Source organism: Dromaius novaehollandiae, chromosome 9 (assembly GCF_036370855.1).
Source record: "Dromaius novaehollandiae isolate bDroNov1 chromosome 9, bDroNov1.hap1, whole genome shotgun sequence".
In the NCBI taxonomy this organism is placed as follows: domain Eukaryota; kingdom Metazoa; phylum Chordata; class Aves; order Casuariiformes; family Dromaiidae; genus Dromaius; species Dromaius novaehollandiae.
The window spans coordinates 4,479,594-4,551,682 of NC_088106.1; the positions used below are offsets into that span (position 1 = coordinate 4,479,594).

The 72,089-nt window shown below is 41.4% G+C and overlaps 1 long non-coding RNA gene across 4 annotated transcripts; it reads left to right on the forward strand.

Moving 5' to 3' along the window:
* The first annotated feature begins 10,026 nt into the window (after positions 1–10,026).
* Positions 10,027–58,614, forward strand: LOC112986419 (uncharacterized). Of its 4 annotated transcripts, none has more exons than XR_010390424.1 (11): positions 10,027–10,234; positions 22,148–22,616; positions 24,287–24,403; positions 41,348–41,455; positions 45,017–47,604; positions 47,744–48,056; positions 48,882–48,998; positions 53,183–53,318; positions 54,021–54,191; positions 54,330–54,512; positions 55,238–58,614. It is a non-coding gene; the product is annotated as an uncharacterized LOC112986419 (long non-coding RNA). The 4 variants fall into 4 exon arrangements; XR_003260009.2 differs by having other exon boundaries at positions 45,017–45,194; positions 45,478–48,056; XR_010390423.1 differs by having other exon boundaries at positions 45,017–48,056.
* Positions 58,615–72,089: the final 13,475 nt, after the last annotated feature.

Sequence of the window (72,089 nt, forward strand, 5' to 3'; positions counted from 1 at the left end):
TTTAAATCAAAGGTAGTTTTAATTTAGTGAGACCGATTCTGGGCTCTTTTGCAAATACTGTATAGGGTGCAGGTCTCCTAATAAAAAGGATAAATGTCTGAAGGAGGGACCTTAAGCAACAGTGAAGCTTGATAGCAATGTCTTGGGTGACTGTGGTAATACCGCATAAAGCTTTTCACTTCTAGGTCACCATTCCAAATCCAGTTTAGGTCATTACTGACACAAAGTCATTATCATCTCATGAAAGTCATCAAATGACACTCAAAATGTTAAGTACCCCATTTTACAATCGATTCGTGAAAAATCTTTGTGTCAACTTTCTGTATGATCAGTGAGTGGCTCATTATATACTCTTCACCCATAAACTCTAATTTTATAACATGTAATAAAAGGCATTGCCTGTTAAGGATCTGTCAATATCTCATGGCTAACCAGCCATCATCATTTGAAAGCCCATAGTTTGCAGAATGGACTGAACTGTATATTTGTATTGCATCCAATATATCTTTCTTACTGTCGTCATCTTATGTCAACAGCAAATAAATTTTCCCCTTGATCAGTCTACTCTGGAGGTTATTAAGCATAGTGGATAAATAATTAAATTCAAATAATATTTTTCATCTCTTTGTATCTTCTGTTGTTATTTGCAGAGGTGGTTGAGGGGAATCAGCATTGACTTTAGCAATGTATTATTTCCATCCTATGTTTCTGAGTTTTGAAACACAGCCCAGGTGATATGGATAGATCATAGTTCGTATGTAGTGTACATGTTGGCACTTAGCCTTCTGCTGTGGACAATAACGTTAATTTACTACTGAGGTAAGATGAAGAAGCTGAATTCCAGATGATGTTTTTATTGTACTCAAAATTTTGTTATAGTCAAAAGAGAACACAATGTATATATATGGAGCTAAGTGTTTATTGTTGGCTTAATTAAAATCTTAATCTTATCGAGATATCACAAATAGCTATTATTAGTCTAGTTACAATAATACCAACATTTCTAATCAAAATTTATACCAGAAAGTATCAATAGACTTTAAATTGTTGTGTAAGAAAACTTGCTTGCCTCTGATTTTATGCCCAGTCTTCCAACATCCGCCTGAGTCCAAATGTCAACAGCTTCTGTCTTCCCCAAAAGGGATGGGCAGGAGTGGTACGGTGATGTTCATGGTGGGGATTTCTTCCTCCTCATCCCTGGGCCCAGTTGCGTTCATTTTTATGCATTTCCTAATCATTCTCAGTGGGCCCCAGCTAAAGTTTGAAAGCTGCCCAAGAGCTTCTCCCAGTCTCATGTGATGCGAAGACCATGGTCTGTCACACAGAGACTACTGAGCTGGTCAGACCTTGGCCATTTACAGCCTTCACAGAGCTAGGCTGAAAGAGGTTAGGCAATAGTCCCTGGACTAGACAGCTGTTAAACAAGCTAAACCAGCTCAGGCTGAGGCTACCCCAGGCAAGACCTGAGACCCTGCGCCGTCAGGTCAATACAAAGTCTATGGACTTTAAATAGTAATGTCAAAGAAATATTCTTTACTGGCCGACACTGATGGTTTTGTAGTCATTGTCACTGTTTCGTTGGAAAAGTCTCTACTGAAGCTCGAGTTGTTTTATACAGAGGATATTCCTTTGGGCCAAGAGGTCACTCTCCATTGCCAAAAGAAGAAATAGAGGAAAGGTAGTAATCATAAGGAAAGAGCCAACCTGTCCTTAGGATACGAACAAATAATTATCTCTTTAAAGCAGGAGTACTTAAAAGACATAGACAGCATTGAGAATAAAACTAGTAAGACTTTTCTCATAAAGTAGAAAGAGCCCATGAAGAAGTTTGGCTTTTCCTTTTCCTCCCTCTTTTCTTTTTCTTTTTTCTTTTTCAGCCTGTTGAGTTTCTAAAGTCATTTTTAATAGGATCATACTCTCAAGCCTTACTTTTCCAGTTTCCCCCCCTCTTAGCACCATTTCTGCAACGGCTTGCACTGGTGTGGCTAGAACAATTGCTTCTATAGACAGCATGCTTTTTCCCATCCAAAGTGCAAGCAAGGATGAAAATGGAGAGCTATTTAAAAGTCTTGTTCCAAATTCAGGTGGTGAATTGGACATTGGCTGTTGGAAAGGAAGGACATTTGAGATAAGAGGTTATTTACTTGTCACATAGAACTTGTTATATAGAACAAAACAGTCTAAAGTAGAGGGCAAAATGTCTGTGCAAAATGAGGCTTGGGAAATCATTTATGAGTTCAGTTGTGCATGTGAAATAAGGTAGAAGTCTGCATTTTGATAACTAGGCATCTAAGTAGCAATTCACATGCATTTGTAATGCATAGTTTTTGTAGGACACAAAATCCTGTGAGCACCCACAGCTGCTCTTTTGCAAGTGCAGGTGCTACAAGCAAGAAGGAGACGGGTAAGTGGACTCATAAGACTGCTCTTGCTTCAAGAAAGTAAAGAGTAAGGAGAAAAATGAATCTTGGTTTCATGCTGTTGAAATCAGTTGCCGGTGTTTGATAACTTATGGGTATACAGCTTTAGGTACAGAAAAACAGCAAATCTAGAAGGTTATGGATTTTCTACCTGGCAGTGACAAGGCATACACAGCTAGTAACGGGGAGGGAACTGATCTGTAGCAAAATACTCGACTGAAAACATTTCCGCTTAGGTTTCCCTTTTGTAAAACGGATCTAAGAGCACCTGTTATGATTCTGTGATATCCTGATATTGTTAGTTATTTTGCTTTCTATTTCCAGCTTGTCCTGAACTATTAAAAGATAGTCTGATAAGCTGTTCTGCAGAGCCAGTAGCTTCCCTTACGTTCATTGTAATACTAGCAAAATGCTAATCTAGGCAGGAATGAGTTGCTTTACCTGTTGCTCATGTTACCCCGGATGCTCTCGCACAAGCAGCCCTCAGACCAGCTCTGGTAATGGAGAAGCATGATTAAAGGGTTTGCTGGGTCAGAGAGCTCGTTCACTCTGTTCAAAATGTGAAAGTGACCTTTTCTAAAAGCCTGTCACAACCACCAGCCTATCTGTACCAACTTCTCATCTCACTAAAGAGAAATAAATAAGAGAAGATTGAGATTGTTTTGGAAAATCTTGGTGGGGGAAAGTGTCTTGTAGCCCAAGTGCAAATATCCAAGAATCTCTTGCAATTCTCTGCTATTATTTGTTTGGAAAATGACAGTTCATTGTTTTGCTTTGTTTTTACTTTGTCCAGCTTCTTGTGGAAGATCTTTATATATATATATATATAAACACACACACACACACACACACACACACACATATATTATATGTGTATATATATATACACACACACACACACACATATATATATATATCTCAAAGAATGGAAATAAAGGCAGCAGCTGAAGCAATTTCCAAGCAAAAGCAAGAGGATGATTTACTGTGAGCTGTAATAAGAAATGGACTCCCAGTTTCATAAGTTCAGAGTAAGTACTGGTGTATCTGCCTCAGCTGATGTCCTCTGCTGAAGTGGCATGCAGCTCTGAGCCCGTCCTCTAGTGCAGGCTGCTCAGGTTGCACTGAGGTTACTGAATAATAGCGGGTAGACTGGTGGGGAAGACGGGAAAAGTCATTGCAGCTTAGTGAACTGCTACTACAGAGTCACTCACGGTTCAGAGCTGACATCCCACAATATGAATGGCAAAAATCTTGCCATCTGTGTGGTCAAATACAAAGCTGATTAGTCCCACACAGTGCTTCTTGTTAGATCCCCAAATGCATGTGTGCAGGACTGTGGAATATTTTGATTATAAAATAGATGGGTTGCAGAATGAGAGCAGAGGGAAAGCGGAGCATTAGGAGAGTCTTCTGAGAAGGTAAGTTTACCCATGCATTGCCATTGCCAGTTTGAGTCTCCAGGAAAATCAAATTTCTTTGAAACATCAAAGTAAAGATTGCTAAAGATGTTTGATTCAGGGCTGTAGATCAGAGAAAATGTGGCAGTTTGCCTTGGTAATGCTCTCCAGAATATTCTTCACAGCATTGAAAACTAGTTTGCCTAAAGGTATGAATTTCAAATGAGTAGTATTCTAATAATATTGAGACGCTGTGCCAAATCTTAGGAAAAAAGGGGAGGAAGAGGCAGAGAAATTCTGTAATATAGATAAATAAAACAAAATGAAATCTACATGAGAAATTTTATTAAATTTGGAATTGGCTGCTGGACCAGAAAGATAGAGCTAAGTAAAAGCATGAAGTTAACTAAGGGAAAAATGAGTTTGAAGCACGAACAGAACTCAAATTCGTCTTTGCCAGAAACCCGGGAAGCTTATTGTGACCTTGAGAACTATTGTATATTCCATTCACATGCAAGTCGTACGAAAGCACTAGAGAAGCTTCTGCAAAAGGCACCTACTGATTTTGTGTTGGTGCATTTAACACGGAGCTGCTAAGTACCATGTCTTGCCATTTATGTTAAGTCTATAATCCAGTCTGCTGAGAAACTGGATAAACTAGCTGACCCAGGGTCCCAGGCTCCAAGCGCTGACACATTTCTAATCTCCGAAGTAGTGCAGGTATCTGCACGGTGCATGGAGGAGGCCATTGAGACACGTCGGTTAGGCTGTGGCTTCCTTGCTGAGGTTCTCTCTTTAGATATATTTATACAGTGCTTGCTAGCATAGGGCCTTGATTGTGGGTGATAATTTATAGGTGATAGCAACTGAAAAAAACACCAGTAACAGCTGAAATTGAGATATGCATAGGTTGCTGCTATTCTATCGCTCTTCCTTCGTCTGCTGGTGGGTATAAAGGTCTTATGGTTTTGGCCAGGCCTTAGCCTGAAGAAGTCATCCTTCTTTCATGACAAGCAGTGTTTAAGCCCCTCTGCCCCTGCTCCACTTCCCACTAATGAGATACTCAGTGGTGCTTTCTTGCTGCTAAACTTCAGCACACGGGACCTCAATGGGCTCATTTGTCTGCTCTCAGGACCTACTGTTTTCTTTTCCATCCTGCCACAGACACTGTATCTCTTAGGCTTTTCTTTTCTTTTAAGACTCTATTCTTTATGTCCAATCTTCCAGGCTCTCCCTTTTTTTCTTGCTAGTTAACTGCAATTATACAGCTTTTTAATGAGCTTTGATTCATTTAAACGTGTTTTTTTGTGACTAAAATGTAATCTTCCTGCTGGTCCAGTTTTACACAGAATATTTAATCGAGTCCCCTTTTGCAAGTACACAGTTTACAAAACTGTGCATGGTAAGCCCAGTCCCTAACCATAAATTGTGTTTCCCCAGTCTTCTGATTAGCTTTTTATTTGCATTACACTAATTTTTCCCAGAAAAGTCCTGTCACGTACAGTTTAACCACTCCAGCAAATTAATTCATGCTATATTTAACACCACACACAGAAACGCCTTTATGGGTCTTCTAATTGTTCATTTCAAGCAGTCTAAAATTAGTTTCCTTTTATTAATTGGAGAGTCATTGCATTCTTGAGAAGACAGAAAGCTCTCTTGCAAACCACATTAACTGGACAGATGTTCTGAAATAGGTTAAATATTACCCAGTAAGTGCAGATACAGCTCATCAGTCACGTCACTGCAACAATCAGCCTTTCCATAATCTAATACCGGCTAAACGATAGTATGAGAAAGGCAGTCTCTGAAGTGATGAACTGACATTTGAGACAATAGTTTTCCATTTAGAGAAGACCCATGCTTTCAGATAACTGGAACAGTTTCATCATCCTTGACGAGAGAAAGACACCCCCCCCCCCAACTATCAATGTTGTCGTGCAAAAGGAGGAGCCCTTGGCTTGTATTTTACTGTACTTTATTGTTATTTTGCCCTAGAGCTCAAAAACTTTGCCAAGAAAGTCATTCTGTTTTACAGGTGGTGAAAGGGAAGCTCAAGGAGAAGAAGCAGCTCTCCAGGCAAGGTCGTCCCGCATGCGTTAAGCACATAGGTAGAAGAGCAGATTAAAACTTTGAGGACTTGAGTCTCCCCAGCTTGACATAACTGCATCCTGGAAATAGTCCGGTCATTAACAGGATCATCTCTATCCCGCTTTTCACATTTCTTGTCTGCAAGCCATCTAACAGGGTAAGAGAGTCCCAGGACGTACATTTAGATACCTACATCGAAAGGCTTATGTAAGCCTAGGAACAGGCAAGATGCATCTCACAGACAATTGCCATTGCTCCCTGGTTAAATCCATCATAACAGCATTTTTCTGCGGTGTCAGCATCTACAAGATAATAAAGCAAATGGCACAGGTATCCTGACAGCCTATTTCAATGACCAGGAGGCAAAAAATGCCTAGTTTCCCTATCTTAACAGCTAGATGAATAATGTTTGATCAAAGAACAAAATCTAAGCATCATGGTTTGTAACTAACCTATCAAAAATAGCCCCAGGAAATATCCGGAGCTTTCAGTTTTATAGTAGGATACTCAAAACCATTTAATCTTTTTCATATATGCTGCAATACAGTGGAGTTCTTAAGCCTCCCAAGACCAATCGCAGCATATGCAGGCAAAATCCCAAGTGTTTAAAATCATGTGGGTGTTTCAAAGCACAAAAATAGGACTTGAACGATTCATTTCAGTCTTCAGTTCCTGGGTGTCTTTGAAAAGCCCAGCTGCTGAGTCAGCATTCATATTCACTTAAGACGCTCCGACGGAGGCTTGCGGTGAGCGGTTGCATCAGCCCGCGTACCTGGCCGTGCGCAGCCAAAATTAGCTGTGACAGCAGGCGGAAAGATGGAGCGTTGACGTTAGAACAGCCGTTAGCATCATGATCCATTTTCACCTTTCCTTCTCAAAATGTGTGTCCCCAGGGCATGATACACGCTGCTCGGAGTGACATGCTTGGTTTGTGGGTGAAACTGTGTTGTCTTGGTAAATTGGCCCCTACTTCATTGCTTCTGTTGGTAATGAAAAGTGCCACGTGAGACAAACATTTTTACTCTCTGAAAGATCTTCCTAACTTCATACCCCAAAGTATTCTGTTGTCTTGTGGAGTTCTCTGGAGGTCTTTTATGAACTACCGAGCCCAAATCTAATCGTATTAGGTGATTGTAAGATCTTACAAAGTGATAGCGTTAATGTTACAGCTCCCAGCTAAAGAATGCCACAGCAAAGCTCTGGTTAGCACAAGCAGGTGGGAGAAACATTTAAGCTTTCAAACTAGTAGCTATGTGAAAAGCTATTGATTTCAGTCACTTTGTATTTAAAAAAAATACACATTCCTGAAAGGTAAATACTGCAATATGATTTCTTGTCTGCTTCGGTTGCATTCAATTAGTAATCAGCAATGTTGAAAACTGAGGACATTCGTAAGATTTTTATGCTGAGCGACAGAAATTTGCTTTCTTTTTCTTGACAAAGTCACTTGTGCACTTCACGGCTGCTGCTAAGGCTGTTGCTGCGTGTAACGAGGGAGAGCAGGAGGTCCAGCGTGATGGGGACTCTTGGAAATTTGCCTCAGACTGATGAGCAGTTCTAGCAAACACTGCAAAAAGCTACCGCGAGTGCAGCAATTAACTCTAAGGAAAGTCGCATTATGCTATCAAAATACCGTACTCTGATGCTGTACTTGATGCTATAATGGAAAATGATGGTATAGTTAGAGCCATCGCTGCCATTTAGCAGCCACAGCTCTAAGATCATTATTGCAATTATCTTTTGAAACCTAAACACTCATTCATGAAGTAGTTCTACAGAGAAGTTCAAAAGCTCTTTAAGCAGTTTTCACAGCATCAGAGTTTCCATAATCAGAAAAAAAATTAGCAACCACAAGTATTTTTAGGAGTTTCCTATACTGGGAAAAAATCATGTCTGCCTTACAGAAATATTGCCTGGTGAAATTGGTCGAATTGAACTTCGCTGCCACCGAGTGCAACTCCATTAACATTAAAGAGATTTCCTTTTGCTGTTTCTTTGGGCTTTCAGTGGGGTTTCCTGCAGGAGCTCCTTTAGCAGCTGAGTTACGAACTCTGCAGGAGCTTGAGTCAAACTCACTCGATATGGAAAAGTCACTATGCGTTTTGTTGAGCAAGAAAAGGAAACATACGTTAAATAAATCACGTTCTTAAAAATAGGATGGTTTTGGTAGTATCAGAACAGGTTGATTAGCTGTATGGTCAGGAAAAAATATATATGTATATTTACAACATGTTTTGAAGTTTCCCTTTTCCATGAACACTTCAATTTTCTATGTAAGTTACAAGCAAATAAGGCATTTGAACCATTTCAATTTACTCTAAATCAGAAACTACAGTCTCTGTTGGGATCTCTGTATTTTATTAGTGTGTCAAAAATTAGGTGAGAAGAATGGGAAGAGAATGAGAAACGTGCACTAACAGAAACCCGTGTGCCTTGTGTGCTGCAGAAATGAATTTCGCCCCCTCTAACCAGGCTATTCAAACCCCCAGTGGGATTTCGGCGTTAGTCCGCAGAACGGTGAATGTTTGCTCAGCTCCACGTTCAAACACTTCCAGCATTTTGACCGCTACGGGCAGCACTCATTTGAAATCCCCCGGTGCTATTTTTAACTATTCTTCTTTTGTGATATGTTGAAATAAGTGGGGGAGGTATTTGCGACTCCCTTGTGCTGGTTTTGCCGCTGTGCCGGCTCCCTGGGACTCACGGGTGAGAAGGGAAAGCGGGACGTGGAGAGGCCGACTTGCCCATCGAGTTACAGTGTGCCTTGCAGCTGCAGCAGCTGTGTAACACCTGCTTAGTCCATGAGAGGGCTGCAGCAGATCCCCTGTCGATGGTTAAGATCACGCAGGTCCCCGCGTGGTCTCCAAGGCCAGAGCCCCAGGAGCAGCGCAGGAGGGATGAAGGACCTCAGCGTTGTACCCCACCGCTGCAAGGGCGGGGAGCTTTGAGGTGTCTGAGTGATCTGAGACAGGTCATCGAGGCCAGAAAAATACTTGGATGCTATTTTCATTCTGTGGAATACTACATAATTTGAGCTGTCGTATTTTAGAGGAAGCAGTGTGAGAACGTGGAGTTCTTTTTCTGAAAACGGAACATTTTGATCATGTTTGTAGCTAATTGAAGTGATGTGACCAGAATATTTTGCATTACTGCAGCAGAAATGTTTGGCTTGACTGCACTTAAACCAATTTTATGTGTATATGACACCATGATCTTTGAATGTGTAGTGAGAATTTTAATCCAGCAGGAGAAATTTGATAACTTTTATGATGACATGTTCACTAGCGCAAGTATTAAAGAAGTGAATGTAAGTACTATATTTCTTTGAACCAACATTATTTTTAGCCTTAACTCTGCAATGGCCAGACATGTTGGATCACAGTATCTTTGATATTTTAAAATTCAATTTAAAATCTAATTCATTATAGGTGAACTACCATTCTGGAAAGGTTAGTTTCTGTAGTTTCCTTATCGAGATCATACTGTTCCTTCCAAATTTGTTACTCGACCTTCTTTATACTAGCCACTGAAATCAGAGTTCGAATTTTGGAAAAAGCTTTTTACAATTCATTTTGGAAAACACAGCTGCTTGGGACTGCGCATTACATAGCTTACTACACACTTGGTGATTGCTTTTCCAGAGCTACCGCATCAGAGCTTCTACTGCCCAGCTATTGAGAGGGGCAACCCCATGCCAGCCCGGCCCCTTCCCGGGTCGCGTTAGCCTCGTTGCAGTGGTCGGTGCAGAGCCCGGTACAGGCCAAAGCACCTACGCACTGGTCCCTCAAGCTGGTGGCTTTAGTCACAGAGGAGCCCAGTCTGCACGGGCAATATACACACAGTTTGCAAGATGGTAACTGCTGTGTTTGCTGCTCGGGACCCAGCTGGATTTGCCTTCTCCAAAAGCCCTGTGGACTGCAGGGGAATGGAATTCATCCCAGCCTAAATCACTGCTGGCTGTGAAGACCTACCTCACCGCTTGGCCCACAGGCTGCGGCTGATCTTCAATCAAGAAAATCCTGCTCATCTAGTTCACCTGAGGAAAAGGGGGCTGAGCCTCGCCCAAAGATTAGGAGGAAGCAGAGAGGAGAAGAAGTCGTATTAAAGGACTCTTCTCATTCTGGGTCTTATTTTTTTGTAAGTGAATTACTATGTTTAAGCTTTCAACCTGTTCTTCAGTGAATGGATATTCAATGACTCCTTTTCAGAGTGCAGTTCTTTGCTGCTGTAGAGAAAAGGCTGCAGCTACAACAGAAATAAATCGCACAAGGCACATGCAAGCAAGATATCTCCCACAGACATTCTTCAGCCTAAACTCCACATTAGGTAAGGTTATTTGTCTTCGAATCATATCCCAAAACATGCTTACAAGCTTTTATTTTTAATTGAATTCGTTATGATATTGCAAGGTAGCCAGTTTTAAAATAAGGTGCTTATTAAATCTGTTAAATGTTGCCTCATTTGGTGAAATGGTTGTGTAAGCAAGATGTGTTTAGCAGCGTTTTTCAGGAGTGCGGAGGGGACTTTGTTGGAGGCTTTGTGTGATTCGCAGATGGAGCAGTGGATGCACAGTGTGAGCGGAGCTGAAAGCACTGCCCACTCCGAGATTTTGGGGTCTTCTGGGCTTTCCCCAGCTTTGGTGCAGCAAAAGGGAGCATGGGTTGTCACCTGGAAAGCTGTCGGGGCCGTGTGGCCCTGCTCCGAACTGGTTCATGGTGGTGGTTCGCGCAGGTGTTTCTCTAGCCCCTGGGCTGGGAAGCGTTTCCAGCGAGGGCTGAGCTTAAGCCTCCCTAGAGGAGGGAAGACATCGGCTCCTGGTGCTCTGGATAGCATGACCCCAAAAACAAAGCTCTTAAAACAGTGTTTCAGCAGTAACAGCCTAACGGGAAGCTGCCGTTGCGGTCGCTTCCATTGCAGCCTTTCTTTCCTGCCTGCTCTTGGCAAAGACGGGAAATTCTTACCTGGAATTTTCGTGTCTGGTTGTCTAATCCGGATGCTTGAATGGTCAGATTTCCAAAGGTGCTTATGGTTGTACAGGGTTGTCCTTTCGCTCACAGAGTTGGGTCAAAAAGACATATTCAAGTAAGTAAGTTAGCTTAAAAAAGAAAATCAGAATAATATTTATAAAGCGGCTGCCTTTCATGAGCTCAGGAGAAAACCAGCTGAATCCTAAAATGGGAAATTACTCTCCATATTTTATTAGTTGAAGTAATGAGGGAGGAGAGAGATTTAGATGGCACTGCCTAAATCCCAAGGTAATTTATCCACTGGTTAACAATGTTCAGTAGAAGATACCTCTAGTAAGAATGTAAATCAAAGAAGAGCTAAGAGAGAAAAGCTGCATATCTTATATAATAAGATTGCTGAATGGGAGTTACAAATGTTCTAGTATAAGTCTGAAATTATTGGAATAAGTGGGACGTGGCTGAATGAGGAAAAATGACTGGGGATTTAAAACATCTAGAGTTTACTGAAAGGATATTCAAAATGAAATAGGAGGCACAGTGATGTTATTGGTAAGGGATTATGGAGGCTCGTAGAGAAGTGATGTATGTATTTAGATGATACAGCAGAGACTCTTTGCATTGAGCTTAAGAACAGTAAAAGCAGTGAGATGGTTGTGGTGTTTTGTTGTTAGTCTCCTGTGAATGAAAGTCAGGAAATGTTTTTGTAAGTACAATAGCAAACAAAAAGGTTAATGCATTAACTACTGATTGAGATTGATAGCGTGCATAGTGAAAAAGGGCCAGCTTCTAGTATGGTTGTGTCCCTGGAGCAGCATGCTTCAGTGGGAAGAGCCGCGGAGTAAATGCCACATGGGAAGTGCAATGGAGAAAATATGTCCCCAATTTGTCAAATGCAAATTGAATATTATCCTTATCTGCTTGCTTATGAAAATGTCAATATGCGATTAAAATACTTATCTCCCAACTGGTAGCAAGCCATTTCCTAGCGACATCAGTCTTGGAGAAGGGAAGAGGGCAGCCAAACGAGGAAAATCTCTGCACTGAAGGCCATACCTGCCTCTATCCATAAGCACATTTCTCCTGGCAAGTAGCTAGTCAGGAGCTTTTGTGACCCCTCTTTGTTTTCAGGTCTGTCAGCTACTTAAGCTGATGTTAGTGCCAATGACAGTAGCTAGCCTTCCTGTTACTTTAAGTCAGGCAATTGCTGGAAAAATGCCAGTCTGAGTCATCTCAATCAGAGCTTTAATTAGCTTGTATTTTATAGGCTAACAGTTTGCCTTTTTTTTTTTTTTAATTATTTTTCCCTGAGTTCAATAACCTATTGTTAGAAGAGGAATTGTAAAAATAATTCTCAGGTCTTTGGAAATGGTCATCTAAGCCATCAGAAGGTCTGGCCCAGTTGTAGCTCTTCTATAGAATTAATAGGTTCAGTTAATTTTTTTCCCCACATAAAATGCATCTAAAGGTTCCCGGCATAGTCTGGGCAACAGCTAGTGATGCCCAAATCCCAGTCCGTGAAGTCCTAACCGAATTCCCAAGCTCCTTCCAGATGATCTATGTGATTAAAAACTGGAGTAACAAACTAGTTTCCTCTAATGGACCAACTGTTAAAGATAAACATACTGCCCCTTGATACAAAGTCAGTGGATAGAGATAAGGTTACTAAATTACAGGGGGATTTTGGTGAAAATCTTATTACTATCTCAGTTTTATATCCATTACGGAGACACTAAGAGACCATCTGGATCAGTTTTATAAACACGCTTCTTAACAACTGAACGCTGCAGTCTTGGAGGCCAACTGCTAGCAAAACCTTTCCTTGAATAACTCTCCTTTTTGCCATATTTGTGCAATACGGGAGTTTCTTGTTGTGCGCTCCGCATAACGTCTAGAACAGTATTCAAGCCAAAAGACCAACATCTTGGCATTTGTGTAAGAACTGCTCAGCCAAGTCCTTTTCATCTCTTCCCTTGACTTATGCCATGGGTAGGAAAGACAGGAGAAATGTAAATATTGGCAAGATGATTTTGTATAGGGTTCTCCCATCCGTCGAGTCCGTGTAACCGTCGTCCTGTTTGCGAGTTGAGTTTGATGGCCCTTGCTGCGACTCGTGGGAAGCCATTCCTGCAGCCTGGTACGGTTAGCGGATCAGCTTGCGGTTATTGCATCTCTGCTTTCGTCCGAACGCTCGTGACTGGCGATAACGGCAGATAATATTTTAATATAGGACAGTTCACTATAGAATCAAGACGTGAAGTGTTCTAGTAAATGCGTTATCCTATATATGATAGTCTTACCTTACGCTAAAGCTCCTTGCACTACTGAAGGAAGCATTTGGATTTCTGTGCTCAGAGTATACTGTAAAAAAAAATAAACAGTTTGGTGCAAAATATAAATTATTTTGCTTAATAGGACTTCCCAGGCTGGAGGCCTAGCTGTGTGGCTGGCTGTCTTGCGTCCTCATGGAGGAGGAGGATGTGGTTTGTGCGGGGCGTTGGGAAGTGCTTCGTGCAACGCGCTGCTTATCTTTCCCCGATCAGGGTCGATTTCCTAAAATCAAAACTGTGCTGTCGCTAACGAGGTAACTGCGGCCAGTCGGCACGGCGGGGCGGACGCTGAAACTCCTTGAATGCTTGAAACAACAATTGTCTCGTATTAATGTATATTCATGTGCCTAACAGATCCTCGTTTTCATCTCCCAGTGCCGTTTAATAAGGGACCGTGGAAACTGCAGCAGGTTTATTGAGCTGATTTGTTTCACATACGTGAGGAAAAACTATCAGAGTGCAGCCGTTGTCGGCTGAAACTGTGTTGTTTGATTCAGTGCTGTGATGAGGTTACAAAAATTGGGATTTATTCTAGGGGTACTACAAAGGCTGTTTAAAAGAAAAAAAGTCTACAGATCAGGCTGTGGGTCTGTGATCTGAAGAAGGAGGAGGAAACAAAAAGTTTATCACTTTTTTTATTTGCTATTTCTCTGTTGGTTTCCCTCTCTGTTACCCTGCCCGTTCGTCAGCCCTTCCCCACTTTGCCCTTCGTGCAGCTCTCGGACGGCCGCGGAGCAGGACGTCGCTCTCCCCTGCGTCTTCCGAGTTTCCCCATTCACCTCTCGCGTCCTGCTGCCTCAGCCGCGGCACTCGCTCGTCGTCATCTGGCAGCCGTTGTTTCAGCAAAATCGCTTGGTAGCTCCCTGTGCCTGGACCTGCCTTCTTCAGACATGAAACATCTCTTTGCGTTTCTCCCTTTCGGTTTTATCTCCGTTATGAACTGATTCGTATCAAATGATTGCCCAATCCATCTGTCCCCGGGCTCCTCGGTGACCGGGGGAGATTTGCCACCGCCTTAGTTCTGTGTCTTGGCCGCTCCGCTGTCTTGCTCCGAGAATTAATCTCTCCGAGCACTTTGGCTTCTCTTTGTTTATTGCTTTTCTCTCTTGCTTATTGTTTCCTCTAACATGCATCAAGTTGCTCCATTTTTTTCATTTTTAAAGACATAAAAGCCTGACAAATGGCTTTCTAAGAACTATGAATGCCGATGTTCTGTATGTTCCTTTCCGTAGATGCTGACTTGTGTGGTGACTCGTACCAAAGGTCTGTGCGAGAATATCTGTTCTGCCATCTAAAAAAAATCTGTGTAGATGGTGACAAAAGTACCACCTTAAAAATGAGATGGCAAGTCTGAGAAAAGCTAATTTACCAGGAGGTTTCATAGGTTTTTTCAGTGTTTCTGCATCATCTCCATTTACTGGGTGGGGATAAAGCTAACAACAAACATGAGAAGTCCCAAGCTCTGTCTTGGGAAGAGCAGCAAGGGAAGATTGGGGCGGACACGATGCCGGGAGGCTCGTGCAAGGTGTCTTGCAGAGGGAGTGATTGAAAGCCTTCAAATACTTACTTGACATTACAAAAATCCCACAACAAACAAGTGGGGGGGAAAAAACGTGAGGCTGGATAGCTAGGTAGGTATTGTGGAACCAGGTGGTTGCATCTCAGGCAGAGTGGGTCCAAGCAAAAATCCTAAAATGCTGTCTGTATACGCTCATGGTGTGTTTTTGTTATACGTTTTTGTTGTTATGTTCAATTCTTTATACAATAAAGACAGGGAATTAACTTTTTCCAGTTTGTTCAGAATGCACATTTGAACGTTAGTGATCAAACCTCACTTTTAATGTTTACCAGATGTTACCGTAGCTTGCTTCAGTTTACCTGGCAGCAGTATCTTATTATAAAAAGAGGTTAGGGAAATGTTTTATAGATTTCCAGCCATTTTGCTGATAACTATTTCAAAGTTCAGAAAGCAGGTGCTGTTGCTTAGGATTTCACTACGGCTTTCCAGTGGCTTAGAAGAAAAGCAGCATGCATCTCCTGTTTACAAATGAAACATATATTTCTGTGTAAGCTCTAAAAACAGTATAGTAGGCAAAAACATAGACTAATTCATGCGGAGATGTATATATTCCTAAAAAAATGACTTTCTGGCTGAAGTGTTACCATAGTGAAACAGGAAGGAAACAAAAAAGATTAGCGTGGCAAAAAGAAACGGATGGATATAATTTTTTGCCTATTGCAAAAACAAGGTTTTGCTTCTCTGTTTCTTTCTTTATTTGACCAAGACTTGCTGTATTACCTGAAATCTTCTCAGGGACTTGCAATAAATGAATGTGTGATTTAAAGGTCAGATAGAGAATAGAAACATTTGGGGAAGGGGCATTAATATCCTACTTTTTTTTTTTTTCTTATGCTAAGCAGTAGACTGGCAGTATCCAGTTTAATCCATGTGCTGAAATGGAGTTTTCCCATTCTGCATGAATTTTCTCATTTCCCACTGGACGGCAGACAGCTTGACCTGTGATCTTTTAGCATTGCACTGGGGCGAGTAGTGGTCTTGGGTGCGTGAGTTGGGGTCTGCAGTGATGCCGGTCAGGGAGCTTCGGACGTGACTCCGCACTAGAGCGGGCTCTCCAGCCCAAAGAGAAATCTCAAAGTTAGGCTAGATGTATTTAAAAAAAAAAAAAAAAAAAGTGTCTCAGGTGCTGAGAACTGTACTTGGTCTTTGGTTAAAATTCAGCTGAGCTCAGTCAAAGGTTTTTGCGATGTTTTTGTGCATTAGGTCTATGGTCCTGCCGTTAGCGCGTGAACTCCCCCTCATTGCTATTAGTGCCTTAACGAAGGAAGCGCTCCGTTCCCAGGAGCACGCAAGCCCAAGAGCAGAACGGCGCGTGTGCTTCGGCGCGGTGCTGAGCAGGGAGCGGGCTCGGCCGGCACGTATTTGCTGTGCCGGCTATGGCTATGTCGTGTTTCATCCCGAGTATTTACGGGAACGTCTTTCAGTTTATTGCAGGAGCGCTCGCTCGGCTCGTCTTTCTCCAGAGCACATAAACCGTACGGCTGCTAAATCATAGCCTTTGGGGTTTATGGATTTATTTGAGTTTACTTTTTCTTTTCACAGGAGCTGTAGTTTATAGTCATGAAAATGCTGTAGGAAACCTTATCATTAGGATAATTGGACAAGCGTTGGCTAGTTGCTGGGTCCTGCTACCCTCAGCAATGTTGGTGTTGGTCCCCTTGGAGGTCCTCTTGGCACCTTCACCAGATCCGGCTCCCATGTGCTCACCTGGGGCAATTGCAAAGCTCGTGATCCTGCCAACGGAGTAAGGTTTAAGTAGGATTTAAGTGGTGTGTCAGTCCTCTGCATAGAAGTGAGTTTTCCTGGCAGGGCCGAGTCCACAGTGTTTCCAAGCGCTTGGACTCAGCCTGCTGAAAGGCCCCGTGCCGCTTTCCCGCGGGCCTCCTTCACCCATCGTCGATAGCGCCAAGGGCTCGCAGTTAAAAGGGAGGTTGGGATGCAAACCTGGGATGCAAAATATTTTGAGGTTAACTTTACATTTCTGATTTAGCACATAATAAGAGATTCGAAAGGTGAGACATACATGAAGATAAGGAGTGCCATGTATTACTTATTTTTATATGATGTAATTTTGAGGACAGAATGTGAATCAGCATAGCCATTTGTATTCATTGTTGTCTGATATGCCTGACATTCAGCTCAAAAGGAATGCCACAGGTTTTTCACCCAGTCTGCTGTTACCTTTTAAACAGAAAAAGATGTTCCGTGCATATTCAATTACTTATATAAAATGGAGCGTCTCTAGTAGAAGTTGCAGGTCTGCGTTGCGGTTCCCACCCTGGTGCGTGCTGCAACGGCGAGGCTGCCGCTCTGCACTTCGCGGGGGCAGTTCCTCCAAGACTTTTGAGGAAATGAAAGGGCTTACTTTAAGTGAACAAATGTCAAAAATGTTTAATTTTTGCGGAAACTCAGCTCTGTTTTTCCCAGCCGCGGCTGTTCGTTATGGGCTCGTGCAGCTGAGTGGTGGTTTAATTTCTCCCTTAGCAGGAGAGCACCAGCAGCTCCAGCAGTCCCACCAGTGCCGCGCGATAGCGGAGGGTCCTCAAGAGTGGCCCACTGCCCTGTGCAACTCAGGTTGCAAAACCTGGATGGGCCCGAGGAGAATCTCTTACGTAGCACCAGCATGGAAATAAATAACACTTTTAGGGTGGTGCAGGCTCTTCTGCCCTACCTTCTCCTGCTCCTTTGGCCGGCGTAGGGGACTTGGGAACCCAGGTCCTGCTCCTGCCTGTCCGCGTTTCTGGAGTGTTTAGCATGTCTTCTCCAACCCCCAGACTGCTCCTGTGGCCTCCGCAAGGGAACTCTTTGCACAGTTATATTTCCACCAGCCTGGGGTAAGTCTTAACACCAAATTTTCTAAAATCAAACACAAAACAGCCAAAATTCTGAGTTAGGGCAGGATGCCCTCTTGCCTGATATTTGTTAATATTGGTTATTGCCCCAAACCAGCGAAAGGATATCATCATTAACCACCTTAATGGTTTCCACTAACTGCAAAGTCTTTGGCATGCAGTAATAAAGTATCTATCGTTACTTAATTGTAACCAAGAGGCAAGCGCACATAGTTATACTGATTATTTATCAGTGAGAGGCTGATGGCTTTAATGGGCTAATAATCTTATAATGAATGCAGTTTAATTATATATGGTGAGGCTGTGTAATTGTTATTTAAAGTGCAGGATAATTTCTAAAAGTGGAAAGCCACAGAGAAAACAGGATGCGAATATTTCAGCTGTCTGCGGAAACAGAGCTTTCTGACACCAGGCCTTGGCGCAGCACATTAAACTTTCCTGCAGTGAACCGGGGGTCAAGCACATTCAGTAAAGAACGGTTGTTTATGGCCTCCTTGGCCTTTGAATGGTAAGCCTTTTTTTTTTTGTACTTTATATATGAAAGTATCTGAATATCCCTTGATTTACAACATAAACTTTCAAAAGAAGTAATCCTTCTGGCAGTTTTGCCTTGTAGAATATTAAAAATGGTGGGAATAATGAATATACGTTTGAAAGCCAAAAAGTAAGTCCATATTCACCCCCTGCCCTCTATGAACTATAACTGGCCATACTCTTTTGGTTGACCATAGTGGAATGTCACTAATTTATCTCTAATAATGGTTTATACTAGTAAATACTTTCTTTGTGAGTTTGCATTCATATGTTTCAATTGTCCTATCAAGTGCTAAAGTTCCCGTTGAATATAGGTGCTTTTCATATTTACTAAGTTGAATTAGTGGATTAAAACTATTGCCTTTTAGCTGTTAGAATTGGCCTACATCTTCTTGAGGTTGGTCAGTGTTTACAGAGTGAATGCGACATAAAAAATCAAAACTTAGGCCCTTTGGGGCACTTGTACAAAGAGATTTAGGCTGTATGATTTCTGTACCAATGTCGTGATTCGTAAAGGCACGATAGCCCCTAACTCCCATAGAAATCAATGAGTCTTGAGAACTAGACTTTGAAAATCCTTCCTGACACCTGCATTTATTTTTCTTGGCTTTAGTATCTTTAAAACCTGGCCCTTCGCACGGTTTCATTGCCACACTCGAGAGAGAGGTTTGCAGTTAAACTTGCCATGTGGATCTTGATACGGAAAGCAATCAATATCCTAATGAAGCAAACAAACCATCAGGCATAACAAATTATCCGCAAAAACTAATTGGAGAAGTGTGTTACCTAGAGGAAAAAAAATAACACTGGAGCACTCGAATGCTGCTGCACTTCACATGGAGGGACGGCCCTATATGGTTTCTTGGCTTCCTTGAGCTGAGAACTTTCCTCCAGTTCTCTGTTCCCATTTAATCCTGGCACATATTCATGGCAGCATACTTCATTTTTCTGTTGAGGCATCCATATTTAAAAATAAAAGTACGAGAAGCAAGGTGTGAGTAGGTGGAAATCCTTTGCTGATGAGCCAAACTGCACGATGGATATTCTGTAATTTCCCGGCACAGTGGGAGCTCTGCGGAGGGGAAGGAATAGCTCTTGAAGCTCTGTTTTCCTTTATCAGGTTGTGTGCCGTGAGTGCGCTTTCTTGCTAAAACTTTTAAATGACTTTAATTACTGAAACTAAAAAGGGCTGCTGCAGAAGTTGTTCCCACACAAGGTAAAAGGTCATTAAAACTTTGGACCATCAAGCTAATTTGTGAATAATACTGTACTCGAGCTGTTCTAACAACAGTAATTATGCTGCAAGATCTCTTTGCTGCTGCAGCATTTTTCCTACCTTTTCAAATAGCTCCCAGCACAGCATACGCTGAATTCTCTTGCAGTGTAAGTAACAACTAGTCATCATGGTAGTTTAATAATTGCAAGACCACAAAATTGTGGTTCTGTAATAAAACTGCAAATAGATATTGACCTACTGATCAGATTCCACTTAGATTTTTCCTAAAATTTGGGAGAATTGAGTTCTATGGTAGAAATATTTCATGAGAGGAGGTTCTACCATCTCTTCTGTGTGCTTATACATAAAAATGCCTATGTGCTGACGATGCTGAGCTTTGACCAAGATTTGAGTCTTCTCTTTTAGTTCAGGTTCAGTAAAAAAAAATAAATGAATATATGCGTATATAAATATATATATATATACATATAGCTGAATCTCACCACAAATCTTTCTGAGAAATTAGATCAATGGACTAATTTTTAGTAGGAAAAGCTGACCTGTAGTAGAATTGCTAGTTGACTTTATAAACATTACAGAAACTTTTATCTTCAGCTTCAAAAGCTCGGGCAGTTCAATCAGAAGTGCAGCTTCAAGCGTCTGACCGCGGGTCACGCGGACAGTGACAGCCTCGGTGGCAGATGGTGTATGACACCTTCAAGCTGCGTGTTTGGGTGTACTTGAAAGCTTGCTTGTACTAACCTTGGATGAGTATTGTTCAAATAGCCTGCAACGCTGTGGATTGCTCTTCCAATATAATTAATAGGAAGCCTTCATTAAAGCCAGTGCGGTGCATATAGGTCTTAGCTGAAATTTGTGTGCATCTTCTTTAACCTGTGTGTTCCCATGGATAAAACTCAGGTTTTCTGCTGGGTGTAGCACTGGGAGCAGTGATACAGCTGAATGAAAAATCACAGCCCTTGGTCCCATTCTAGCAATAACCTCAACATGAGGTCATTCAGTTCAGCTCGGTGAACTGAATATACAGCAGATTGCAGGTTCAGGAAAAACAATAGTCTGCAGAAAAGCACATTTTTGATTTCCACCAGGTGCTTCAGCCGTGGTTCCAGAACGATAGCGCACGTTGATACCAATGCCGTACGCTGCTCGCATTCACCAGCTTTCCCAGTCGTGTTTGGCTTTTTGTATCACACGTAAGCACAGGCCGATCTATGTTCCTCATGTATTCGGTAGTTTAGCAGAGAGGATGGAAAAATGAGGCTTGAAGAAAGATGGGGTTTTGTTTCTGGTTTAGTTCTGGTATCAAGAAGTGATGTGCCCAAACCATCACGATGAGGCTGAGATGCTGCTGTGCACTGGTCCAACGCCTTTGTTTAGCTGGAAAGCTATCATCAGCGCGTGCTGCCTACTGACTGACCAAAATCTGCTGCTCATGATCTGTACTGTGTGTGTGAGATTTGTTTTTCTTCATTTGAAGGATGTGAATGGAGCATCAGGGATATTCTGTCAGCAAGAGCACAACATTTTTTATTGTTTGTATAGACTACAGTTAAGATACAGCTGATGGGAGAACATACAAAGTCTCAGTCTATAAATTTCCATTTCTTTTTGTGCCAAACTAGAATACAATCAGATACTTAAGTGGGACTATCTGCTTCAGTATGAATACAGAAAAAAACATATTTTAGATTCAATCGCTGACTCTGTTCTTCTATCAAACATATCATCTTTTTCCTAAACTCTGGCAGATTTGTCATCTTTTCCACCAAAACCCTTTTCTTTTAGGCTCTTGTTACTTGGAGAGCTCTGCTAGCAACTTGTGCTGCTTAACTTGTCAGGGGCCAGGGAAGAGGCTGGGTGCATCACTGCGACTTGCAATGAGGGATTGCAAATAACTGAGCTCGGAGCTGAGGCTTTGAGCGTAACCAATTGTTTCTATATCCCATTCTTAAATTCAGATTACCAATGGACTTTGTATGTGGTTTGCTTTGAGGCAGAAAGGTGCAATCGTGATTTTACAAATACGTTATTTTTAAAGAGGACTCACTTCAGTATTCAAAAAGTAGTATACCATCTTTAATGTATGGTAAGAAATTCATATTGGGACGTGCAAGTGCAACAAGCGTTGCCCCACCATGCCTAGCTGTATTCCACGGTTAGCGCAGCTGAACAGCCCCGGAGCCTCACGCCAGCGCTAAGAGAATGCAGTCTCGAATTGCCAGCGTCTTGTATTCGCGTGGTTATTGCATATGTCACTGCAGCAGAGAGTTAAGTTCACTGGGCTTCTTACCTCTGCCTATTGAGTTATTAGCAAGCCTGGATGCTTATTATGTTTCTCTGAGTTTTCTGGGTTTATAAAACTGCTTGGCTGATATGCTTACAATAACCTTGAAATGTATTTTCCCCTAATGTATGCTATTTATTCTCAAGAAACTAGTTGGAAGGTTTCCAATTAAACTTTGTTCCACCGGATAATATGGGGGGAGAGGTTCTAAAATGTGTTTTTTCTGCAACATGCATGATGCTATGAATCTTTGATGAATCAGAAACATGGTGTCAGTAAAGGTGACAAATGTTTTTCTGAGCAGCTGCAAGATTCAAGAGGATAACATAACTTCAGAAACATAGTGTATTAGTGTTTCTGAAACTATTTTCTCTGAATTTTGAGGAAACTCAAATATTTAGCAAGATGGAATTGTGTGAAGATACCTGATTTTCTGTCTGTGCTCCTCTCTTTCCGCAGTGTTCAACTACATGTCTCAAGGGAATTTTTCTGAAGTATTCCAACATCAATAAAATGACGCAAAGGTGGAAGAAAACTTCTATGGGGCCATCGTGCCAGCAGCTCGAGCGCTGCGTGCTCATTAAAGACTTCCTAGAAACCTGCCCAGATGCCATCAAAGTCCACTAATAATGGCAGCCTCTGCTGGTAATTGAGAAACAGAATATTTTAGATACTCGAGAACTTGTTTATTTTAAAATACTGGCAAAATGAAACTGGTGTGCTGGCAGCCCAGTGAGTGAGAACCGGACCATGTTTCTCAGCTACTGGAGCTCATTCCCTGGATTTCGGTGGTGCCGAGCCACTTCCCACAATCTCGGGAAAGGTGGTCCAGGGAAGGAGGCAGCTCTGCCACGCTCCTTCACGCGTCGGTTTGACATCGGTGCCGGCTGGCAGACAGCTTATTTCATCTTTCATTCCAGCGATATAGGTTTGTAACTTTATCTCATTTCATGCAGAGTTAAATGTTATCGCTCGCACGGCGGCTTGCAAACGAAGTGTGTGAGCCGATAATACGTTGGGCCGCGCGGTGCTCTCGGCTCATCGACAAGGCCGGCGGCGGCTTCGCGGGATGCAAGCAGCATCCTTGCAAAATGGGGATGGGTTCTGAAGACGTGACATATTTTAGCACGAAAGGAACAAAGGGCAGAAAAAGACTTGTTAGTGTAAGATAGCAAAATAAATTGAAGTCACTGAAGTACAAAACCACAGTGGAGTATGTAATTTCATTCTATAAAAGCATGTGGTTAAACATTAGAATAAGTTAAGTTAGCTAAAATGTCCAATTTTTTCCTTTATATATATCTATACATGTATACCTATATATGCATGTATTTCTGTACATGAGAGATGATGATGAGCTACTCAGCTTTGCTTTGATGCCCACCTGCCTGTACCTACAAATTTCCTTTTTTCAGTCTTTTTAGTGACAAAATAACAATATTGTTTTCTGCATGTTACTATTGCTTTCAGTTTTTTAATTGAAAAAAACAAAACTATTATGTTAATGAAACAGCTAGGTCACTGAGCATTCAAATATGCGTATTTTTCTCTAAGGATTTAGTTTATATTAGGCCTGTGTATGTTTTCAGGTGCTGTGACATAAGTTCCTTTTCCTAAATGTTGAAAGCAGCTTTTACCAACCTATTTTTTAAAAATACCTACCAAAATAGCATAGTAAATTCCATCTTTATTGAACATTTAATGCATGTTGTTAGTACCAAGAGGTGTGGGGTTTTTTTTTATTTTTTTTAAGAGCATTTTTGGCAGTTTGAAGTTAACACCAGCGAAGTCCTTAGGTGTGGCAGAAGAAGGTTGAAAAGCTGATTCTTCATCTTGCAGATAAATGCTTTCTACCTCGAAAACAAGCCGTGAAATCTTAAACTCAAAGAATGAACGCGTAAGGTTCACTCTACGTTGTGCTTCACTTAGCAATGCCTTCGCTATTAAAGCAGAAGTTACCAGCCTCTCGCAGACGGCTGCGTAACTGCTAGGTAGTAAAACCCCCCTGAATGCAGAGGACGCATTAAACTGGAGCTGGACCATAGAAAGATGGGTCTGTCTTCTCATTTTACCAGAGACTTTATTTGACATTGATGGAGCTCTGGAAAAAGAAAAATCAGGAGTGCACAATTTAAAGCTTAAATTGATCTCCCTTTCAAGGAAATCTAAGGAAATATTCCTCCAATAAAAAGTTTATGAAGATACTGTGACAAAAGATACAGACAGAAAAAAAATTAGCATTTAGATTGAGACGTACCGAGGAGCCAGCCGCAGCGTAAGCCCTCCACTGCTGCTCTCTGTGGCAGGAAGACCTTCATGATGGTGACCCAAGAGTTTGAGTCCCCCAGGATCAGTATCCTGCGAGGGAGTTAATAATCCTTCCTACAAGACAGCTGTAGGCTCCCCCGTGTTTCATTCTAGCAGAAACTGTCTTGCTGTCGGCATCAGTGTAGCTGCCGGCATGTCGAGCTGGTGTCCCCGGGCACCAAGCTGTGGGATGAAGGTGCGGGCTTGGCCCATGCCCCAGTGCCTTCCACAGCAGCGCCCACTGCCTCCCCGTAATGCCAGAAATCTCACTCTACTTTGCCTTTTCCGTAGGCACCAGCAGCAAATAGACCTGTTTCTGCAGCGCCCGCCTGGGTTGTCCCTGCTGGCACGTGAGGGTCAAGGTGGAGACGCTTCCTGGGCCTCTGCTGCTGGGAGGCAAGGTGAGAGGTGAGTGATGAGGAAGATGATGATGAGAAATATTTCCTGGTTATGCGTTTAAGGGTTGTTCAGAGAGACCTGCTGGGGATATATATATATATTTTTATGCCCTATCTCACGGCTGTAGCTCGTGTGTGTAGGCTTGAGTTAGCGTTACTCCTCCTGGCTTGGTGCTCTCGCAGTGAAAGAGCTGCTCAAATGAGTCTTGTGTGGCCTTTAAATTAGTCCTGTGTGGCCTACACAGACCTGGTGGTGCCCGCAGAGGTTGAAGCGATTGCCGTAATCGTACTGGTGCGTGTGGTGTAGACAATCCGAAGGCAGAGAAGAAAAACGAGGAATCCCCTAATCATCTTATTTAGTTTTTTGGATCATGGCATGACTCAAAGATCTCTGTTTCACTTGCTTCGTTAGGAAAAGTGGATGTGTACATGATTTCCTGATTAATGCTGTCGTGCCAAAAACTGTGTTTTGATGAAGGGAAGGTTGTTTTCGCTCGCAATCGATGGCACCACGATCAGTCATGCAGCAGCGCAAAATATGTGCTTTTTACAAATTCTTGCTTCCATGGCCAAAATGAAATTGGGCCAGCATGTGTATCGCTGGGGACTTTGCTGCCGCTGGTACGGTGCTCAGGTGAGTTCGGTTCTCCCCGTCACTGTCTGGCAAGCGGGGAAGGCGGCAGGCGTTTTGGCAGATCTCCAGCTAATAAAACACTGATAATGCCACTGAAGCGAATTAGAGCTACGACACTTTACTGCACGGTGGGGCACCCCTGCTGCGGTTAGCCAAACCCATTCGAGATCCAAAACAGGAATAGGCTCCTTCAGAATAAAACCAGTGTTCTTCTTTGTGCTGTTAGTCAGGGTTTTTTCCTCCCAAGGTTCAGATCTATACAAATATTCAGAAGTGCTGCAGAGCTTTCAGAGACTGTTTTCAGTCTTAAAATTGTTTGTTTCCTCACATCTTGAAGTAAGCAACTTTGTTGTCAGACCCTGCATCATTCTCTTCATTTCTAAACATAGAGTAGTCACAGTATTTTATTATTTCTTTATTTAGAGTAATAAAACGCAGCCTTTTGGAGTGATTCAGAATGCATATGCAAATAATTGCAAAAAAGCACAACAATATAAATGTAAATCAGGAGCGTTTCTAGTTTTCAGAGCTTTGTTAGGCCTTTATTAGCTGGTCCATTGTGGTAATCCTTTTCAAATTGTTTAATTTTCTTTTCTAAATCCATGGTTTCACTGATCTTCATCTTTGTCTTCGGCAAAGTTTCTTTAATGGTGATCCTGGTAATAAAACCTAATATCCTAGAGATTTCTGTCTCCATTGGTGGAGTAAACATTTAAGTTAGTGGAAAAAAGAAAAGTTTGCATTCAATTATGTGAGATTTTCTGAGCTTCTGAAATTAAAGCCTCTTCCTAATATGCATTTTCTTTCTTTATGGCATGCATTTCTGAAATACAAAATAGGAAAGTTAACTCTCAGCCTTTCTTCATTGATTAATATTGGTGATACACAATTATTAAAAATGAAATTAACATCTTCCATCCATACACCAACCCTTGATGCCTGGTTTCAATGCCTCCCTCTTACCTCTGCTGGAGTGGCAACGGCTTTCAGAAGGCCTTGTGCTGCCTCTTGTGGGTTTTTGGCTACTTGCTGTAATCCTTTCCTTCCAAGATTGCCTTTGTATCCATGGAGGAGTCTGGACCTACTGGGTCTACCCCTTCCTCAATCCCTGTCCTCCACAAGGATGTCAGGTCGACCCACAATCTAATAGCAAATGTCCCTGAGAAACAAATTACTCAGCACGACCTGTGCTTGGCAAACTCGGTGCTGGGAGAATTTTTAGCAGGTAGGTCAAACTCTTCTCGGGTCACAATTTCTGAAGGTCTATGAGAAAAGCTGAAGTGAAAGTTAGGGGGCTGTTTTAGTGAGTGTTTTCATTATCTCAGAAACATTTCTACTCAAAAAAAAAAAAAAATTTGTCCAGCTTTAGAAATTATTAAAAATGAGAAACATTCAGTTTTGTGTCAGAAAAGTTTGGCTGGTCACACACATTAGACACTAAAATGCCCTTCTAAAGAAAACTGTGAAAAACAAGCTGGACAAAACTTCTGTAATATACTTTAGGGCAAAGAAAAGGGTGGAACGAGAGGACCGAATAAGCCTTTTTCTTGTTCTGTGCGAAGCTTTTTACTACATTCCTCATTCTGCAGCGCTCTCTCGGGTAGACCCTGACCCCTCTTTTGTTTCTGTAGAGGTTTCTAATTAAGGCTGACCAGGGAAAGGACCCTTATGCAAGAGAGAAACAGCAAGCGAGGGTTTCCTGGAGGTGCAGCCTCCTTCTGCTTTCACAAAACTCTTCTCCCGTCATTCTCTGAAGGAGACGGGAAGGACGCTAGCAGTGCCGTGATGTTGATCAACCCAAGAGTCATCTTGGAGAGCAGCAGTACAGTCGGCGTTGGCAGCACAGATGTTAAAACATGACTTCTCAACAGGCTTCTCTTTCCTACTCTATCTCAAAACCCACTGTACTTTTTAAAATTCCCCCACTGCTATTACTGCTATAAATCCATCATTAAAAGCATATTTCTGTGGACATTTAGAAAACTTTTCTTCTGCATAACATGGTTTTCACCTTAAGCTGCAGACAGGGTAATTTGTTTTCCCTCACTATTTTCTTTGGAATTTCATTTGGAATGGTGGGGAAGGTAAAAGTGGCAAGAGCAGCAAGCAGTGCATTTTGGCTGAAAAATAAAATTGGAGGCTTAAAATGACATGAATATCGAGTTGAAATTTCAAGTAGAGATGCGAGTATTTAAGTAGACATCAGCAATTTCTGAAGAAAGGCAAATTGAGTTACAGATGGCACGTATTGAAATAGAGGAAGCAAGGAGAGATGGAGATTATTTAGGACTTATGCAAGAGCATTGAAAACTGTGAAATCTGTGGCCAGTCCAATGCTGTATTCGCTCTGGGGAGAATGTGTCCGATGAGTACAAATGCGTGTGTCGATGATGCACAGCATATGCCTGGCTGCTGACGTGGAAGAAGGATTTGTTGAGCACCTGTGGGACAGCATGAACTGCGGTGATCCAGTTTTGAAAGGTTAAAATCATTCCTCACGGGTGTTTACATGTCAAAGATATTCTTACTTTAATTTATGGATACCTATTAATTAATCTATCTTGTTTTATATATTTTATGCAAATCTATTCATGACCAAAATATTGGTCAAATATAAGATTAATGCTTTCAGGCATTGGATTATGCTACGTTGAGTGTTTTCATGGGGAACTAAGAGTTTGAGGGAGTGTTGGTAATATTTTAGGAAGTACTGAGTGGGTTGTTTGGTAAAGAGGAGAGAAGGCGAAGGCTCCCAGTGTCTGGGCTAGGCAGGCTGTAGGCTCTGCCAGCACGTCCAGCACCCTTCCCATGCTCTGCTGGAGAGCGAGGCGGTGGCATCGCTTGTTGACAAGCTTGGCATCTAGCCATCGCTTCTAATAGTCATTTAAATTTCTGCCTGTGTGGATCAGCGTGGTCTGTACTGGGAGAACCACTGCGAAACTCTTTGGAAATTTTGTTATGTAGCAGTTCTTCAGCACTGCTTAGGGAAGAACAGGCAGGACCCTAGGGGCCATTGGCACTCATAGGTATGTGTCCTTCAGGAAGGTGTGGTGAAGAAGGTTGAGCATTGGTTTGGAGGGATTTTTGGCTGTGCGTGTTTTTGTTTCTTGTTTTTTTTCTTCTCCCTGCCTATAGTAATACTCCTCTTGGGTTTGGATCTCTGGGCAGCTATTAAGTAGGTCAAGAAACAGTTGTTTTCTTTCTGCCCTCACTAAGTACAGCGTTCCCTCTTGAAGAAAGCATTTCCCCCATGAGTAACAGGAAAAGTCAGAGAGACAAGTCAGCCTTTTTAATTTGGTGCTTTATATATTTTGGGGGAACCAGCTGCCCTGGGACCTGTGCTGCTGACCCCACTAGAGGAGCAGCTGAAGGGAGGTGCCGGCGACGGCGTGGGCTTGCTGTCTCCTTCCCGGTTTTACAGCCTGCGAATGCCAAGTCCTACGTGAGCAGCAAGAAGTGCTGAGCAGGAGGAAAGAAAACCGCGGTACGTGCTGCCCTTGACGGTACTCAAAACGGATTAAAAGTGTTACTACGGCAAACAGGGAAGCAAGCACATGAGTTGATTGGGGGGGAAAAAATTTTTAGTTGATGAAATCCCTCTGTGTTGACAGTCTTGGGGTTTTTCTGTGGTGTGAGCTTGCTGTTACTCAATTTTCATATAGTTGCAAATAGACCAATAGTACAGCAATTGTGTCATTATGGGAATACAGGTAATAATTTTCCAGAGTAGCCTCTATTGCTTCTGGGAGATCATACAGTCCCTGTATGTAAAACATAGTGTTTTGTAAAGGAAATATCGCAGGTGTTTCCACCTGGTAATTCCTTAGAAAATCCTTCAGACAAATGTGGAATGTTTTTAATCTTAAAATTACTTTGTACTTAAAAATTTGCCTATTTACACACACACACACGTTTGCATGTGTATATATACACATATATTTGTGCATATGTATATATGCAATGCAGAGTAAAATGACTTAGTTCAGTTGACCCCAAATAAACTATTTTTGGAATTCATTTTTCAGGAAAACAAATTCATCTATTTTTCTAAGTTTGGGAAGAAAAAATGCTTGAAAATCCTTATAGTTTTCTAATGTCATAATCTTCTTTCTTCCCCCAGTTTGAATATTGATTTTTTTTCATACATTTTTTTTTTCTGACATTCTTACAAGAAACCTCACAGTTTCTCCTCCCCCGAGGAGCGCGGGCAATGGAGCTCGGGGGTATGCGCCCTTTTGCTCCTATTGCTTTGTAAGAAATTGGGTATCACTTTTCTAAAGAAATGTGCAAGATATATATGCACATACATATTTATGTGTGTATATATGCACACACAACATATATGTGTATACACACACGCATATATATTTATATCTTGCCTATATTCAGCCATTCCTGTGTTTCAAAGCGTGTAAGGTTGATATCAACTGGAGTTATATAGATCTAGACTCTTCCAAATCTTGAAAAAACTTCAGGGCTCTTCAGTTATCATTAAATTATCACTCCTTATGAGTGAAACATCTTGAGGATACTGTCAACATTTACCCTTATTTTCTGTTGGTTCAGTTGCTTTTTCATTTTGATTTTGTTTCTTTGGATAATAATGGTAATATCAGCTATGACTTAAAGTTGACACTCTGTTTTCAAAATTTTTATCTGGTGCCTGGACAGCTTTCCCTAGTTATTTTTGCTTCTGTCCTGAGACAAAAAAAACGCAATCTGTTGTCATCTCTTTAGGTAAGCAAGTCTCATATTGTTAGCAGACTCCTCATTGGGTTTGTAATCCAGCATGGTTGCTTCCCTCTTTACTGCTTGTCTCCTTCTGTTATTTAATGAAAGAGGAATATCTGACGGGTGTCTCCTAACAGTGAGTATGTGAATTCTAATAAATATAACCCTGTGCTTCTCCGTTAAAGTTGACGATAAATCCTCAGTGACTAGTGCTGGAGCAGAAACACGCTTTCATCTAGAACCGATGCCGATGGCTAATAAAGATGCTGCTAAGCAGGTGAGGTATCATCTCTCTGTTTTGTACAGTTCCTATGACACAGAGAAGGTCTGATTTCACCTATGCTCGCAGACTCCCTTCTGAGGGCTCTGGGCCAGATTGCGCTACCATTTCTGGGTAGTCGCTTCCCTGTCCTTGTGCCCTCAGGTAAAATTGGGCTGGAAAAGGCGTTTGGCAGGGCTGAACTGAATGCAAGGCTAAGGATTTCATGGTTAATACGCCCCGCTGGAGGAGACTTCTGAACCTGAATCAGTGAAACCTGAACAGCGAGGATGCTCCACATCAGTGGAGCTTTGAGCTAATCCCAGACTTTGCAGCCTCTAAAGCCTTAGCCCCCCCCCAAATCTCCGAGAGACTTGGTCAAGCCATGACTTTGGGTCTTTCAGGTATCCAGGTAAGAGCAAGAAGTCTGGAAGATTTGAATTCAAGTTTTAGTGAACTACCAGACTTAAAGTTATTTTCCCATGCTGCATGCTAAATTGCAAATCAAATGCACTTGACTCATCATGGGGTTTAAAGAGGTGTCTCCCCCATCTAGTGCATTTAAACCAACAATGCACGTGGACTAAACTTAGCTCAATCAGCCAGGCCTAAGACTGCGAAAATAATTTTAAACTGAATGTAATCGGGGTGAAGGCTGGCAGATGTAATACTTCTGAGTCCAAACTTTCTGCATAATGTTTTACTCCTGAGTGCAATCAGCAGTAAAATATAATGAGGTGTCAGTTTTACATACTCTATACAAGGTAATGAAGGATATTAAAAATGTACTGTGGTTAATACAATGATTTTGGTTTTACATTTCCCTAAAGCCCTAGCCATCTTGCTTATTTGCTTTCCAGCTCAATACTGTAAATGAAGGCAATAATGACTGATGAGGGTAAACATACTTGGCAATATGCAAAGGCAACATCAATAAACTAGATGAGTAGAGCAGCAATAAAGGTCACTTATTCTCTAGGGACCCCCCAAAAATGTTACCTTTAGTGATGCCAGGAGAGTCTTATATTCTGATGGCTGTTAGCAAGTGAAATGAAATTTTCACTGTTTCGTGTTCATGGGACAGTGTTGGCTCCTGAAGTATAATCAAAGGAAAACAAACTGAGAATTATGTATTGAACCATAAACGACATATCAAATGATTAAATTACCATTATGACTGGCCTGGAAAATGTAATCTATTTCTCCTCTAATTATCAGAAATCACTTTTTGTTGGAGTACATCTTCTCCCCTCTGAATACTCAACTTTAGTTATTTTCTTCCTTTCTGGAAAAAAAAGAGAATTATTAAATTCTATTAAACAGTTGTTTACCCTGCTCTATAATGTGCTGATTGCTCACTCAAATGCTGGTCCTTCACACTCTGGTGTGCAATGCTGGTGGACACACAGATGGTGGTACTAAGAAGCAGTTTTGGAGAATTTTGCAGTCTTGAGACAATTTCTTCTTGAGCTGTCACTCTGTGAGCGCATTCGATCTTCATCAGAAGTTATTAGCATAAACTGGAGGAAATAAATTGGTTCCTTCAGTCTGTCTATATCTGTCGTCTTCCAGGATCGATGTGCCGATTTGTTATTAGTTCCTGCACTGGTCAGAGAGTTTTGAGAACAGCGTGTTACGGTATATGCAATGCAAAACCCTTGCAGCTTTGACATGACTGAGAGAGTTAATCCGACCAAATGCAAGGCAACTCACTCGGGAAAACATTTTCTCCTGCAGCTTTTGGCAAGCTGGAGTTCTGCACATTTTCTGGGCCATTGACTAGTAATCATCCGTTCGGATGAGGCTGCCGTATCCCACAGGAAAACCCGCTGCAGCAGGCGTTATCCTTCGGTGGGTCTTCTCGTAATGTAACGCTAGTAAAGATACGGAGGCGACAGGGCAGGTACGGTTACCTGGACCTTGAGTAGAAACTGGTTCAAAGAAATCCTCCGCCCTGAGCCCTTTGGTCCTCTCTGACTTTGAACGGTCTTAAGACAAAACTGATGTATGAACAAGCAAACAATATTCATTAAAAATTTCCAGTTATGTAGCCTCTGCCAATGATCATATGTTATTCTTAGGGTAAAAAGAAAATGGATCAATTTTCTTGATAAATATTTTAAGCCTAGAATATTAGAAAAAGAGATACAGAACAAGATATAAAATATTTCAGAAACTGGGACCTACTGGAAAAGGAAAAATATGAATAGGTTTTAGATGATACTTTTACTCGTAGAATACTATTCTTCGCTATTCATAAAATAGAATATAATCAGTAAGTGAAATGAGAGAAAAACAAAGAGCCCTGTGGTCGGTGCGAGGCGTTTAGCTTGGGTTTTGTCAAATGGAACCTGCCTGAATCAATGCGTAAAACTTTGTACTTTAAGTACTTTGGGCATCTCCAGGGTTAAGGAGTTGCTCAGAGGGGTTTTTTGAGAATTGCTGTTTTTGAGATGGTCACTAATTCTTGGAATCTAGCCCTAAAGTATTGTCTCCCTCAGTGAGCCTGAAAGCAGCCCGGGCAGCACCTCTGCAGGCATTTAATGCTGTTCTTCTGCTCCATTTCCCTCCGCGCATCAGTCCTGGTTTAGGACGATGGACGCTCCGAGAAGAGACCAGGTTTGGTTGGTCTGGGCTTGCGTTAACGGCTTCTGCACGAGCAGCTTTGGTTTGGCTGCCTCCAGGAGAGCAAAGCCAGCGTTTTCATATCCTGCTTTCCTCAGAGCTGAGCTGCCTTCGGGAGAGGGTCACCCGAAACGCGTGGTATTGACTTAGTGCGGAGCAGGAGATTCCAGCCCAGTCTCCAAATCGGAAGAAACAGCCTGTGTGAGGTCCTTCTGCATCGATGGCGAGGGGTAGAGATTTTTATTGCAAGATTATGCAGTGTCTACAGGCTGCTGTAGCAGTTAGCAGTTTTCCCTTAAAAAAAAAAATATATATATATATATGTCATTTCAAATGAGATTCTACATACGAGCCTTGAGAAAGGGTTCTTTCTCCTGTGTTGCCAAAAGTAATTTCTTCTGCTGCCTTACTGGGAGCGTACAGTGTGTTATTACCGTACTTAATCCAGGCACATTTAATCAGGAAATATTCACAACTTATCCTTCTTCCAGTTAATTGATTTGTCACATAATTGGTATAGCATTAGCAGAAATCTCTGCTATTGAAAAATCCTGTGTAGGATATTAATTGGTGTTTAATCAGGTGTTTAAAACATAAATTCTGATCATAAATTCTGTGTTAATATAACACAGTACTTGTCAGTTATATAGTAAAAGAAGCCTGAGATCATAGACACGTGAAATATAATTAGGATTTTTTTATTCTTGCAGTTTTATTCAGCACACTCTTCTAAGCCAAAATCCTTAAAAATAGGATCTTTAATCTTAATCATGAGAACTATTTAATTGGGTCGAAAATTTTGTATTGCAGGTGTCTGCTTTACTTGCTCCTTTCTCCCGCTGCTCAGTGTGCCTCTGGCCCGGGGGAGCATGGCAGTCTTCGACCACGACATCTTGTCTCTGACTAGGTTTTCCCAGCTGGAGAAATACTTTCGAATTTTTACTCCATTTTGGAGCATATAAGCATTCATGTGACATCTAAATGTGCACAAAAAATCAGGACTTAATTTAAAAAAGGGTGGCAATGCCCTGGTACAGGGGAGAATTGTAATATATATTCATTAGAAACAGCAGTAAGAGTTACCGTAAAAGATACGGAATTAGTGGCTAGTTAAGAAGTTTTCTTCATACTTGTGTTTTTTAGAGAATGTTATGAAATTTTGTGATTAAGGTTGCCTGAGAATTAAGCCTGGAAAACCTGATAACATATTAGCTCTATAAAAATTGAAATTAATTTCTAGTGACATAACTTTCAAAGTTGTATTATTCTTATTGATATTATATTTACAACACTCGGTTATATAGCTGTACTTGTGGTCCTGGTTTAAGATGGCTTTATACGGAAAATCATTTCAAGGCAGGAAGATATTTTGAAGTTTTGAAAGTTAGATTTCTCAAGAATCAATTATTGACTGACCCTTATGGTGTAGAAATCTTTCTTTTCTTTTTTTCTTCCCCCCAACAACTTCCACACATTTAGGAAAAAGTAGGTGAAACGAGTAGGGTAAGTGTCAGAACTTTTGTTGTTATTTTAATAAGTCATTATTTTCTATCCATCTCTGAGGGTAGAATGAAGGAAAGAGGTTTCACTGTCGTGATATTAGGCACGCTATATTTTGACATTTTGATGATGAGCGTGATGTCATACTTAATTCCTCAGATCTTGGGTCATATGATTATGGGAATTCCCGGGACTCCAACATGTATAAAAGAGCTTGAAAAATATGAACATGATGAACTTTTTAAGGACCAGAAAGTACAAGATTCCTGTCTGTATTTCTGTATTATTTTTAGTGTGTTTTACATTTTTTTCTGCATATATGCTAAGTGCCAGCAAATGACATTGGGCTTGTATGTCATAAAAACACCTCCCTTTAGGAAAGGATTTAAGCATATGCGTAACTTAAAATACAGATGAATTCCACTAGAGTGAACAACGTGTTTCATTCGCTTAATATTATATATACTTTCTGAATTGTGGCTCAAATACAGTCCTGTAAAAACTAATGAATTTAAAAAACTTTCTCTCTTTGTTCTGGTGTTAAAAAATGATAATGATATGAGGAACTAAAGTATTTACAAGTAGCACCAAGAGGATTTTGTTTCACATCTGAAGTTAATTATGTCCTGAGGTTATTTCATGGAAAGAATTAGTGCAGTGATATTTTTTCTTAAATTGGTTTTACAGGATATTCTGTGACATGATATTTAAAGAGATTTCAAAGGGGCAAAATGTTCTGCTGGAACAGAAATGTGTTGGAGAATTCAAACCACGTTATCATTGTTTCTTTGAAAATTTCTAAATCATCATGTTTTCCTCTGGTTAGGAATAGAGCCAGTCTTTTTCTTAAGCACACACTTGAAAAGTTTCCAGGTAGATTTTTGTTGCTTTTTTATGCCTATCCTATGCTAGAATACTTTGTTTAGATGCCGTCCTTTAGATTTGATGCCTATGACACTTGAAGAGAAAAATGGTAGAAATTTTCTCAGAAGAGCAGGCAATTAAAAGTGGCTGAAAGAAACGTGTTATGGGAATGAGACATTTTTGCATTCTGCTATTCTTTTTATATCCACTGAGGTTAAAATATCTGCTTCACATCCTCTCTAAATGCTGTAAAATAATGTCTTTTCAAACTCCTACATAAAATTTTTCAAATATTTAAAAAACTGTAATAGCTGTATTTACTTATAGGAAAACAATATAATGAAAGAAAAATTCATATCTCATTTTTCATCACCTTGAAATTAAAGGCAAATTTGTTGGATCTAAAGAAGGAAATAATTGCGGTTCCTATCATTCTGTATCATTACACTAGCTGTGCTAATGTAGGGGAAACCAAGCTGTCTTAACAGGAATTATATATTGAAACTAAAAGAAGAGAATTCCCAAGAAGTATTTCCTGGTAAAATGAATACTCTACCTGCTGTTAAGGGTTTTTTGATTGGTTGTTTTGTTTTTTGGATTTTTTTTTTTTTAAATAGTATTTCAGTTTACGGCAGAAGTATCTATGGAAATCCATAACCAGAAGTATCTAGGAATATGCCTTGAAGTAGTTCTGTCTGAATTCAATATTCACACTTGTAAGAGGGTCAAAAGCAATTTTTCAGGACAATGTTTCTATTATAGTCGAGGAACAAATACAGGCACATAACAGGCAGCATAATCTGGAAGGTCAGGAACAAATTAAATAAAAGATTGGGGCTGTCACTGTGGTAGATTGTTGTGTAGAGGAGACAGAGCTGCGTAAAAAATATTGCATTGATGTAAGGACGTTATTGCCAGTGCTTGTAGCTGTGATTTACATGCTAATGATGATATTTATGGTTCTTGTAGGGAGTAAATGATTTTCTCAATAAATCTGCTTAGCAAGGTAAGCACATTTCTTAAATATGTTTTAGCATACATTACCTCCCAAAATGCACCTGTATCAGGCGCTGGCAGCCGCTGCTCAAAGCGGTTTATTTTACCGCTACGACCAAGAACTGTGCAGGGGGAAGCAAAGTAAGTCACTGAAGCCTATTCCAGTTCGGTTTAGTGAAGTGATTCTTCCATTTTCTCATGATATTCCTTTCTTTTTAATCCATCTTTACACATCAGGCCTTAGCACATGCTCTACCCACATTCAGAGTTGATTGCTGCTTCTGTTTGCTGCAATTTTCACCATTTATTCTTAAAGCATTTGCTATTCTAACATAGACAAGTATAATCTCTTGCCTTGGAAAAATAGTTTGTTGCTTTTATTGTCTAAATATAATCAAGTATTTCAGAAAACACAACTGAAAAGTAGATGAATAACCATGTTTAAACATGAATTCTTTAACGTGTGAAGTAAAAGTGGTCTTGATTCCACTTATAAAAGTTGAAAGAAAAGAAAAAGTAACAGAAAAAGCCATCTCTGATTTATTTTATTTTATTTTATTTTGCAAAAATAGGCAATTTTGAAGAAGGCAAGCTGCCATTTTTGCACCAAATGTTTTCAGACAAAAACATAGTAATTTCAGCCATGTGTGGGGCCTTCTGGGACAACACCATTCTTTAGACTTGTTCACTGTGATATCTAAGGAGAAAGGTGGAATTGTCTCCAGGGCACAAAATTTAAGCTTGCCTGAAACAAGTCCATTGCAAGAATGACACTTTTTGCCATGCGGTTCTTTAGTACTTCATGCCCAATTTTCTCCGATAGAGGGATGCCTTGACTGGAACTGTCAGTCAACTGCATCGCTGAATTACTTCGTAAGATGTTTGGAGCTTGCCCAAATGGAAAAATGTCAGTCAAAAGTCATTAAAATATATGTACTTTATATTATTAATCCTACTTCGATAATTTAAAATTTAATTTCAGAAACCCATTTTCAGCATATAATTTAGTTTTCATTTATATTCCTAGCTTGTTATTTTTAAACTTTTATCCTTCTCTTTCTTTTGATGATTGGATTGCAATAAAATATTAATTGTTAATTTGCTGTTATTAAATGGAGACCTACCAAAGTTATCATCCTTTTTAATATTCAGCAAATATAAACCCAGAAATTGAGTGATGTACCAAAATATCTTTTGTTAATCCTAATAAGCCACTTAGCTTTTTATACTAATTATTTCATTGTGCATTTGTATACTGTATAATATTTTGAGAAGCTGATGAAAAGTCAGGTTTTGCTGTCTCTGGGTATAGTGGATATGGTCTTGTATGATCTTAATTAGAGCTTCTTGGTGCATACTTACACAGAGAAATGGAGAGTGGCTTGTGAGCTAGTGCTAGTCAGGCTGATACGTCCATAAGGTAAATTAACTTTACTGCTACTGAGACAATAAAGTTGTCTTCATAAAGTAACACAATACTGCGCTATGATGGCTATAGCTCTTCTAGTTCTATATCTAACGTGGTCTCATTAGTTCAAGGATACCCACATGCTCCTAGATAGATGTGGTTGTAGATACGATGGAGATAATGATGAATTAAGGAACCACATGTATTAGATGGCAAAACCAATATTGCTGCCTTTGAGAGGATTAATGAGCCTTGCTCTCTGAAAGAGTCTGTGGTATTGTCATCTGTAAACTGTGGAAATGTGGATGTCCATTTTCTCCATTTCAAATCAATGACATTTTATGAAAGATGTGTACATACACATTTTATGAAAGCTAAATTACAGCTTACAGCTTCAGGAACTGTTACAATTTAAGGAGGAAATAGCTATGGTATGGCTTCGGAAAGAACTTGATATAGTAAGATATGAATAGGAAAATCAATATGCAATGCACAATTTTTATGGGAATTTATTGCACAATTGGTTTAGAGAGATTAGTACAGTCTGGACAAAGTTCACTGTAGTGTCTATTTTGCGATTTGAGAAAAGCCATTTACTGGATTTACTGCACACAGGGATGTCTTTGTAACGGTTACAGCACAAAAAGTGAAATATGGGTAATGTCCATTCTCTCCCTCACCGTCACTGTGGAGCCTTGTGTGCAGCCCACGTCCGTTTTGGAAAGGCAGCTCCTTGCGTTTTGGGTGCTGTGCAATCACCTGGTGCTACTGAGCACAGGCCGAGAGACGGATCCTCTCCAAAGAGCTCTTGGTCTGAATGGCCACGGCCCAGGTAGGTTGCGTGGCCCAGAAGAGCTGAGGCCTGTGTTTCTTGCAGAGGTGCCATGCAGGCTTTCCAGCTTGTGTCCTCCAGCAGAAAGATCTAGATGAGTTTCACTTCTGTGAGTTGCAAAATAATCTGATTTGTCCAAGTATTATTATCTTTTTTTTTTTCTTTTCTTTTTTTTTTTTTTTTTTTTTTTTTTTTGCTGGAGCACTCTTCTGTCTCTGGTTTCATCTGTACTTTTGAAGGTTGCTGAAGAGGCAAAGAGAGGGACTTCTTGTAAAGGATTAATGTAAAAGGACATTTATACTCTTTAATTTATTACAATGAGAAGCTTTAATAACAGCATAGATATCAGAAGCTGAGCTGAAGCCTTCATAAGAAGTACAAAGAGACGAAATGTAATATGCCGTATACATAGTTGAAATATCATTGCTACTTAAAGTGAAGCACTTACGTTCAAAGTGCTCTCTAATCCATTTTAAATTGAATATGAATAGTTCAGTGATAATGCCATCTTTTTCATCAGTGTTTTGTTTTTTTCGAATACAGTCATTGATCCTAAAAGCCCTGCATTTCTGCTTGAGCCTGTTCCCAGAGATGGTTTTGCATATGCTGTAAATAAAACTAGAAGAAAGGGAAGATATGCAGTCTTAGATAGGCTTCTTGAAACATTGTCATCTTTCAGTTTTGCCCTTCCAGTGCCTGTTTTGTCCCCACTCTTTAATTCTGTACACTTCCAATATTTTTAAGAACGCAAACCCTTCATTTTCTGCTCTGATCAATCCTAGTTGCCTTGCATGTCGTGTTTTACATTCAAGCTAGTTTGCAACAAAACAGGGTTGTGGTCCCAGATCCCTGCCCTCTCCTGGCAGGTTTTCGTCAGGCCTCTGTATGTTATCTACAGATGCAGCCCATAGGCCTCCTTAAATCGAATACGCCAGGGCAGGCCACCCCCTCCAGCCTGCAGTTCATCTGGGGATTCGAAGTTTATGGGAAAGTAATATGGGAGGTGGACCTGTGTGTGGTGGTGGTCCTGGGCTGGTGGTGGGGATTTGTGGTGGCGGCTCCTGCTTTACTGCAGTGAAGAGCCAGGTTTTACCTTGTGTATTAGGAGATGCCAGCTTTTAGAGGCAAACCCCAAATCTAAAGTTTGCAGAAATGGTAGGATCAGTAGACTTACCCTAAATAAGAAGAAAACAAGCAAGCCTTGAATAAATCCAGGTTTTCTGTTATTTGGGGCTAATTCTGCTGCCAGTGTATTTTCGGTCTTGTAAGAGCACAGGGTTTGACACATTAAATACAATTTAGGTTTCAGGTTTATTGGGTGGCACTAAAGTGTCTTCAGCCCTCCTGAGAACTCCCATTTCCATCTGTCCTGCAGCCAGAGCATCGCTGGAAGCCAAGTCTGGTTTCGGTTGTCCCGTGAGCCCCCGGCCGCGGTGCCGGAGCGGAGAGCAGCTCCCTGTAAGGACGGTGATGCCAGCCAGGGCACGGCAGGCCAGGAGGGGAAGGCTGAGGGTGCAGGACCCCCCGGGCACGTGCCGAAGGGGACCTGAGCCACCTTCAGTTTGGGACGCGAGGGTGTGTGGGGAGGCCAAGCCGTATGAACGACAGGAGTTCGTATGAACGGCCAATTCCTATGAATGACTCCTAACAAAGCCTATTAGCAATTTCCAAAGGAGACATTAAACCCCCCCCCCCCCCCCCCAAAAAAAAAACCCACTTGGTGGAAGGGGAGGACCAAGATGAGACCTTTTTAAGCCCCCTATTGCAACGCTTGATATACTTTGCGTACGTTGCCTGTTACTAATATATGTTTGGATAGTCTATAAATATCCAATGTTTGTAAAAACAGTTAAGTAATTTTTCATGTTACTCTCTGCCTTTCTGAAGTCTGGCTCACGTTCAGTTTGAATGTTAATATTTCTCCTGTTTCGGTTGGTTTGTTTGTTTGCATCAATACCTGTATTTGCTGACCCTCCAACTGGACGTTTGAAGAGATGTATGTAGCATGTATTTTGTTTCAGGTTGCTGATGTCAACACAGTCCTTCATTCCTTGTCAGTACCATAGAAAGTCTTTGCTACAAAAGACAAAAAAAATTCCAATTTCCTTCTCCTACATGCAATACTTCTGCTTACATGGATTTTAAATGTGCTTCCTTAGTATCAGTCTTGGTGTAATTTAGCTCAAGGCTAGCTTCGGGGTTGTTTTATGAACACACACAAAAATGACAACATGTAAAAGTTTCCATGTTGCCTTAACTGTGCTGAATGCCCTACGACAGCTCTGGTGCGCCTTGAATTGCCTTCTGCTTTCCTGAGACTCCTTTCCTCAGCAGGGACTTAAAATGAGGACAGCATTTTAGACATGTTCTAGTGTCTCCTATTTGTAGGGTCTCCTCTGCCGCCTCATGGTCAGCTGGTATCTACCAAGGCTTTTCCGTCAGTGCTGCTCTATAGCCGGCCACTTCCTGTTATTATCTAGAAATAATCAGTGAATTAGGTTGTCAAAGCAAAAACTAAGTGCCAGGTGATAGCGGGTAAATCTGAAAGTTAAATGACAAGTCTTTCACTTCCTCAAAATATGAGGTCCACAGAGCTATCATGTGTTAAATGGTTGATGCTCAAAGATCCTGTATATGAATGGAAGCAAAGACATCCTCCTCCAGAGGAAGGAGATGTTTTCCACACTTTCTCTATGACATTTAGGGCATTTCTTTAAGTGAAAGTTAGCTCACACAGTAAGTTAGGAAGTGAACGTAATGCATGTTCTTGCCCAGCCTTTCCACTCTATCTGTGTAAAACTTTTAAATCTAGCATTTATTCCTCTAGCTGTGAGAAGAAGCAAAAAGCTAGAGGGGTTTTGGGTTGTTCTGGTTTTCTTTTACGGTTTGGATTTTCCTTGCAGGTTTTCCTTACAGGACAGGATAAAACACAGCGTGGCCACAGCTGAAAGTCTGTGCACATAGATGACCTTCCAGGATCATCCCGTAGACTTGTCCATCTGCCCTCCTATGACTGGTGCAACTGCAGCAGAAACTGCTGGTAGAGATAGACCACAAACATGTAATTTCCTGTGCCTTATCCTTGCATTTAATGCCTTGTTTCAGATGATTTGCTCCGTTTCTGTCGGTGTGGTCTTGCCTGGGCAGCCTGGCGATGCTCGTGGTGTTTGCTGCCGGCGGGTTGCGTTTTCCCACCGCCGTTGTGGTTGCACGGTGAGTAGCGCTGGGGCAGCAGCCTGAGGCTCCTCAGCTTTGCTGGGGATGTGTTGGGAAATGGGTCGAGAGGAAACATCAGCTGCACAAGAGCTGCAGCCTAGACCTTTGGCCCCTGCTAGTTTTGTCATCATTAGGGAGAAAATGATACCGGGAATGAGAAGGCTTTTTGCATTGTGCGATAATGCAGTTATTGTAGCAAATAATGTTTGGTGCTATGGAGAAAATCAAATCTAACGTAGAGAGGCGGGAAGGAACATACAGACACACAGGATTAATATTTTAACCAGGATGCTGCTGGTAACATCTGCTATGCAGGGGTGGATGTGTGAATGTACGTTTTAACAAGTAATAGCTAAATACGGATGATCACATTTTTATAATTTGTCACCGTTGTCTGCACACAAAGTTACATCTGCGTAGGGACTGTTTTAAGCTATTTGCAACAAATTTGCTTACAGTAGGGATGCTTTCTGTGGCATCAACTTCGTCTTTGTTCAACTGGCAGCAGTGTCAGAAACGTTCAGATTTCAAATTCAAATGGTTCTTAAATAACAGAACAGCAATGAGCCGGGGCGGCCAAGGGTCGGCACATCTCCGCGGGGGCAGAGAGCATTAGATTGAAGCTTGGCAGCGTTTGTCACTGCAGCAAAGAGAAAACCTGGGTTCCTCCATGAATATTGACCACAACTTGGATTACATAGTAATAAAAGCCTTTTATAATATAAGGGGGGATTTTGATTCCTACTGAAGACAGTTTATATGGTGGGTTTTTTTTCCATCCCCAAAAATATCTGTCGTGACGAAGTGTTAAGCATTTTCAAATGCTCTCAGCAAGTCTCAGCTTCTGTGGGCTGGGATGTCGGTAGCAGCAGACCGGTGCTCAGGCCCTCGCCAATGTTGCTTTGCACGCAGATGACTTCTTGGGGGGGATGAGGGAAGCTCGTCTTGCCACTTAGACCAAAGAGTGAAATAAACCCTTTTCCCCTTGTTTATTGTATGCGCACGCACACATAAGTGGGTGACAGCTTCAGCTGCAGTATTGTCATTAAAAGGCACCACTGTTTTTCACAAGCCAACTCAAATAGGATGCTATTTCCTTATACACACAGAGCTCTTAAAATCAGGAGGAGTTTACTTAAGGGAGAAGGGAGTTTAGGTGCAGGTAGCTACACCAAAATCCACCCGAGCAAAAAGAGCCATTATTCATCTTGTCCTTGTATTTTTAATAGGCGTTAGAGCCATTGGTTTTCATTTTGTCTGCAGAGGTGAAAAAAAAGTGCTTGTACAGCTGTTATCTGTCAATGATGCAACTGATTTTGTTGGAAACAAGCTACTAAATGAAAACCCAAATTCTGCTCCTGGAGCACTTCTCTGCAAGCACTGCCCATCTTTTCCATTTTTCGGAAGTGAGTCTCTATCCATCCCCACGAAATGCCCAGGGTCACTGAGATTTATTATCAAGGTGAGCAGCGTCCTGTCATGTGAAGCGTTATTAATGGCTTGGTGACAATTCACATAAATTGCATCGTGTGAACTTCCATTATCACTCTTATTTGTAACCTCCTAAAAATGTCAAGGTGATTAGTTATTTATATTCTTCCTCATATTTAAGTGACCTCAAATTATATTATTGCTTTTCATTTCATGACAGCTTTTGCCCTTCACAACAGTTGCTACTATTTTATATGTCACGGAAGTCAAGCAGATTAGTAAAGCAATATTCTCACCCAGCCCCACAGACTGGTCTGGTTTAAATCGTTAGTGTCTCTGTAAATCAGCTGTACATTTAAAACTGCTTCTGTAAAGCAGCTTACATACCTATGTTTACAGCTTTTAGACAGCTTAGCTGAGCAGAATTCATTTTATCCTGTTGACATTGAACAGCAGAGCTATTGAATAGGATCTAAAAATAATTCTCAGTGAGGTACCTGCAAACTGAAGGTGCTCAGTTACACTAAAAACAGTTTGCTGAAAGCATCTGAGCAATTACTGTAAATTCAATAACGCGAGTCGCAGAGAAAACATAGGTGCTGATCTTACTTTAGAAAGTGGTAGTTCTGCAAGCAAATGTGAATAGGGCTGCTAACAACAGCAGGGGAAACCTGCTTTCGGTGACGATGCGGATGGCAACCTGGAAGGGTTTGGGAAGGGCTGAATGATCCGAGTCGTCACGTTAGGTTAGTAGGTATGCTACAGTCGTGTCTTTCACCGTGGGGTGCCAAAGAAATGGGCTCGTTTAACAACTCTGTTTTGAATCAGATTGAATCAATTCTACCCTTGAATAATGTGTATGGCAAATAATTTTGTCAAGCCCATCGATTAAATGGGATGCTATGAATTAAATAAAATATTAAACAATTATTATTAATACCAATCAAGTAATGAACACTGCTGTACCTAATTTTTATCTCTGCTGGAGAAATGGAAATGGGAAGTTGGTGACCAGGTTTGGGGGAAGGCTGTGCTTACTTTATGCTGGTCTGGTCACACAATGCAGTCAAACTCTAAATCCTCGGCTGAAGTAGATTTATGGCTGCTTTATGTCCTGGAAGCAGAATAAAAGAAATGCATAACTGACCTGAGGGTTTTTCCTAAGGAAACTGTCAGATGATTTTTAAGTACTTGTAGCCCTCGACTCTGTGCACCTTGTGATACTACATATGAGAGTCACCTGCAAATATAGTACAATATACTTAAGTATTTACAGTATTGGGAAATTGTGTTCTTAATCTTTTTTTAAATAGCTGCTGAATGGTGTAAAATCCACCCTGTCCTTGGGCACCCTTCCTCGAAAGAAAATTGGGAAAGGAAAATAAAGAAGTGGCTGGGTGTTTCCCCTGGGAAACAGCAGCGCTAAGCTGCGTGGAGCAAGCGGAGCTGGAGCAGCAGTTTACACCTGTCTACAGCTACCGCAATGTTCCTCAGTAACCGCGGTAGTATTAAAAGCACATTTAAACCCAATATTGTGAGAATGGCTGCATTCGTTTGTGATATTGACTCCAGTATCCCAAGGGCTTTTGTGAGGATCAAAACATTTTGGAGCAAAGACAGCTGGAACAGTGACAAGCGCTTTCTTCCAAGAGAGAAGAAATCCAGCTCTTCCAGCGCTTCTGCCAGCTACGTTCCCGCAGCGCCCTGTGGTCCCATTTCGGAATGTCCTGGAGCTCCGCGGGAGGACGAAGGTGGAGGCGATCGCAGCTCAGCCGAGGCCTGACTTGCCATCGGCGCATCCCTCCTTGGCTGTCCTCCCCCCTGCACGGGCAGCGGTGCACGAGCGACGAGGGAAGGAGGGCCGAAACGGCTGGACCAGCTCAGAGCAGGCGTTGGGCAAAGCAAGGCGGAGGTCCCACCGTTTCGAGCTGTGCCCTACAGACCGAGGTGCTTTGCCCGTTGATAGCTGACAGCTGTTTTGGGCAAACAGGTTGCATTATTCAAAATAAAAAAGTTGTATTTGGCTTTGTTCTCGGCAGAAATGAAATTGAGAAATTGCTCTAATCCTATCAAAAATGCTTGATAGACCTTCTATAAGTTTTTTGTTGTTGTTTTCTTTATTTCTAGAAGAATGTAATAGCGCTTCAGAAGGACATGGCAAAAGATGTAGCTCATCTCCAGGAAAAGCCACAATTTCTCCCAGGCTCATACTGCCTAAGTAGCTCCGAGTAGATGACCGCTTCAGATGATTACAGAGTTTCCCTGACCTGAGCCACTGACAGTTTTTTCTGCTGCTTCATATAGCGTAAGTTTTCTTAAAAAGTCTATGGCTGGAAATTTATATGTATTTTGTATTTATACGTATTCGTATTTAGATGTATTTTGTATATACACATACAATTCCTGATAACTCATAATGTTTCTATTAAGTTCAAAGAATTTGGCATATTATGGGTAAAATAGGAAACCAACTCAGATTGTGATTTTGTCTGTGTGTAGAAAATTAAATGCAAGAATTTGAGAGAATTTTAAGGTGTGCTCTCTAAAGCATAAAGAAGTCACTCTTAACGTATGGCATTTTGCAATAGGTATGTGAATAGTTAAGCCGAGTACTCTGGCTAAGTTAAGCAGTGCAGCCCCCAGCTTTTGGGAGGATATTCAGTGAAGTCAGGCCTCCTGGAATCAGACGAGCTCTCCAGCTTTAGGAAGGTTTGTGCCCTAAGGTTTGAAGGTTTATACTTCTGGTCCAAGGTTAATTCGTGTTTACTTCTAGTAGGGGCTGAGATCAGCTGAAACTGAATTTGAATTTACAGAACAAGTAAATGGGGAAAGAAGTAAAAACAAATCCTGATAAAGGTGCAAGTATCTCCTGCAGCATATATACTTGCTCTTTTTATTAAATTATAAATCAAGGTTGGATGAGTTGTCACTCTCTCTAACCCATTTTTTCTGTTTGTTTCTTCCCCACGTAGAGCGTTTTTTCCACAGTACGTGCCTTCTCTAAGCTTTGGCAAAATAAGAGTTCTCAGAATGTCTCAAGGTACACTGACAGCATCAGAAATTCAATTTATTTTCATTAGAAAGAGATTTCAATCTGCAGACAAGAACCTCTAAAGTTTGTGGTAGCTTGTGGTATGCTCTGAAACCCAGCTGACTGGTTTTATTAGGGAACTGCTGTAATTGTCAAAACAGCCTGGGCGCTTTTTGTCTGTCTTCCTTCATGAAAGCTAATGTACAGGAAAACGGTGTGGCTTTTGCATTGTCTGTTCTCAAATTTTAGTCCCCATGTCTGATGTTCAGTGCTGTCATACGCTGCTTTTTTGTATCTTCCTACAAAATAAAAAGTTTTGCAAATTTTTCTCCAAAACACAACATTTGGACCGCAGTTAAACTGGAAACAATACTGCTGTACTGTGTTTGTAGTTCTGTAACAACGCTTTTTCATCGGAGGATCTGAATGCAAAATTTCCAGCCAGGCGCTGTCCCTAGCTGAGCACGCAAATAGGAAGGAGCCGAAGGAGCTCTCCTTCGCTCGCTGCTTCATGCCACGTTTACCCAAAGCCAGGGATAACAAAAGCTCAGCCGTTGCTCCAAAGCAGAGTTTATTGACCCCAGAAGTGGAGGCAGAGCCGGGGTGGTTGCACCTTGTCTGCGCTCCCCTCGGCACCTCTGCCCTCTCCTCTTGCTCTGCCTTGCAGTTAATTCCCGTGTCGTGGTGGGCCCAGGGGGCACGTGGGGCTTCCTATAGCCGTTACAGACAGAGCCTGGTTCCTTTTCTTTCTTTAATACCCAGTGGAAGCCACCTGGAGAGACTATGACATTTTAAGGATGTGCGATGGTACCCCAAATAGATAAACTGAGGCACACCAGAGTGAAATCAGCTGCTCATGGGTGTATCTCTAACTACGTTCCCCTGGATGTTGTATTTTCTTTTATTAAAATGAATGTCTTGGCTCTGTACTTGGCTATTCCATCGGCAGGTGAAGTGTAGCGGGCTGGAATGACTCATTAATAAGGTGTTGTGAGAGTCTATTGCCCTGTGCCAACTCTTCCTTAAAAAAATTCACCATAATTTTCTTTCTTTTTTGTGAAGAAGCTTGGGAACCCAATTAACTTTTTATCTAGTTGTTATTGTTTCACCTTGAGATGGGAGCTATAAGCGCTTTGATAAATGGGTCAGAAGTCTGTGTAGCTCCAAAAGAGCTTTCCCCAGCCCGTGGGCCGTTTGGGGCTCGCGGGTTTGGGTGCTCCCCTGCGAGCCACGGCACCTGCCCATCGCCGCTCGCGGGAACGGCGCATCGGAGGGGGTTATTTCTCTTTCCTCTCAATTTAGGAACAGAGACATTGTCTTAAAGCTGTGTTAAGTCAGGTCTCAACCCTCTTGGCAGTGGTGTCACGTGCCCTGTACTTCTACTGCAGGTTGGCCTCAACCTTTTTATTTTTGGGGGACTTTTTCTATTCTTAAAGAGCCTTAATGCTTTTTTTCCCAAAGGTAACTATGGAACGGCTGTAGCAGCCACTGGCCGTTGTTCTTCCGAGCCGATAGTGGAGATGGGCTGCCCTTGGTGTGCAACCAGCAGGAAGGAGCCATCCTGGCCCCAGACCAGGACCCTGTGGCCGGACAGGGCTGCGGTGGCGGGAGAGGTGGTGAGCCCTGCCGTGTCCCTTTGGCAGCTGGAGGACACGTGTGCTGGGAAAAGGGGCAACTTCCCAAGGTGCCTGGGAGTTTGGGGGCAGAGCACCTTGGTGCTTCCTTCACTCCAAGTCCGTATTTCTTCCCAATCTTGTTTCAATACTGTAGCACCATGCGTTGTTACGTTAATTAAATATTCTATATTATGAATTGCTCCTCAGAGGCTGCAGCGTGCGGAGCAGATGTCAAATCCAGCTGCAGCTCTGGACGTGGCCATCGGGCTCTGCCGGAAATGATGAGGCAGGGGGACGGGGATGTCCCCGCTCCTTTTCTCCACCGTGGGACCCAGGCTGGCTCAGCACAGCTCTGGCCCCGGGTTGCGTTTCAGCCAGGATCTGTGTCTCTGCCGGGGATAGAGGAGGAACCACATGTGCCTGCAGCCCCTCACGGCCCCGGGCGGAGAGGCAGCGAAGAGGAGAGTGCGACAAGTACGATGCGTGCAAGATACCTCCAACAAGAACTGAGCGGTAGCAGGTACTTCTTATTTTCTGTAGCTGTTCTTCAACTAAAAACTGCCTGCAATAACCCTAGACTAGCGTTGATCGGCTCAGGTCTCCTGGCATTACTGGGCACAGAGGGGAACGTGCCCACCTTCTAGTTACGGGCTGGCAGATACGTACCCGGTTGTATCTTCCTCGTGCGATATTCAAGGAGCATCGCAAAGGTAATCTGCGGCTGCAGCGTGGCTTTCCCCTCGCCTCTGCTTGCAGCTGGAGTCTAATAAACTACACGCAGAGAGCAGTTTTTCATTTTGAACTGAAAAATAAAATGACATCTCAACAGCAGTATCAGCTCCAGTGACCTCAAGATTGCCCGTCACAGGCCATCAGTCCCTGAGCACCTGTCACCGTTGGGGATTTTGTTAAAAAAATGTCATAGTGTCAACACATTTACCATATGAAACTTTTCTGTTAGTGTCTACTCTTGTTTTATATCCCTATCATTCAACGTTAAAGCACTAAAAATCCCGCAAATACTCTGGAAGTGGAGCAGCAATGTTTGGTAACAGAATGCTCATTTCCTTTAAGTACTTCCATCCAGCCCCGAAGAAGTAATCGCGTTACAGAAGCTAATAAAGAATGGATTAAGCTACAGCTTTGAAGAACTCATCTCAAAAGGGCCCTGAAACCACTGTCTAAAAGCAATATTATCAGTATTAGGAGCTGAAAAATTACACCAACAGATCTAGGTCAGTACATTATAAGGAGAAACAATAGAACTGATGTCAGAAATATTACCAAAAATCTGCCTCTAGTAGTCTGGGGGGATTTAAGTCATCAACTTTGTTTTCATTTGAAGGGTTTGCAGCATGACTCCCTCTAAATCTGAGTCCTTGTGTCTGAGATTTGGCTCACAAGGGATAGCTCTACACTGGCGTGTTTCATCTGAAAGACCTCTGCGGGGACTTTTACTAAGGTATGCTAGTATGTGTAGGCTACTATAAATGAATATTTACATACGTATATGCATGTATATGTATATTCTCAGTTTCCTCCAGAATGATTATTTTTTGGTTTTGTGATAGTACGGCAGTGGCGTATTGTGATGTACATGGAAAACATGGCAATATAGCGTGGCTCCAGTGCAATGCTCGGCTGTTCGAAATGCCCTTCGGCAGCCGTGCTGCCCATTTCATTGCCCAGACCCAGCGATCTTTCCCCATTTGCTAATGCCTCTACTTAAGGTATCAAATTTCAAAAAAAGCCCTTCAAAGCTCTTTTCTGGTAACCAATTGCTTTAATATTAAAGTTGGTGTCTAGTATACTCCTCTGACATTCGCAAGACATATATCATTTAGCAAATATATCCAATACGTACACAACACTAACTTGCCATTGACTCAAAAAAGTTTTCTCCTTGCCGCTAATTTTTGAGTGGCAGATGATGAATGAGAGGGCTGGAGACATCTAACGCGGTGTGTGACAAATAAACGGTCGGTCAAAGCCTTATGTTATCTTTAACATCTTTGCTGTCTAGGTTGGGAAATTATTTTCCCTTGCACTAAGGTGCAGTAAATGGGACCCTCGCTCCTCAAAACCTGTCTCGACGAAGAGGGGACGCTGAGTGCTGGGTGCTGTGACGATATTCGTCGCGAGCCCGCTCTAGCCTAATTCTCCTCGTCCAGAAGTTAAAAAGCCCAATGAGCTAAAACAGAGGAAGATCAAGCAGAAGCCAGGTATAAGCTGGCTGTATTTGCTTGCTTTTGCCAAAAATAAGTGGTTAATACCCAATAGGGAAAAGCCCTCTGCGAAGGGCCCGATGCAGAGAGAGGCGCGTGGGCAGAGACGGGCTAGCCCAGGGGAGGCTGGGTGACAGGTTGGTATAGCCACTTTTGTACCTTTTTCAGAGAACCTGTAAAAACAGGCATGGTATTTCTTTTAAATTGTCATGAATGTTTTCTTCCTTTGGCATCTAATTCTGCTTACTTAAGAGAAGAAGTCCAGGAGATGCTCTACGCTATGAAATCAGCACAGCTTTTGAACAATTAGATCCTTTTTTTTTTTTTTTTTTTTTTTTTTTTTGACCTGGCAAGTACAGAATTTTCTGCCCTATTCCCCCCACCACCCCTTTACAGATAAGTTTTGGAAGTTTCCAAAGTCTCTGGACTTCTTCATCTTTTTAAAGCAGGAGGAAAAAACAAGCAAATAGATTTAGTGCGAACCCACCTATGACACCTACTTACACAGATGCAAAGAGGATTTTCAGAGGACAGGCCAGATCACAGCAATAGCAATCCTTGGGTCGCTTTAAGGGTAAATATTGCCCAGAGACCAGTGATTGCAGCCGAGGACGGTGGTGGCCGGGGCAGGACAGGCAGGGCTCCTCCGGGGCCTGCCCGCGGGGCGGTGGGCTCTCTGGATGCCGTGCTGGAGACGGGGGACACCGCGCTGCTGTTTTCCGGAAAATACTACAGATGAGGGCGTATATCCCAAGCCTATCTTTTTCTTTTCCTTACTGTCGTAGGAGATAAAAGGAAACGTAAAATATTTTTATAACATTATATTGCTGTCATGAAATATAAGATTTTTGTTTATTTTAGTGTCCCTTCATGCCCTTATCACTTTGCAAAGGCAGTGCTTGCCGGTTAAATCCGTAAGGATTCTTCTTCACCTTTTGTGGCATGTTGGACCAATCTGTATTGCATTTTACATGGTAAATGTGAAGCCTCTCGTACCGGCCACGTGACAGTGATTAACTGATGATGGTAACTGGAGCACAGACAAGGTTACTTTGCAAAGAACGGTGCCAGTCATATAAGCGCTGGATATCCATCATTTCTGTTGAGGCCACGGCGGGTTTGTACGTACCTGCACGACCTGTAGCCCTCAGGATGGAGTCCGCTGCGCAAGTAAAGTTTCTACAGCATCATAAATCAACCCCGGGTGAAGATTTAAAATTATGTTTTCGATCTCTGGAGATTAAATCTAGTCACTGTGGATTCTAATCCTCTCCGAGGGTGCTTTGGAGGAGTATTATATACATCATAGCACTGTCATGCGTGATGCAAAATCGCAGCAGGATGTTAATACAGACAAAGCTTAAGTCCTGAGTCTACATCTTTTGATGTTAGCCAGGAAACTAAGATTCGATGTTGTTTTATCAACTTTCATGAAAAGCACAATTTTAATAATATGCTAATGGGAAAGAAACCAGAGTGTCTGTGACAAAATTATAAAAGCATTTTTTTTTCTTCTGTAAATGCTAATGGATACCAAGAAAGTACCTATCTAGCAGCTGTGTAATTTGGTTGTGTATACTATTGCAAAAGGTAATTAAGCATCTGAGAGGGGGAAAAAAAAGGCAGAGAAAAAGAAATAATGCCAGAGTAAAATGAGTTGTATAGCTACAGGAAAGCTATTTAAAAAAATCAATTATTCTCTGAAACATGAGAAGCTCCATTTCAGAAACTACAGCAAAAGGAACTGCTGGTAACCACCCCACTATACATCCATTTCTCAAAACAGTACAAGCACTTTCAGAGAGAAAGCCAAGTCATTCATTACCGAATGCCCCCAAGACACATATTTTCTCCAAGTGAACTTCACATTCATCTCTTGCAAAGGAAAGCAAATTTGAAATAAAGAGAAATGCTTAGCAAGGAAACTATACTGGCCTTAAAAGCTTCTGCCGAGCCTAGTATTTATGGGCAGCGTTGTGATTTGGCATGTCAGTTTGGATTATTCACTTAAATATTTAGAATTTTTTAAATCCTTGTTTTTAGACAAAAGAATACCTTTCCCTGCAGGAGCAGCTGCGTATTGTAATACAGCTGGGTTTTCTAAAAATCATTTAACCTTCAGAGCACTAAGTAACGCGGTTCAGTAATGCGAAGGACTGGAGAGGAAGTGGTTATTTTACACATTTGATCCACCACTAGAGATTGTTGTTTGTGTGAAAGGACAGTATGTTATGCAAAAATCTGGAAATAATTCATGGACAAACCGCCAATACATACAGTAGTATTTTCACAATATAATGGAGTTCCCACAAGGGAAATTACAGTTTTGCAGGGTTGGCAGGTACACAGAAAAGAGCGCTTTCAAAATTGATTTTTTTCTGCTATTACTTTTTGAAAATAAGACAATACATTACTGTATTATACTAATTTATAGTTTGGCTTCTAAAGTTTTAACTTTAGCAGGGGATTAGCAAAGCTGACGTGCCACACAGCAAGGTAAAGAGACTTTGCTTTTAACTGTTTTCAAAGGGATTTGGTGTTTGACATCTCTGCAGAGCTTTACTCTGCAATGGTTGTCTTAGCGTGTTGGAAAGCTGGCCCTTTGCACGATGGATTAACTCTGGACCTTTGCTTGACAGATTAGTTCAATATACAAAAGAACTTTGATCAGGTTATGTACAATGCGGAGGCCTCTAATGAGTTCATTTTTAAGTACTTCTTCAATATGAAGAGGAAAATAATCTCAGTTTCTGCAGTGCTCTTCCCTATCTTTTGTTACTGAGATTTATTTTCTTCCAGAAGATCAATTAATTGGGAAATAAGCCAATAACTCTTCTAGCTCGTTGACCTCCTTCAGAGTTTCTCCCCCTTCATGACCTCCTGGCACTGCGAATCAATACTCCCTTGTAACGCAATGAGACAAAATGTGTTTTTAGTTGGTGGTGGGTGCCCAGCCCGAGTGACACACACGGCGTCCTAGCTCTTTGCCGCGGTGACTTCAGGCAAAGCATTTAATGATGCAAAAATATTTTGCTTTTGACCAAATTAGGGTCGCTCAACAGTTGTTCAGCACCTTCAGCCAGGCTACTCTAAAAAGTTGCTGACCAAAAAAAAGGACAGAAAAAGATTGTCTGCCATCCATATTTTTGTGTGTGCCATCCATATTTTTGTGTGTGTGTATATATACACGTATATATATATTTACACACACACATGCATATATGGTATAAATCCTCCTTCCGTATGGGGATATAGAAGGGCTGATGAATCTAAGTCAACCTTCTACCCCCTGTAGTACAAAATAACTTGCTCAGGTCATTGCGTTAAAACAGGGCCCCCTCTTTTAGCAGTGAAAGCTGCTGTGCTCTTCTCTGCGTCGAGTATAAAGCCAGTTATTATTACAAATATACAGCTGTTACAGGTGTTCGTGGAGACTCATCGAAACCATGTTTCTCTCTGGAAAGATGCTGTCTAACTGCAGCCTTTTCTGAGGCAGATGAAAAGTGAGGTAGAGGATGGCCACAGTGAAGTGCAGAGCTTCTGCGACCCCCAGGCTGGTGCGTTTTCTGTTCCTGCTCTTTGGGGGTTGCTGAGAAGAGACCTCTGGATGAAGAACAGGAGGGACTGTGGTGGGAGAGGGGGTAGCAGAGTGGCCACGTGAGGAGGTGGTGGAAGGGGGCAAGGAAAGAAGGAAGTTAGAGCCCTCACTGTAAGGCAGGATGGTTTCTTCCTTTTAAAAACACATTGAGTGCCTGCTGTCGGAATGAGTGGTTACGTCACCGAGGGCTGTGTCTCCTCGCTCCTGCTTCAGCGTCTGTGCCGTGGGGACCGAGTTTCTCGTTGGCACTGCGTGTGCAACTGCCCAGAGGGGAACTCTGACCTACATCAACTTTAATTGTCTGACATTAGATGGAACCTAATTTAATACAAAAGAAAAGCGTCTCTTTCTTTCTAGGGCAAGAGGAACAAAGTATGTTATGAAATTAAGGCCTGTGATTACACGCTCAGCTTTTTTGCTCAGCGTAAGGACGTCAACTCTTATGAGGCACTCAGACTTATTTCAGGGCTGTTGCAAATCTGTAGGAGTGAATGTATGTTGCTGACTAAGTTGAGAGCTTTTTTTTTTTTTTAAGAAAGGGCATGGTCCTATACCAAATGTTGCTCATGAAGGTGGCCCCAGAGCTGCTACCCCAGATTGAAAGCTGGTGGCAGTTTCTTCACAGTGGGCCCACACAAATTCTATTTTTGACTCTTATTAGGGAACAGATGTCAGGCGTATGCATCAGCAGATCTATCCAGACACCAGGCATCCCGAGGACTGGTGACACCAGTGACCTGGGGCCTGGCATCTGCCTGCCGTAGCAAAACTGACACCTACTAGGGTGCTTCCAGGATGCACGGACCAGCTGCGAAGACCTGAAATTAGAAAGGTAGGTGTCTGAGGCTGAATATGAAAGTCACTTTCTTAAAAAAAAAAAAAAAAAAAAAAAAAAAAAAAAAAAAAAAAAAAAAAGAAAGAAAGAAAGAAAAGTCAAGGTAGAAGAGAAGTGACCTCTTTCCTCTCTCAGTTCACCAACGGTATCTAAGGAAGTCAGCCGTGATGGGTGTTTCAGAGCAGCATCCTCAGGAGGAAGCGGTTCAACCCGTAGTTACGCAGCTGGGTCTGCTGTTATCTGCGACGCTCTCCGCGTGACCGAGCCACGTGGTTGCAGTATCTTCAGATAAATGAGGCAACAGTCGCAAGCAAGCAGGTGAGAAAATTTCACTTTTCTTTATCTCCTTTTCATTCCTATTCTTGTCTAATAGTAGTTTTATTCTTGTCGCAATGGATGGATTCATACATTTTTATCATTATGGGGAATAGTGTCATTAATGACTTTCTAAAATTGAAGATTGTCTTCTATATAGTTAAGACTTCTACTGTGGGCTTTAAACATTGTTCAGCAATCACCTCATTTAAATAAATGGGTAAGATCACATGATCCATTTGTGCGGAGAAGTAAGAGGGTGATATTAATTGTTGTTAAGTAATTGTGGTTATGGACATCAAGTTAGTCTCTGTATTATCCTGAAACAAGTCTTTTTGGTTCTAGCCAAAGAGCAAGCTCCTTTAATTGGAGTATCAAATCAAAAATCACTCTCAGGAAAGGCAATCTTGTTTGGGGTGTTTCAGATTAAAAAAAACACAGCTACTTTCTCCGGGTGTGTAATGCAGGAGTACTGAAAGCCAATTCTTGTTCAGCTTCATGAACAGATTACCTGCTCTGTATACCTAATCATAAGATACGTAGACAATCAAAGCAACTATAGTTGTTATTCTATTAATTTATTACTTGAATCTCAGTTGCGATTTGCATACAGGGTTTCATTTTCTGTTAGTTTAATGAAATCAGGCTTGCCTCCAATTATATGTTCATTTAAACTAAATCTAGTTAGTAAATGCACCCACACCAAAAAAATTGTTTTCCCTTTCAAGTCTGCAGCACGGATCAAACTCATGGGAAAGGCGGTGAACAGCCCTCGTGACTCGCGAGCTGCTGGGCCTCTCCGTACGTGAAGGCGTCAGCCAGCCCTTCGGCTCTGGCCTCTTTTCCTTGTGTCCCTGGGGAAATAGAAGTCCGATATGGAAAGCTGCACCAAAGCTATGAATGTGTGCGTGGCTCCCTTTTCCCGCTGATTTCCAGGAAGACTTAGGTGCCTTCACTGCCCTTTGTGCTTCCGAACGTACCACCCAAACAGCCTCTTAGTTGAAATAGAAAATGAGGCAACAACACATTATAATCGGTGCCTTTCTTGATGCATCAGATCGATGATACATGTGCTTTGTGTTTATAGACGATAGAAGAACTTTCAAAACCAAGAAAACAGCAGAAAATCTGTTATTTATTTTTCTCTCCTACTCATGTGATCTTTGCTACCAGTGGAGCCTCTGAAGTAGGGCAGAGGCAACGATATCTGGGCCCAGTATGGCTAATATTCAAAACAACAACAAAAGATAGATTTTTTTTCTTTCTTCTTTTCTTTCTGCCAGGGGTATTTTTTGAGATGACATTGTGAAATTGGTCTGGCTAGTTGTGAATGATGTATGAAAGGGAAAAATCCCTGCCTGCAACACAAAGAAACACACAGTGCAACCAGATCACCGTGGCTGTGCTATGGTATGCTATTTGCCGAGTCCTTTGCGCACAGACCCACCATTAAGTTTGGAGCTAGAAAGAAAAGGCCATCGTGCTTGCATACATTGAAAAAGGAAAAGAATAGGTAAGAAGAAAAACAGGGTTTAAAAATACTTATTCTCTTTACTGCTCTGACATATATCCTTTTTTCTGGGAAAAGATTTGCTAGAGTTTGATATTTTGTTCCCGCAGAACAATACTCATGTCGTACCCGTGGATAAAATCATAACGGTAGTTCTTGGAAAGCGCGGAAAGATTACAGTCAACAGTATCCATCTATCTGTAATTTCAAAATACATTTTATCTTGCAGATTTCTGCTTACAGTGGATCACAAAAGCCTTGCCAGGACTAGCAAGACAAGTTCAGATTTAACCAAACGTTTTGTCAAATATCTAAGTGAAAAACAGTCTATTTGCATAAATATTTGGAATTAAATACACTGACTCTGCATATGAGGAATAAGAATAGTGTACCGAGGGTGTTCTCTTGGCAAAACATGGCTATTCTGGGATATTTAGTAGCGAAGCAGATGTCCTGGGGAAACGGGAGAGCTGGGGTTCCTCCACCAGCACAGGCTGTTATTTATGTCACGTTATTGGGCTTGTCCCTGCTTCCACAGCCACGGTGAGCACAGCCCTGCTTATTCCTGATACCCTTCAGAGGACAGTTCTGGGATCCATAAAAATACAATAAAAAACACATCAAAAGTACCTATTGCGAAAGTTTATTGAGTAGTTTTCTGTCAAGGAGTTTTTCTGACTACACTTTTGCATATGTGTTAAAGAGGTTGGAGTGAAGGTAAGCTATTAATAAAAGCAGACTAACATTGCAGTACTTTAGGCATTTCTGCATACAGGCTCATACGCATGAAATGCAGTTTTATTGTTCAAGCAAATCGTATCTCTAGAATTTAGATATGTTTTTAAGTTCAGAATAAACCTTTCATGGATTCAAAGAAGGTGTTGCTATCGGAAATGAAATGCTGAGAACTCGAGAAAGGACAGTGCTCTGCTGCTACAGATTTATACTTGCCTTTCGGCTTTCCATAATTTGCCTTATATCTGTTGCCGTGTCCTAAGAAGCAGAAAGGAACGAAGTGGCAATGTCTTGATGGGCATAGAAAAGAAAGATGGTGCAATGGGAAGCAACTAAATGCAGGGTCTTCTCTGCGTTACTGCAGACATGGTATCTGTAGTCTAATCTGTTTGTTTGTGCTGCATCGCTGCCTAGAAACCTTAATCGTGGACGTGAATCCTGCTGTGCATGGTGCTCTCAAACACTGAAAAAAGACCATCTTGCCCAACAAGCAAATATGAAGTGGGTAATGTAGATTCAGATTTGAGATGTCTGAAACTGAAGAGCCTAACAGAGTTATTCCTTCTCCTCTGCAATTTTCTCTAGAAACAGAAGTATTTGAAGAATCACTCACACTAGTTAACCTGTGATCCAGTTTACAGCCCCAACCTTCTTAAGAAGAAATAACTATGAAAGAAATCAATATATGATCCAAAATTAAAATAAAAAATTCAAGTCAAGGTAGATTTTTCCGCATTTCAGACACAAATTTGACTTCAAGCAACTTAAGTAGATAGTCAATGCCTATAATTTTTATATCTTGCTATATAAAGTAATGTTTCAGCTTTATAAGGATAATATTGCATTAGGATTGAAAGCTCACTGGAAGACACATATATCCATAATCCATAACAAAGGTTAAATCAAATGACCTTCTGCAGATCAGCTGGAAAGAAAAGAAAGTAGTTGAGACAATTGGAAGGAATTTCACATACAAGAATAAGCAATGCTGCTTAAAATCATGTTCCATCTTTTTTGCCAAAGTGAAATGAAGCTAAAATAATGAATCATTTTTAAGTCCAGTGCAGGCCAATTGCACCTTTAGATTCTGCAAATATAAATGACCTAATCTAAAAGTCATTCTTCAGTGATGATAAATAATGTTGTGGACAACATACACCTCAGCAAAAGGTGTGGACTGATACCTATTCTAGAGATTGAGATGTCTGTCTAGAAATATTCTGCAGAGATGTATACATACCACTTGCCTTTTGTGGATGTCAGTTATCCACACCTTCTCTTCATGAAGTATTGAATTCGTTCTTATGTATCATCCATAACTTCAATGATTTTTTTTCCTCCGTGCACTCTTATCCAGTTCAATAGATACCTTAAGGTTACTTTAACCTTCATGATGTCTTAGAATTCTTTCCAGTACATAATTGAACATTAAAAAAAAAAAAAAGGGCCCATTACAAAAGGCTGAAACATTCATTTTACTGTTGAAACAGATGCAACATGAATTTATTTAGTTCTAAAGACTGCTGTTATCAATGCCTAATTCATTTCTTCACAATGCAGAAAGATAAAGAGAAGCACTCTTTTCCCAAGGTTATAACTACCCTAATTCGTTCCAGGTTTCTGACTTGTAACAAGTTACATTTGCACAATCAGTGATTGATCGCAGTTTGTTAGAACAAGGCATAATTCCCCACCCGTTCTCTGTTTCTGATTTATGAATGGGGCACATAGTACCATCTAATATGTACATTCTGTTCTTATATTTCAGTAAAACTTAATGCATATATTTTGAAGGCAAATTTTGCTTAATAATAATGTCAGTTGTGTACCCTGGCTTGCATAAAGGATTTTTTCAAACAGCAACAAGTTTTCTTCAAATTGTTTTTTCAGTAATTGTCTCTAGAAATTGATTTCTCTTCAGATTGAAAGTTCATGTCGTATATGTGATGTGTTTGAATTGTCTGTTAGACTGTGAGTTCCTTGACAGGAGTCAAAAGTGATGAATTTACTCACTAATCAGAGAAGGTTAGTACCAGGTATGTTTCCAGTACATCTGTAACCCCTTCCATAGTCCTTTTCAGTCCTTTCCAGACCCCTTTTCAGTCTTTTCAGTATGTGCGGTTGCTTTCTCTTCCCGTTTTTGCAGTTGATGGATGCAGATGTTAGAAAATGGTCACCTTAACTGGCAAGGAGGAGACCAGCTTACCAATCCCTACTGGTCACGGGGTGAATGCTAGAGCAGGGAGCTGCACCTGGCTCTTTCACCTCTTGAGTACCACAAAAGTCCTCGTTTCGAGTCTGGCTCTCTCACTGCCTCGCCCGGGGTCCCCGGCTTCCTCTACTTCCATGGTGTCGTCCTTCAAGTTGCCTTTGGCCCGTGTGGCATATGTGGCATTTTTGGAAAATATTACTGGAACAGAAAACTGTTCCTTCCCCGGTCTCATGAATATCATTAACTGATCTCAATCAAAGTGAGACTACAAGCTGAAGAAGAACAGGGAAGCGTTCTATTCCTTCTCGTGTCAGCCTGCATTACCGTTCTCCTCAGCTGATCAGTACTTCAGTCCCCTTTTTAGAGACGCAGACACTTTTTGTGCTGCCACAACACTGCTCTTGCACCTAATGGGATATTTGCAAACAATATAACTAGTAATTCATCTTCAAACTGTTAAATATTTCCAGTGTTTTGCACATACAGGCGTCTCTCGCTAGGGGATGACGGTCTCCCTTCTTTCAGCGCGGCTGCAAGCGGAGCATTGTGCTGCATGCTAAGCAAGCGTTCCTGCAAGAATAATGAAATAAAGAGGAGACTTGACAAATACCACAGATATAACGTATTAAAAAGCATACTGGATGCTTTCTGGATGTTTTTCTGTCAGCGTTTCCTATTCTTACTGTCTGCAATTTTCAGCGAGGACCCTTCAGTCTATTTTGCCTGGCATAAGATTATAGGACTTTGAACCAGGCTCGTATCCTCTGGTTGATATCATACCACTGAGTGCTCTAAACCATGCATAAAATGGCAGACATGCTGCTGGAAAAGATGCCAAAAAGAGAATAGAAAAATTATTAAAGGGCAAATGGTTTGTCATACACAGCACCAAATGGCTTACTGGATGACAGGCATTGGGAGGCAAGGGAAAAGAAATCTGCCTACAGCAAACATTCAGGAAAGAAAATTATTCAGCATAATGAAAAGGAACAGAGCTATGAATAATGAGCTAAAATTAGGAAAGGAGACTAGCACTTAGGCTGAATATCAAGCAAAGCTTCCTGAGGACGAGGGGAAGTGGAAGTGGACATGCTGCTTGATGTATTAGAAACTAGACGGTTTCTGAAGGGTGTCCCTCCACTGCTGTTCTTACTGTAGCTGAGGATGCCTCATTTCCCATACCATTGGTCAGGCACAGTCTTTCTGTATTCGTTATGAATGTATAATTATTTTCAGTGCACTGGTTTTGCATTTTACTGCATCATCTCCTTTGAAACACACACATGCAAAATCATCATAGGGCTCTGTTTCTTTTCAGTGCCCTGACTTAGCAGCGTATTTACAGGATGGGACCAGCGTAGAAGTCGTCTCTCAGTCCTCCTTTGAATGGCAGTATAGCCTAGGTACTGAATAAGCAGGGATGATGGAGTTCGCGTTCACAGACCTTCCTCTGAAAGTAAATGGTTGTGTGTATTTGTGATAAACAATTAAAGAAGCTTGACTCCCAGCGCTTCGATGTATAATAATAGATGGCAAAGGTGGAGGGATTGAAAAAAGACAACACATTTATCATGTAATGAAAAAGCCTATGCTGTGCAGGAGAAGGAAACGATTGTGCCTTCCCTTCAGCTATTATTCAAGTCAAATGCATCAATGGACGTTGCACAGAAGGAAAGGTAGGCAGGAAAAAGACAAATCAAATAGAAGCTAGAAAACAGAGAGGGAAATACTAAATTTTAATATACTAATGAGCACTGGATTACTGAGCTGTACAGAGTATAACGTGTCTTTACCTCCCATCAGTTTCATTTCTTTTTTAGTGCCTAAGTACAATGAATACTTACCAATACCTAGAACTTAAAATCTGTAAAATAAGTTATATGGGAAACATTAATATGTATTATTTCTGTTCCAACATTTTGACTACTTGATAACTAACAATAAGCCTATGGATTTTCACATACTAGACACCTTTTGAAGAAATTACTTAGAAACTTCTTTCATGATACAGCTTTTCTGATTTTAAGGGCAATTTGGCTGGATCTATTCTTTCCAATATTTAATTACACAATTGCTGTAGTCCAAATTGTCATTTGTCTCCTACTTGGTGCTTTTTTGCTGTATGTTCATCTGAAGAGGACAGGGTAAACTTATCCTATCACCTGTGACTAAGTGTATATAGAAGAACGTATTGGAGAAACTAGCTTGTTCGAGCATGGGGTGTGGGGTGAATGCTCGTGTATGTGACGATCAGTGCCATAGTCTTCTGCGAGATAAGTGAGAGCCTGATGGTATGGACTCACCTGTGAGCCCTAAAAGCGCCTGCGTGCCCCTGGTGTTGGGCCAGCACTGGCTCTGATAGAGGGAGGAACGCCGCCGGAGTTAACGCAACTGCTTTTTTTTAGGCAAACTCCACATTAATTTGCTTTCTTAATTTATATGTGGAAATTGCAATAGCAATTAACACAGGAAAGTGCTTTGAAAGCATTGCCAGCTTCTAGTTAGTAATTTTTATTCTGGTGTTAAAAGAAAGAATTGGGGTTCATGGTTGAGTGTTGAGTGATGGAGATTGCTTGACAACGAGCGACAGCAGCCCAGGAACCTCGACAGGGCTGATTTGAAGGGTGCGGAGAGATGAGCGGTTTGCTGGTTCCCAGCGTTGTTGCTGAACTACATATGTTTGTAAAAACATGAATATTTGAATGCGTTCCACTGAAAAAAGCAAGACGTTGCATGTTAGAAAATTCATGATGTTATGAAATGAAAACATGACTTGTTTGATTTGCAAGTATTTGCAAATATTGGGGCTGAGGCTTTGCTGCGTGGAATTAGGTAATTTGCTTCCGCAGCTACAGCAGATGCAGAGCTGGCCTCGACCTTACCTGTTGCTCTAACCGGGGATAACAGCACCTCTCCCCCGTTGTTGCTGCATCTCTCAGCAGAGCCGAAGAGGTCTTCATTTGCTCACCCTTAGGCCGATGCTCCCCAGGCTGGAAGTCCCGGTACGTCACCAGCTAACCTGGCCGGTGTTTCTGTTACTCTCGGCGTCCTTTCGTGTTTAGCAGGAAGATAGCTTTGCAGCTGTTATTCTCAGTACACGTTTCCTAGCTTTTCCTCATAATCATGAAAAGGAGAAAGTTTTGGCAAGAAGCAGAGATTCAGATAGATTTCCATAACCTCGGGAGCGGAGAGAGGAAGCCTGCAGTTGCAGTGCTTGTGTTTTATTTCTCCTTGCTGAACCTGATGTACTTCCAAGACTGCCTGATGCTCATTTTCCCTTCGATGAAAAAAAAACTATCTCTTACAAAACACGAGACCTTAAATATTTTTGTGCATTGCAATTTTTACAGCATATGTTTAAGCAGAAGTCAGATTTACACCTGGGCTCACCTCTGAGTCATACAGTCCTGAAGACATGATGTAGATTTAGCACAAGCACAGAAACAGTGTCTTTACATACAGCGTAGCTTTACATTTGTGCGTAAAAGATCACCAAAAGATTCCAAACAGAACCGGTGCCTCCACGCACAAAGGCCGCTGACAGATATTTCTTCATTCAGTGAATTCAGTAGCTGAAAAAAACCCACAGTTCAGAGATGGGACAAGAATAAAGCCTACAAGCAAGTAAATCTGATGACACACTAGCACAGCTTTAGTTTTTACATGACTCATTAATTAATGTTTTTGAGGATATATATTAAATACCTCAAAATACTTTAGTGTGAGAGTTTATATTATTATGTTTCCTTTGAGTGTGTTTACATTTTCTGAATAAGCACACACAAAAATGAAGGCAAAACTGTAATGTGACAACTAGATAAGAAACTTTTTTGTCCTAAAATCCCCTTTAATTGGATAACAATAAAATAATAATAATAGTGCTAATAAATCTCTCTTACCACCATCAGTCACACTTAAATCACTACGAGCACTTTATTAAAAAGAAACCCTGCAACAAAGTAAATTAAAGGCAGCAGAATTTCAGTCAGTTCTTGTGGGAATGGAGCACAGTTCTTTCCTTCAGCCTGTGATTAATTTTTAAATAAATGAAACTACACAGGCATGAGACCTTAGAGGCTTCTAATTTTGTAGTCTCTGAAATGTTCAGATTAAACAGTAAGAAAGAAGTTTTCCAAATATCCATATTTGAAAGCTATTGTAAATATTACAGTTTGTTTTCCACCAAAAACTTCTGAAATGATGAACTAAATGCTGTGATGCATATTTTGCTCCATGCTGTTATCGCGGTTGGTGCGGTGCGAGTTGTCTCAGCAAGGGAGGATCTTTTCCGTGCGGACTGTCGCATGTATTTTGGGTACAGCCATGACGTTGTCATCAGCTCCGCAGAGCCCGTTTACGGTATTCCCACGTCTCTGCTCCGTCACCCACGCAAGTGGGCAGCTGGTCCACAGCGTCGGCCCAGCCTCATCACGATAAGCTTTATTATTCCGCTGCTTTATGACACACGGAGGCAAAGAAAAGAAAATTTGAAACCGTGGCTAGTAGTCTCGCACTGCTCAACATCTAGCCCCTATCCAGTTTAGCCGCGACCTGCTCAGACAGATGCTACTGCTGGCATCGTTCATGGTAACGGGGTTATGCGCTTGTTTGCCTGGGGAGCTGAAGCCTGGCTTTAAGCTCAGAGTCAGATCTTGGTGACTCAAACTGATATCCAGACACTAAAGCGCTATAAATTTAGAAAACATGGTCCATAATCTTCAAACCAGCAGATGTTTACTATTTCTGATGAGAGCCTATGGTGCACAGTCTGGAACAGAATATATATATGAAATACTTTAAATGGCTTAGGTCATCGTGCCAAATCTTGTTTGATTAATATAGCCCAAGTTCATCTCACCATTACTTGGCTTATGATTTTGGCCCATTCTCAACAAAAAATGTCTCAATAGAAACTAATTTTAGTTTATATGGAACATCTCCTGACAGTGGATTCATAACAGCCTATTAAAACTTAATTAACTTTCCTGTCTTAAAATGTTTGTGAAATCTGAAGACCAGAAAAGTTATCATAACAGACTTTCTTCCCAGAAGACAATTATTGTACATCACTGTAATTTAATCATGCTATTTTATACAATTCTGGTGCAAATATGTAAAGCGAAATTGAGCAAAGCTTTTTGATTTATTGCAGTTGCCAACTGTCTGTGATGTTCTTCATCCTTAATCATCCTTGCATGAAATCAGGAAGAGCATGTAACTGATCTGCTAAATAAGTCAAAGTGGTGCTGTGCTCCTGGACACTAGATGAAAGCACTGTTTTGTGGCAGAGCTGATCTATTTTAGCAGATTTTCTGTGTGGATTATAGACTATAAATCTCTTACATAGTATGTTTTGTTCAGTTCAATATGCTTTGCATCTAAACTGTATTATTCAACATCCTTTCTCTCACAGATGGTATCTGATTCATTCAGCCTAATGTGGTTTGTAGCCATTTGGCTATCTATTAGTATAGATTTTTAAAAAATATTATAATTTGTCACTTTATAGGATTAATTAGATTCAGACAATTTGTCTATGGAATTAAGTGGTGGCTTTGTGCAACTGTGATAAGAACAGAGTTGGCTCAATGTTAAGAAAATTTAAATATCTACCCCTTAGGCGGTGGAAACAATACAAACTTCTAAGGGCTCCCTACATGGATTTTGTGCTTTAGACATCTGCTCAGATAGCAGCAAAGCCTGGATAAGTGATTAATGCTGTGTCAAAGATTTGGAAAGTTTTTGCTTAGAGTAGAGCAACTCTGACAAGGAACCCGCTAATCTGGTTGCTACATTGGAAATAGTGGAATAACCTGGAAAAAAGTAGTAGTCTCAACCCAACCTCAAATACCAAGAGTCTTACTTGAAAAGTTACTTACCAAAACATGTTTTTATGTCCTAGGAGACTTGGAATGGGATGAAATATGGACAATATTGATGGACGATAGTTTCAGGATGTGCATGCCATGAGTTCTTGTTTCTAGCTCCCAACGCCCCCAGCAGAAATAACACTTTCTAGATTTCTCATCTTATGAGATGCAGAGTGTTTCAAGTAAATCTCACTGAGCATTAGTTATTTTACTAGCAGGTTGTTTATGCTGTTGATAGATGGGCAATTCTGACCTGCGAATGGGCAGCACTGACCCATATGTCTCACAGGATCAGAGCAGAGTTTGTGGGAAATGGGACTGTCGAACCACAGTGAGTTGATTATGGTGCAACAGGTTGTGCATAGTAGCATAAATAAAGAGGAAAAGTAGAATAAAAAAGTGTATCCTGAAATAGAGTTTGAAATAAGAAACAGTGGTATCAAAATGGAAATAACTAATATACTGGTTATATCTCTATGGCTCTGTTAAGTAGCTCCTGAGAGCTTCTGGAGTGAAGGTACCGCGTGTTGGAGCATCATCGCTGTTTGCACGCTGCAGGCCGTAGGTCTGTCTCCAAACTGCCCCATTTCTGTCCTACCACCTGGGGTGCCCGTGAGTATGATGTCTATCTCATGGGAGCAATCTAGGTGCCAAGCTAAATTTTACTAAATGATGAAAAAAGTGAGACATGTTGGGTTGTTGAGCTGAATAGAGCTATAGCTAGACACAAAATATAAACAATATTGGTCTGATTCAGGTTAATGCTGGACTGACTGTCCCCTGAACGCTGAGGTGGGTGCTTCCCAGGCAGCTGAGGCTTGGCGTTCGGCTGCCTCTCCTCTGACAGCAGTGTGGTCAACCCTTTAAAGCAGCAAATGTGCTGTGGACCTGGGGAGACATCTCCTGCCTGAAAGTCAGTAGGGGACTGGTGTCCTCCCGTGCAGGCCGTGCTGCTCCGGGGTGGGCAGCTGGTCCGGGCAGGGACAGCCAGGATGGGACTAGCCCCGGAGGACGCTGGCAGGAGGTCTCCACTCAACGGGGATGTTGCTGGCACCTAGAGCTAAAAACCAAAATGCAGCTCAGAGACAGAAAGATCAGAGAAGTGAAGTCACTGGTGGCAGCAATGATATTTATAACCTAAAAAATCTGCTCACTATAAGCCAACATTATGTTTACCAATACCTGTTAAACAAACACTGTCAGAGAACATACAAACTATGCCGGCTATTCACTAGGGCACAAAAGTGCTTTTTCGCCAGCGTTCAACAAGCGACAACTAAAATCGAAGAGTCTCCAGTTGGGAAAGTGATACTCCATCTGCTCACCATTCAATCGTGAAGCCTTTCACACTGGGAGCAGAGGAGATGTCATACGAATGCTTGCGATACTATGGACAGAGAAATACACAGGTATGTTTTTATGCTTTTAAGAGGTCACATGGAAAGCATCATAGTTTGGATTTTCTATAAATGTATAGATTTCAGCTTCTGAAAATACAGTATTTCTGCTTAAGGTGATGCATCTTAAATGGCAAAAAGGCCATTTTTTTTCCTTGTGAAGTCTCCCAAGTTGATTATCTATACCTGTCTAACAAATCTTGAAGTATTTGCCATGGACCAGCAGTCTGGCACTGACAGCAAAGGACTGTCTGCGTATCAGACAGACGAGTGGATGAGTCAAGGGAACTGAGTGAAACGTAGACCACTGATGAAAGGGACAAGCACGTTCCTCCTCGTCATCCTCCTCCTCCTCCTCGCACACATCCCTGGAGTGTCTCTAGAGAGAACTCCCACAGCAGCAAAAATTGCAACAGCATAATGAAAAGGAGGGATTTTTTAGAAATCATTAATATGCACAAAGAAATACTAGACAATGTTTATGGTAGGGTTGTTGATTCTGGGGCAGTAAATCACAGTTGTGTAGATACATACCTTTGTCTTTGTTCAAGCCTGGTAAGCGTTGTGAAGGATTAGAAATAATTCCATGGCTGTTACATCTGAAACTGCATTATCGTTCCTAAAACATATCCATAACCGTAACAGATACCAGCTTTCAGCATTAGTTTTGAAGGATTAAGTCTTATTCCTATCAGATTTGAAATAAAATAGGTAAAGACTTTCTGAACTAAGACATCCTGGTAAATCCCGTCATAATTAGAAAAAGGAAAAATATTTTAAGCCTAGTTTGATGGATTTCTTTAGAATGATACTGCTGTAGTTTACCATCCGCTATGATTGCAATTAATTAGGTAATCACAATCAAAATGGATCTAAACTAGGAATACTGCCAGGAAACAGTGGCTCTGAAAAGCCCAGTATGTTGTGGCAGAAACTTCTTGTCATAAAATAGCATAGGAGATTCTTGTCTCTCTCACTTTTGAAAATTGGTTTTGCCAGATCTAGGAGATGCAAAGCTAAGAGGGTGAAATAAATACCTTTATTTTGCAGAAAGTAAAGTAACCAAGTGACTTGACAGGAAAAACAGCCATGGTTGAGCTGCCAACTCTGAAAACGAACCAAATTTAGAAGCTGCTGTTTGGAGAGTCTGCAGGAAATGAAATCCTGCCTCCACAGTATTGAGGCATCATCGATAGTGGGGAGGAGGAGGCTGGGAGAGAACAAGAAGAGTGACCCTATGACAGGCCATGGGCGTTCAAATCCTAGGTGTGACAAATGGAGGCAAGAACCAAAAAGGGCATTTTTATTGCACCATCAGCAAGGAGCCTAAGAGAAGCTAACGAAGAGACTTTCTGAACTCCTCTGAAGAAGGTATTTCTAGTGGGGAGGAGAAGAGGAGGAGGTAGGGAAGAGGTAAGCGATGAAAGGCTCCAGAACTGTTAATGTGGGCCCATCTGAGTGGGACAATTTGCAGAGATCAGTAGGAAAAAAAAGCATCTCCTTTGGGGGAGGAAAATAAGAATGAGAGAATGTAGAAGTAGGCTGAGTCATGAATACCAGTGAATAAGTAATCCTAGATGATTGGATGAGATCTAACATTCATGCCTGGGTGTTAAATACATTTTTTATATCCCTGTCTTGCTGATCAGAACATCAGGGGAATTTTATAGGATTTATTGAAATGTTGTGTTCCAACACAGACCAGTTTTTTAGCATATAGAGGGGATGTCATATGGAAATTTTTCCATGTGAATCTCTTGCACAACATTCCCCCTCTTAAATGTGTGCCTCTCATAGAGGGATTACTATCTAGCTAAATATTTATCAGTGGGGAGGATTTTGTAGCCATGCAAAGAGACGGAAGCGTAGCTGGAACAGGGAGTCAGGACGATGCTTATGGAGATCTAGCAGGCGTGAACAGCAGGACGGCCGTGTGCTGACGGCCTTGAGAGAAAAGACTTTGCTTTCATGAGGTCGGATGAAGCCAGTCTGCTCTTCATGGATGGGAACGGTCCAAGGGAGGATTTTTGGAAGAACAAAGATTGCCTCATGGTGTTCATTGCCTCTTGAGCTGCACAAAATGTTCCTGCTGGTGTCAGTGACGAGGTCCTTGGTGGCCTGTGGTGGCCCCATGTGCTGCACGCCACGGGCTGGCCCTCCTGCACCCGCGCTAACCATCACTGCATCCGTGAAATGCCAAAGATCAAATACGCTATTTTTGTATTTATGCTATTATTATAAATCTTTCTGGAGACCCAGGAGGTCCTCGCAAGTCTCCCAGTTTGATTTTATGGTAATCTTCTCTAAATGATAATTTATGTGCAAAGTTCTTTGTTCATGCCGGCACTAAAGCCTTGGCACCGTGTGCTTCCCTACTACGTTTGCCCAGAGAGATCAGGCTTACAGCGCTTTCCGAGGGAAACCATGGAGACAATTTATAGCTTCCAAATTTGTATGGGAAGTGTTTTGCCCTCAAGTGCAATGCACTCATTATTAAAAATGAACTTCAAGGGTTCTGCTTACATGAAAACATTTGTTTTAGTATCACAAACAGAATGGGGGAGGGAGGGGGACTATACTGTGGTTTACAAATATAATTATTGTTATACTTTAATCTAGGATATAGATAGGTGTCCGCAATAATCAAAACTGCAAACTTTCTGTCTCTTCTGCCAGAGAAGGTCTCGTCTCCCATTATAGCTTTTTTACAAGTCGGCAAAAGTCCTGGTGTTCTAAATCTGCTTTTGCGCTTCTAGGTAACTTTTTAAAAAAATCTTTGTATTATGTAGTATTTCATACTTAATTTTAGTACAAAAATGAACTTTTGGGAAAGGTCTACAAATTTGGTTCTGCAGCTTTTTTATCATCTTCAGACTATGGAAAATACACTCCATTTTATATTTGAAAGGGGTTATTTCAGGGACTCCAATAATTCAAAAATGGCAGTTTTTAAACTAGCTGGGTTGTACTATATTTAGACGATTTTCTTCCTGCAGGTGAATGACTGTGACAGATTTAAAACCAAAGATAGCTGCACAATAAAAATAATAATACAAGAATTCTAGCAGGACCCTGATGTGGATCTTTCTAGCCGTGCGCAGTGCATGGGAAGGTGTTTCAAAGGGCTAACGCCAAGTCCTACTAGTTTTAAACTCTGGGGGTACAGGAAGCCCTCGCTGTAGTAAAGGGGCAGCAGTTGTGTGCAGGTGAACTCTGGTATTCGGTGCACCGCAACGGCCCTAGCCAGCAGAAATGGTGGAGACTGGGAAAGGACTGTGAAGATGTTTCGGCTTACCGCCGTGCACTGCCTCACTGAGAGCCGCTCCGCTCCATCCGAGCTACCGCTGCGTACTTTGAGAGAGATGTTGCTGTATCCTAGTTTTCAGAAAATATCCTCTGTAGAGATTCATTTGTAGAATAGAACACAGGTTCTGGTAAATTTGTCTCTGTTGTAGGTCTTGATTTTTTTTTCTATGAACAAATGTTTTTTAAAACTATTTTTAAAATGATGCATTTTGAATAGACATAAAACCATTTGGATTAAAAGCCCCAGAAACAGAAATCAGAATGTTGTTTTCCTGTAATCAGTGGCACCTGCTTTGTTAATGGTAGATATAGCTTCTTGCTGAGGAACTCCCTGACCCACGAATTACTGGAGGCTGGGAGTTTATTCTGTGAAAGTTTCAGGATAAAATTACTCTTTTACACTTTTTCATTGGCGTCTTCTGTTAGCCACCTGACCAGATGGCCCGTTCAGTGTGAGCCAGTGCAGCCTTTTTCTTGTAATAATATTGCTTTTTGTGATCCATTTTTTAATAAGCAGTCATTAAATTTAATTCTAGATAATTTTAAGATCTTTATCTATCTATTGTTATACAAATATATATATGTGTATGTATAATTTTACTATGAGACAAAATATTGTGAACTGACAAACATGACTCATTTTTGTAGGGAAAAAGTTGTTTTTCACTGTGAAAAACTTTTTTTTGTCAAATCACAACAAACTGTGCTCTCATTTCCAAATACAGAGCAAGGTGAGTGGGTGAATTATTATGGGATCTTTCAGTAATGTGATTGTTTTCCCCTTCCATTCAGGCCTATTAGAGTTGAATTCTACAGTGCGCTTCTCCAATTGCTAGATTGATTGAATAATGCAAAGTTTGATACAAAATCTGCAGATCACTTAATGTAGCCCTTCCATTGCTAATTCCTGGAGATTGGAGATGTCATGTTCACAGCTCAGTTTGGAATGGCCCTGATTTAACCCGGTAAGGGACACCTGGATGAAACACCCGAAGCGTGTACAAACAGGAATGAAAATTCCTCCATATACTGGGTTTCCTGTAAAAACCTGTTGGTGTGCCTTGCAATATATCCGCTGCACCCAGATGGCAGTAATATGCTCTGTATAACCAAGGACAGTGCTTCGGCTAGTAGGTTCATGCATTCATTACGATTACCCAGACTACTTAAAAAACACACACCGCCCACAAACTAATAGTTGTAAGGCAGCTTAATAATATTGTAAAGGCGCGGTTAAATACAGCTGTAGATTTTCTTGCCACAAAAATCTATGCAGCACCTGGATAATCTTGTGAGTCCCGCTGAGATTTCTGAAGAGGAGGAACTCTGCTGGTTAGAGTAGTAATCTGTGCTGGTGGGGTCTGCGTTCAATTTTCTGCTTTTCAGCGCGATTTCTGGTATCATCTCAGGTGAGTTAGCTCATATGCACACCTAGCTCGTATCTGTTTAATTTTGGAGAGCTGGATCTTGCTGGGCAGCATAGTTGCCCAGCCAAGGCAATGGTGCTTTTGAGCCCCCAAAATGCTGAGTGCTGACTAAATACGTTTGTGTCACTATTGCCCTGGCGTTTGGAAAGCGTTGAAATAGCTCTGGTGGAAATCTGAAGGTTTACGCTAAAATTTAATACCTAGGAGAAGAAAACTGTGGATATAAGATGGAGAAAAAGTGAGAGAGGTCTGGGGGTGAAAAAAATAGGAAAAAATACATTTAAGCTCTTTCCCATGTTCTTCCGCTGTGTGTAACAGCGAGGTGACTAGTCCTCCCCTGACCACAGGCACCGGCTTGTCCCTCGGCTGCACTGTGGTCTCGTGCCCAGTCTCTGCCAGAAAACCTGGGACCAAGAGGAGGGTTGCCAGGAGCTGTGCGATCCGGAGCCATCTGCATTCGCACTGGGTAAATGCACCAGTGCTGCTTAAAACACAGGAAAATTCCTTACTATTGGCTGTGAAAGTAGGTGACACATTGTTCGGCTTGTAAAACCATCTCCAGTTCCCTGGGTGAAATTTAGAAACAATCAAGTGTATTGTACTGGAAACAAGAGAACTGTGCATTTCCGAGGGGCTGGGTGTTGGGTATACGATGAACTATAAATCTTATATGCACATAAATTCTCTGAAGATAAAAAGATCCTGAATTGTCTGCTATGGGAGCCAATTTGCCTCTGAGCCCACATCATGTTGACCAACCCTTTAAAATTCAGCTGTGTTTGTGTATTTTAATGCATTTCCAGAGCAGAAAGAAATGACTGGGCTCCCCGCTGGGAAGCGTGATTTACAATGGTAGTTCTAGGTAACCGCAAATGTATGCTCAAACGCCTTAAAAAAATGTATATTGTGCTAGCACAGTTAGTTGCGTCTAAAATAGAAATATAGGATCTCCTCTGTGATATGTTCAGCACCAGAACCACCAAAATCACTTTCCAAAAAATCAGACCATTCCTGGTTGAATATGCGATTTCGCCACAGGGACATGAGGAAAGTTCAAGAAGAATTTGGACAAAAGCAATGAGCAGCTTGTGCGAGCTGGGTAGAAATGACCAAAGCAAACTTT